The 60,003-nt window shown below is 37.7% G+C and overlaps 2 protein-coding genes across 3 annotated transcripts; one reads left to right on the plus strand and one right to left on the minus strand.

Annotated features, from left to right (window-relative positions):
* The first annotated feature begins 3,765 nt into the window (after positions 1 to 3,765).
* stat1b (signal transducer and activator of transcription 1b) lies at positions 3,766 to 20,382 on the plus strand. Its single transcript, XM_058392215.1, has 24 exons — positions 3,766 to 3,984; positions 6,613 to 6,740; positions 7,742 to 7,886; positions 8,026 to 8,121; positions 8,436 to 8,525; positions 8,784 to 8,862; positions 9,255 to 9,349; positions 13,138 to 13,289; positions 13,626 to 13,784; positions 13,885 to 13,977; positions 14,880 to 14,939; positions 15,038 to 15,067; positions 15,153 to 15,243; positions 15,385 to 15,426; positions 15,963 to 16,046; positions 16,209 to 16,307; positions 16,438 to 16,573; positions 17,213 to 17,268; positions 18,608 to 18,702; positions 18,807 to 18,946; positions 19,083 to 19,271; positions 19,377 to 19,458; positions 19,565 to 19,661; positions 19,987 to 20,382. The coding sequence occupies exons 2-24, from the start codon at positions 6,613 to 6,615 to the stop codon at positions 20,005 to 20,007; spliced, it is 2,259 nt and encodes a 752-aa protein (XP_058248198.1). The 5' UTR covers positions 3,766 to 3,984; the 3' UTR covers positions 20,008 to 20,382.
* A 2,349-nt stretch (positions 20,383 to 22,731) lies between these two features.
* stat4 (signal transducer and activator of transcription 4) lies at positions 22,732 to 56,217 on the minus strand. 2 transcript variants are annotated; one of them, XM_058392217.1, is made up of 23 exons: positions 55,809 to 56,217; positions 53,006 to 53,141; positions 45,973 to 46,071; positions 44,820 to 44,912; positions 44,527 to 44,605; positions 40,906 to 40,991; positions 40,081 to 40,232; positions 36,649 to 36,807; positions 35,182 to 35,274; positions 34,164 to 34,223; positions 32,852 to 32,872; positions 32,493 to 32,586; positions 31,421 to 31,462; positions 31,196 to 31,279; positions 30,456 to 30,554; positions 29,354 to 29,489; positions 28,274 to 28,326; positions 27,857 to 27,951; positions 27,387 to 27,520; positions 25,021 to 25,212; positions 24,886 to 24,928; positions 24,668 to 24,767; positions 22,732 to 23,242 (listed from the first exon to the last, which is right to left on the minus strand). In XM_058392217.1, exons 1-23 carry the CDS (start codon positions 55,934 to 55,936, stop codon positions 23,228 to 23,230), a joined length of 2,193 nt encoding a protein of 730 aa, XP_058248200.1. In that variant the 5' UTR covers positions 55,937 to 56,217; the 3' UTR covers positions 22,732 to 23,227. The 2 variants fall into 2 exon arrangements, with proteins under 2 accessions (XP_058248200.1, XP_058248199.1); XM_058392216.1 differs by having other exon boundaries at positions 31,421 to 31,465.
* Between the last annotated feature and the right edge of the window lie 3,786 nt (positions 56,218 to 60,003).

The following is a 60,003-nucleotide window of genomic DNA, read 5'->3' on the forward strand; positions in this document are numbered from 1 at the left end:
CTGAGAATTTCTGTCTGAAAAACATCACATTATCCAGCCTTCTCTAAAAAAAAATAATGGCATATCACTACAATCTTTTTTTGTAGAGAAAGAGCACATTATTATAAAGCCATAGAGGGGTGCCCAAACTTTTGCAAAACTGTATATTATACATTATAATATATAAGATATCTGTGTTTTTCGGGAACACAAGCGCTTCGATGTGAATTATGGAGTGTATGAGTTTATAGAGTGTAAGACAAGGAGATAACATGGAAGAGGGAAAAAAAGCGAGTACAACTTATTTTCTTAGCTACAGTAATAGGAGATCAACACACTCCCTCTTCATTGCCTTATAAGCACTAGAAATAAAATGTCATAATTAATTTTAAAAATGAAGAAGATATTCGGCTCTCTGTGTGCGCTGCGCGTATCGGTTTGTTTTTACTAGGAAATCATGGAATTGGCACTTTTTCAAGTTTCGTTTCTCCCTCGACTCTTGCACACACTTAGTCACACACACACACACACACACACACACACTCTTTCACACAGGCACTGCAGCGCTCAGACCAGTTTCGCTTTCTCGGAAAACACGTGGTTTTACTTCTGGCTGTTCCAGCAGCGCAGCACCTCCCCACCGCTCCTTCACCTATTTCACAGAGGTATTTCTCACAGCCCCGCTCCTGTTTATATCCCTGTCACTGCTGTAGATTGCACCATTTAACATATTAGGTCATTATACAGCTCATTAGTGAGTATGATTCCCGATCTGATAAGTTGGTAGAGCACTGAAAACAATAAAACATTATATATTTGAATGGAATTTTGGGAAAATTGGAAAGATAGATGTTTAAAAAAATGCTGTGTCCCACATCTAGGGGAGAGTGGGGTCAGTTGTAGCATAAACCTGACATGACCGCATCTTTCTTTCTTTTTTCTTTTTCATAAAAACTACCAGGAAACACCGGATAACTCTAGACTAAAATCCCAGATGTCAAAATGTCAGCATGGTGTGTGAACAAAAGCAGAACTTATTTAACAAAATTTTCCCATCATTTAAACACACCAGGTGACCCTGTGAGCCTGAGCAGGCCGTTACTAAGGATGAATGAAGTAAGCACTTTCGTTGTTTAAAATCTATTCTTAAGTTGGTGTATTCATTTTGAGGCAGCACACGATGAACAAATGTCAATCACATGAATAATAGCTGACATGTTAAGATGCTAGCTAACCATCTTAGCCGAAGAAGAAGAGGAGGAGGAAGAAGAAGACTTTATTATTGCCACACATGACATTACAGCACACTGGAGTTATTTACTTTGCATATTCCAAGCTTTGAAAGGCTGCAGTCCGAGCACAGGGTCAGAGCCCATGGTACGGTGTCCCTGGAGCAGGGAAGGTTGAGGGTCTTCAGGAGCCCAGAAATCTATCCACTTTCGATTTTTATATGAAAATTAAATCTGATGATAGAAATTTTACAAATTCTTCAGAGATTTGATCAGACTTTGCTCGGATACCTGAGCCTGAAATACCTGATTCTGGGCTCTTTTGTAGGCAGGGCTCATAATGCCAGGTTTGTTGATAACTTCACAAAGACGACGTCATCTTATAACTGGAATGAATCTCCTGCACTTTTGACTGTTTAGTACACAGAAATGGAAGGGAAGTGATTTATAATCACAGTCTCCAGAGTCACCCAGATGAAGATTTTGACTCGAAAAATGACTATCGATCACCGCTGACATCTCTGACTTGCTCATAAGGGATAAACTGATACAATTATTTAGATACTGAATTTAGAATGTAGGAATTTAGAATGTAGGAATTTAGAAGTAGGAATTTAGAAGTAGGAATGTGGAATGTGCCAACGAGGAGCCATGTGTGTTCTTAGTGATGTTTTAACAAAGACGAACTACGTTCTTTAATCCCATGAAGGTGAATTTAGTGTGTCAGGGCTGCACTGATACATAATAGTGAAACTTCTGCTTCGCGTCTGTTTCTGTTTGAGTAAAGACATTGACATTACATGCACAGAGCAGCTATGTGTTTGAAAGCCTTCTTTGCTCCATATATATACATCAATAAAGTGTCATTTTTCCTCAGCTGACCATAACCACTGTTTCCCCTGTGAAACTTGTAACAGGAAGTAAAACGACAAGTTAAACCAACCAATTAATTTGGATGCAGTATTGAGAGCAGGATTCAGTTTAAATGAACCACTGTTTTTCCCCAAGATGTTTCCAAACTTCCTTACCCCCACCGCCTTTTTTTATTGTTGGTTGTGACATTTAAATCATGCCGTCACACTTTTGTGTTTTTACTTTGTTAACGGAAATAGTATGTGTGAATGGGGATATATCTGTATATATCAAGTGTTTTTAATTAAAGGTATAAAGTTATAGATGTGTGTAGGTGTAAATGTGTGTTCATCAAAACTTACACCATTTTCAAGAAGGCCAAGGACCAGTGGTCTTTCTAAATAAATAAATAAATAAATATACACTGTAGTTTGTTGCTGATCAGAGTGACACCTGTTATATCTGACCCCTGTTATAACTTATGGCTGTTACAACTGACCCTGAATCTTAGGACACTAAATCCAACATCTGATAAAACTAACACCTATTACAAATGATCCCTGTTTATAACTGACCCATTACAAGCAGCCTGTGTTACAAATGACCCGTGTTACAACCAGCCTGTTACAACTGACCCGTGTTACAACCAGCCTGTGTTACAAATGACCCGTGTTACAACCAGCCTGTTACAACTGACCCGTGTTACAACCAGCCTGTGTTACAAATGACCCGTGTTACAACCAGCCTGTGTTACAAATGGCCCGTGTTACAACCAGCCTGTGTTACAAATGGCCCGTGTTACAACCAGCCTGTGTTACAACTGACCCATTACAACCAGCCTGTTACAACTGACCCGTGTTACAACCAGCCTGTGTTACAACTGACCCATTACAACCAGCCTGTTACAACTGACCCATTACAACCAGCCTGTGTTACAACTGACCCATTACAACCAGCCTGTTACAACTGACCCATTACAACCAGCCTGTGTTACAACTGACCCATTACAACCAGCCTGTTACAACTGACCCATTACAACCAGCCTGTTACAACTGACCCATTACAACCAGCCTGTGTTACAACTGACCCATTACAACCAGCCTGTGTTACAACTGACCCATTACAACCAGCCTGTTACAACTGACCCGTGTTACAACCAGCCTGTGCAACCCACCCTGTTACAACCAACAGACCCCTGATACAACTGACCCTGCTCTCCCTTACCACTACACATCTAGTTCAAATTGTCTTTAAAAACAGTTCTCAAAACAAAATCAGTTTCTTTTTCTACATCTTTCCCGCTGACTGTTATAATCACTCCTTACTGTAACACCACACCCTGTGGTTTTTATTATTACAATAATTAAGTTTTCAATGATAGCTTTCCTTTAGAAGGCATCTTGATGCAAAACAGCAACTGCAATGAAATGCTTGGAATTGTACTCATGTTTATCTCAGCAGCCTTGATGTCCATCTGCTTGTCTGCAGTTCCTCCCACTGTCGCGACTTCATAAGTTTCTATTCACTCCTGAGTTACGTTTTATGAAGCCGGGCGGAGGGAGGACGCGCACTGAAGAGAACAGCGAGAGGAGAACGGGGCGGGGCGAACACATGCGCATTCGCTGATGATTGGCTGTTGGCTGGAGACAGGACGGAGCAGGATAATCTCGCGTTTTGATTGGCTGATGTTTCCACAGTCAGCTGGGTCAGTGCCTGGGGTTTCATGTGCTCGGTTTAAGACGTTTAGAGATAATAAAGCTGCTGCAGAATCCTGACCAACAGCTGGACCATTCTCAATCAGACTCTGTATAATAACCTGTATAAAGATATTTTATAATAATCTGTACACCGATAAGACCTTTATAATTCTAAACACGGAACCGTTTCTTTATCGGACCAAACCCGAAGGCGTTTATAAATAAAGGTAAGTTATTCTGTACTCCGAGCACGCGACCTGCTTATGAAATGTGGAAAAAAATTAATACCTGGAAGGTTTTTATTTAAAGACCTAGATCAAGATTTTGTCTTTGGATCACTTAGCTGTATGTTTAATAGTTCGGTATATTTAATAGCTAGATATGCAAATTATTATTATGATTATTATTATGATTATTATTATTATTATTATTATTATTATTATTATTATTATTATTGTTGTTGTTGTTATGGTTGCTGTTATGCACTTATTGTTGACATTTAAAATATTGCAAAAGTGCACTCATTTATCATACATCATATTATATTATATTATATTATATTATATTATATTATATTATATTATATTATATTATATTATATTATATTATATTACACTACATTATATTATAATTTCTTATAAGCACAATAAAGGGCATGCAGTTGGGTTTATTTAATATTTGTATTACATTCTTTGCACCCAGCTATAACCATATAAGGGAAAAAAAAAAAGAAAACGGATTGCAGAAAAATCTTGACTTGCATCAGATTTATTTACTTGTTTGTTTTAAGCTTTTCATCCATGTACCTGCTTAAGAAAGTATGTTACAGCTCACATGGGTTTTATCTTAACTGCTGTTCTTATCATGAGGGTAACATGCGGAAAGGTTCTGAGGACTTCACTTCTATTCTCTCTCTCTCTCTCTCTCTCTCTCTCTCTCTCTCTCTCTCTCGTAATCATTAACATACATTGTATTTGTGAACACTTGTGAATGCACCATGTCATTGTTGTGTAGTTTTATTAAACCTCTTTTTCTCTTGTTCATTCACGGTTACGTTTGTTCTGACAGAAACCTTGGAATGTTAGTAGGAGTCAGTGTGTCCTTCAGTGAAAGCCTTTTATCGAGGTTATTCATATACAAAAGTGTAAAGTATAATGAAATACAGATTACTAAACCTCAGGTCTAAATATAGACTGAGGACAGGTGAGTTACGGTATTAGACAGGAGTGGGAGGAAAAAAAAAAAGTCACAACAAGGAATACAGTTTGAAGTTTAATCAGTGAATACTAGTCTTCTTGATTTTGGAAATACTGGAAATATCAAAAACTAGATAAAGTGGCAGTGAGATATTTCTGTATTACAGATTCAGTTGGAGGATAAGCTTTTATAGTCCTGTGTAGAAGTGACCTTGCCAGAGAAGGTGGTTAGGAGGAGGTGTGTGTGGTGTGAGCTGGTTGGCTGCCCATCAGAAGAAACTATTGATTAGTCTTGTGGTTGTTTGCTACAGAATCACTTTCCAGTGAGCATGAGGTTAGTAACTGGTGCACGTCTAAGACGATACTGAGTGTTTTCTTTAGTGTTTTCTTTGCTGTACGTGTCTCGCACCAGAGATAGAGCAGCTCTAGTGATGAACTGTTCACGTTACTGCTGACTTTCACACTAAGACCATTTCTTTCATCTGTTTAGAAAATAAAGGTGCTGTTCTTATATGACCAAGCGAGATATCCTGTGATATAGATTCTTGGGAATTTAAAACTGCTCACTCTTTCCACTGCGATGTTCTATATGCTGAGGGGTGTATGCTCTTCTCTTCCTCTTCTAATAATCAACAAAGATTTCCTCTTGAAAAAAAGGGAGAGGTTGTTGTCAGAGCACCATGCGGTGAGGATGGCTACTTCCTCCCTGTAGGTAGTCTCAACATTGGGATCGGTGATGGAGTTTGAGTCACGTACTTGGTGATAAAGATTGGTGGAAGGACACCACATACTGGAGCTCTGGTGTTTAGGGTGAGAGGAATGGAGATGTGGTTGCCTAGAGAGCAACTCCAGAATCTAGCTGCATGTGTATGTGTGTAAATTTGCTCATAAGGAGACTAACTAAATATTGATTGACGTAAAATCATGTAATTTGCATGGACTGTCAACATCCTTTAACAGACGCCCTTTTGAAGAAGAGCTTTGGAGAAACTCATCCTCATTCTAGTTCACTACCAGTACCAGAAAACTAGTCTCATTAATTAAAGAATCTTAAACATATCACAACACAAAGCCACAACAAACCCTTAAATTAAGACCATTACAATCATTATAGAATCATTTAAATCAATAGTAACCAAAAAAAAAAAACCCAAATGGCGCCATTTAAGGGCATAAATGCCAACGTCTCAGCTGTGGGAAGATTTAATGCATGTCATACTTATGAGGAAAAGGATGCTGTGTTATACTTCATATACTTCTTATACTTCAGTATTGCGTGTAATAAGCGGTGTCTGAATGATGTGTGATTCACATTAGATGGTAGTTAGTATTCTGCACAGCCCCAGTGTGTGCTCTACCAGATAAAAGTTAATCAAATGCAAATGAAATGAAATGACTGAAGAGTTAACTCTTAGTGCTGGTCCCAAGCCTGGATAAAATGGGAGGGTCATGTCAGGAAAGGCATCCAGCATTAAACCTGTGCCAAAATCAAAAACTATGTGGACCAGATGATCCACTGTGGTGACCCCAAACAAGAAGCTCCTAAAAGAACAACAAAAAACAATATGAAAATAACATCCATTATAGTAGGAGGAAAAAGGGATGTGTTTTTCACCACTATCCACATGAATTAATACGGATTGTTGAATCTGTTGGTAGATGGCTCTTTGGTACCAGCTACAACAGCTGGACTCAAGATACCTGGAGCAGATCGGCCAGCTCTACGATGATATGTTCCCCATGGAGATTCGTGAATACCTCAGCCAGTGGATTGAAAGCATTGACTGGTGAGAAACGATATGCTAGATATATTAAAACCTTTTTGTCTGCTTTAATGTGTCGAGGGAGAACACTGGAGACGTCAATATGCGTGTAACAATTCTCGGTCAAAGCTGTTTTTTGTTTGTTCAGATGTTCACATCTAAGGCTAGTTTATGAGCGTTCACATTACTTTATTGAAGGATAAAACGTTTGATAATGAAATTAAGCGCCATTATTCTGAATCATACGTTTTAAACCACATAAAACATGTTTCTGTGGAGACAGAACTACACCTTTAGTATACAATGTGAAGAACAAAAAAACCACCCTGGACAATGTGGATGAATTGTTCGTGTGTATTTTTTTATTATTATTATTTAAAAATAAACAACATTAACATCTAGATCACTAAATATATATAACAATTTCTGTAAAATCTTCACTGTATCGTGCACTGTATAAATTAAGTATTGCGTACGATATCTGAAAATAATAGAATAACAGACATTGCAGCCAAGGATCTTTACCTTACCATCATCACCACTGTCTCTGCTCTTAACCTTAACCTCTTCGACTTTGTATATGTAAGATAAGATAAGATAAGATAAGATAAGATAAACCTTTGTTCGTCCCACAGTGGAGAAATTCCCATGTTACAACAGCAGCAAAGTAGAAAAAATGTGCAAATATAAAACAGAAAAATAAGGAATTTATGTCAGTACAGAAGAAAAAATAGGAATAACAATAATTTCACAAAAAACTTTGTGAGAAAGAATTGCACTTGGATATTGCACTTAAATTGTTGTTATTGCACTCTTGTATTTGTGTGTACTTTGCACATTGACATTAAAGTTGAATCTTATCAAACTGAATCTCATTTAAATCTTACTATCATCACTACTCTCTCTGATCTTTACTATCATCAACACTCTTTATCATCGTTATCACATTCTCTACGGCCAATATATAAATCAGACTGGCCGTGATCATTGATTATAATCGTCATTATTATTATCATCTGGCACAGGGATGCTGTGGCTCTCGATGAGTCCCTAGCGAGGCTGCGCTTCCACGAACTTCTGAGTAAGCTGGATGAGCTCTACGGTCGTCTGCATCCGACCAACAACTTCCTTCTTCAGCACAACCTCCGCAAAATACAACGTAACCTACAGGTGCAGTAATTCCACAGATAAACGAATCACATTAACTCCATAACTGAAAAATCTCTTCCTCTGGCATCCTCAGTGTCTATCTGTTGAAGGAATCTGCTTTAGGATTACAGACAATAAAATGTTCTTATCTTCCTTGTAGGAACACTTTCAGGAAAATACACTGTACATGGCTATGATTATATCCAACTCTCTGAATGCTGAAAGAAGAATTCTGGAGACGGCCATCAGAACACAGGTACAGTGCACATGGTAGTTGAGAGTATGTGTCATTTATTGTACAGGTTTTATATTTAGTGATATCATGTAACGTGGCTTTTTATGGTGGATGGGATGGTCTGTGAGATCTGGTGCATAATATCAGGCAGTCAGCAAACAGTTGCAACCACATCTGCGCGTCAGACTGCATAATATTTGTGAATATACTCAGAATAAAAGTATTTTCAGTGAAAAATGAAAAATATTTTTTAACAAACATCGAAATAAAGACAGCCGACTCCCAAACACACACATCACCTTCACCAGGACCAACCATGTTGTCCTTTTCTCTAGGAAAATGCAGGCTCACCTCAGGGCAACATTGTGATGGAGAAGCAGAAACAGCTGGACAACCAGGTGAACGAGCTGAAGAAAAAAGTGCAGGTAAAATATGACTGACCTTATTTTAATGTTTAAATATCACCACACACTCTCCTGTATAAAAAATTAAAAAAATACTGAAACACTTAACTGTATACAGGAATGTGTATCTGATTTTTCAACTTTCCTGATATTCATTTCTCTCTCAGTATTTGTTGTAACTACTACATCATGTTGTAACATGTTGTAACTTTAATATTAATTGTAATGGAGCTTTATAAAGTATAATTTCACAATGATCCTTAATGTGTGTGCAAACAGAAAGCAGAACAGGACATTCAGGCTCTGGAGGAGCTACAAGACGAGCATGACTTCAAGAGGAAAACTTTACAGAGTAGAAGTAAGAGTTTAATGGGGGTTGTGTGTGTGTGTGTGTGTGTGTGTGTGTGTGTGTGCGTGTGTGTGTGCGTGTGTGTGTGTAAAATAAAACGGCTATGTATAACTTATTGTTGAATTTATTCATGTAACGGTTCTCAAAGTCGGGTAAATAAGTCAAGTAAATCACAGCCTAGATGAAAAAAGTTATTATATTTAAGGGGTCCAATCACCAGAGTCACCTCTGACCTAATGTGTTCTATATGTGTAACATTGTGAGTGTTACCTTATAGAAGAAAGTTAAAAGAGACTAGAGCTTGAGAACCACTGATATGAAGGATTTGATACTAAGTGACAGAACAAGTGAATCTAAATAGATCTGGATGTAATCCAATCATGTATGCTTTGTGTTTTCAGTGGAAGTTGAAGCAAATACACAGATAGCAAAAGAGATTCAGCTGGAAGAGTTGAAGATCAGAGAAATGTACCTAAGGCTGAACACAATGCGAGAGGTAAGCCGATGCTAAATGCAGCTGCTTACATTTCAACCCTTAGACCCTTTATCCATTAATCCAGTAGCAGACAGATCTATTTTTTTAGTTCAATTTCCAAACAGTTCCTCAATGATACCATATTTTTTGGCAAGAACAATGATGGAGTTAATTAGTTGATCCTTTGTTGTTGTTTTCCAGGATGCTTTGAGAGCATTTGCATTCATTTTACAAATATGATGTGGTTATATATATATATCCCAGACCTTTATCAAATTTTTATAAAGAAGGTTCACACTGGGACCTAGTGCTGTCCACATGAGATCAGATCATGCAGCATGCATGTTAATGCCAGGTGTGACAAGGGCCTGTGGGGTGTTGCAGGTTCTTTGCTTACAGTACATTTAGGGCTACCTCTTTACGAAACAGAGTATGGCAGGCAGCTGCCACTCCCAGGCTTCTTCCTTGGTCTAAGTCGGCACTTGGCAGCAGAGGTGGATGAAGTACACAACTTCCTTACTTGAGTGAAAGTACAAATACTACTGGTCAAACATTACTCCATTACAAGTAAAAGTTGTAAAGAGATTTTTACTTAAGTAAAAGTACAGAAGTTCTTGTTTTTAAAAGTACTTAAGTATCAAAAGTAAATGTCAACGCATTGTTTTATTATTGTTGCATTGTTGTATGCAATACTTACAGTACCTTTTGTAGCAACCTAGCAACCTTATTTCTTGAAATTGTGATGATTATGGCTTACAGATAAGGAAAACCCAAAATTCTCTATCTCAGAAAATTAGAATATTACATAAGATCAATAAAAAAGGATATTTCAAAGAGAAATGTCAGACTTCTGAAAAGTATGTTCATTTCTATGCACTCAATACTTGGTTGGGCCTTTTGCATGAATTGCAAAATTCATGCCACGCCTGCATCAATGCGGCGTGGCATGGAGGCAATCAGCCTGTGGCACTGCTCAGGTGAAATGGAAGCCCAGGTTGCTTTGATAGCGGCCTTCAGGTCATCTGCATTGTTGGGTCTGGTGTCTCTCATCTTCCTCTTGACAATACCCCATAGATTCTCTATGGGGTTCAGGTCAGGCAAGTTTGCTGGCCAATCAAGCACAGTAACACCATGGTCATTGAACCAGCTTATGGTACCTTTAGCAGTGTGGGCAGGTGCCAAGTCCTGCTGGAAAATGAAATCAGCATCTCCATAAAGCTTATCAGCAGAAGGAAGCATGAAGTGCTCTAAGATTTCCTGGTAGATGGCTGCATTGACTGTGGACTTCAGAAAACACAGTGGACCAACACCAGCAGATGACATGGCAGCCCAAATCATCACTGACTGTGGACACTTCACACTGGACTTCAAGCAACATGGATTCTGTGCCTCTCCACTCTTACTCCAGACTCTGGGACCTTGATTTCCAAATGAAATGCAAAACTTACTTTCATCTGAAAAGAGGACTTTGGACCACTGAGCAACAGTCCAGTTCTTTTTCTCCACAGCCCAGGTAAGACGCTTCTGACGTTGTCTCTGGTTCAGGAGTGGCTTGACACGAGGAATGCGACATTTGTAGGCCATGTCTAGGATTCGTCTTAAGCTCCCCCAAATTCTTGAATGGATTTTGCCTGACAATCCTCTCAAGGCTGTGGTTATCCCTTTTGCTGGTGCACCTTCTCCTACCACACTTTTTTCTTCCACTCAACTTTCTATGAATATGCTTGGATACAGCACTCTGTGAACAACCAGCTTCTTTAGCAATTACCTTTTGTGGCTTACCTTCCTTGTGGAGGGTGTCATTGACTGTCTTCTGGATAACTTTCAAGTCAGCAGTCTTCCCCATGATTGTGTAGCCTACTGACCCAGACTGAGAGACCATTTAAAAGCTCAGGAAACCTTTGCAGGTCTTTTGAGGTAATTAGCTGATTAGGGTGCGACACCATGACTTTCCAATATTGAACTTCTAATTCTCTGAGACACAGAATTTTGGAGTTTTCCTTATCTGTAAGCCATAATCATCACAATTTCAGGAAATAAAGGCTTGAAATATTTCACTCTATGTGTAATGAATCTATATAATATATGGGTTTAACTTTCTGAACTGAGTGACAAAAAATATTGACCTTTTTCATTATATTCTAAATTTTGAGATGTACCTGTACACATCTATGTGTATCCACTCATGCACATTTCAATCAAATGGTCTGTAAATGAAGACTGGTCAGAAAAAAAAATCTAACCTGCTTTAAAACCCAGCTACACAACTGTAGCTGTACAACCACCCAACAGCAACACTGCTTTAACAAAGAGTTATATATATTTCCACAATTCATTTACACCGTTTTAATATGCATTTACACCATTGTCCAGGCTCCTCCCTCCTGTGGGCAATGCGTTGTGGGCAATATTACCCGTTAGAGTGTGCATTGTTCTGCACTTTGAATTTCTAGCGGAAGTAGTAGAACATCCAGGAATTTTTGGAATACTCTTTTCAGTATACTACGATTTGGGACATACTAATTCTATTTTTGAATACCATTTAGGACACATAGTATGAGGATTTGAACACAGCATACGTTTTTGTGTGTTAACTAACATCATTACCAATGCGTTGATGGTGTATAATATACAAAGCATATCTTTGTCCATTTTGTCAGCAATTGATCAGTTGAGCAATTGAGTTAAAAAAATTATGGAAAACCACTGAACTTTACAACACGTGATGCTACAAGAGTGAAAAAAAATCATCCTATGATTAATGTAACTACTTTCTATTCAATGACCTTGACAGAAATGTAGTGGAGTAAAAAGTAGACTGTTTGTCTTTCAAATGTAGTGAAGTTAAAATAAAAAGTATCCAGAAAAAATAATACTCAAGTAAAGTACATATACTCAAAAAGTGTACTTAAGTACAGTACTCAAGTAAATGTACTTCTTTACTGTCCACCTCTGCTGGGCAGTGGAAGTGGTATCTCAGTGATTAAGGTGTTTGACTACTGATGGGAAGATATCCCATGTTTGAATCCCAGGAACACCAAACTGCCTCTGCTGGGGTCCTTGAGCAAGGCTCAATTGCTCAGTTGAGATAAATGTAAGAATTACCTTGGGTGTGGTCACATTTTCTTTTAGGCTCAGAACCTTGACACTATGTTCAGCTAAGCAGCCACTCATTGTAGCAGGCCAGTTGCTGCCATGGTGACGACATCATTCTCTTGGTGATGATGGTCCCTCCCTTCCGAGGGAGAAAACCTGTCAAGCAGTGTTGAGTTCCAAGGGCATCCTGTTACTGACCGTCCTCTTCTGTGAATGGGCACCATTGTGACTCTCTTGCTGGGGAGGAATAATGTTCAGTGCCCAGATCATTTGGGGTATTCCTGACATTCTCAACTTCCCACTGGCCTTTCACTTCTTACTAGCCTGAATGATGGCTTTCTCAGGAGTTGTTTAACTTGATTCAGCTAGTGAAACCAATCCGACATCTGCAGCAACTGGAAATTGCAAGGAAGAGGCTGGCAAAATGCACTTGCTCTTTTATTTGTGAAATCATAACAAAACACAGGTTTGTTGGTTAGTCATAGAACTGGCTGGGTGGCAGTTTGGGAAAGCTTGACAAACCCATCAGTTTTCCTTACAATGGTGAATACAAAGAACTTGACTTTACCTAAATTTACTCACCTGTGTGCCACATACCATCTGTTGCAACATATCATAATACCACCATACATTTTGTCTGAAAAGCAAAAGACATTAAACACTAATCCTACAGTATACCTTTATGTGTGTTTTATGTGTCTGTGTATCTGCAGGTAGTTGTAGCTGAGTTATTAAACGCATTAAAATTAGCGGATCTGACCCAGAGCACACTCACAACAGAAAAGCTTCCAGAGTGGAAACAGAGGCAGCAGATAGCTTGCATTGGTGGACCTCCAAATACTTGCTTGGATCAGTTACAGCACTGGTGATGTTTTTTTTTAATATACACATGTACATTTACACTACAGTTTAAAGATTGAAGCATTCACTGTAGAATATTTAACTTCTGATATATCTAATATAAACCATATACCAAAGTATTTTTTAAACATTGCAAACTTGGCAACAAATCCAAACCCAAAAGATCTTACAAGACAGACATAACCTCTACTAGATCTGCCAAAACCTGGATTTAAACTGTCTTTAGCAATCAGAAATCTATCTTCAGTCTGTCTACACTTGAAAATGTTTTCCATCATCTTTCTGCTTGCATGCGACATACTTTTAAACAATAAGTAAATCAGCGTAATGTGTCTCTCAGGTTCACTACAGTGGTAGAGTGTTTGCAGCAGATACGTCATCAGCTGAACACGCTGCAGGAACTGGTTCAGAACTTCACTTACGAAAACGACCCCATTGCTTTGAACATGAGTTCATTGCAGAAGCAGGCGCTGTCGCTCTTCAAAAATCTTCTCATCAAGTACGTCACTTTTGTGGGTTCAGAGGTGGAATTTGACAAGGCTTTGTGGTCAGGTTTATATGCTAGTGCTGGCTGCAAGTGCTTCTGTTGTGTCTTTCAGTTCCATTGTGGTGGAAAGGCAGCCGTGCATGCCCACGCATCCGCAGAGACCTCTGGTGCTGAAGACTGGTGTGCAGTTCACAGTTAAACTCAGGTACGCTATAAGAACATGAATGAACTCATTCATTTTATTTAAGTTTAGGCAGAATCAAATAAACTGTGGGTCAAACTGCAACCATCAAACCTTAGATGAATCAGATAACCCCAGGTTAATTTAAAGTAACACAATCATCTCAAATGCCTGCAGCTTTACTGAACACAACAGGCAACACAAATGACCATTACAGTTAACTCAGATGAAAACAATGTAATTAAATGACCACAGGTATCTCAAATGAACAATGTAGTCAACTCAGATGACAACAGATTAACTCAAAGGAGCAAAGTTATCTCGGATGACTGCAACTTAACTCAAATGTACACCAGTTAGCTCAACTGACCACTACAGTCAACTCAGATGAACTCAGTTAACTCAAAACTCAGAACAACTCAGTTAGGTCAAACGAACAACACACTTCAAATTATTATATGCTAACTCAAATGAATGCCATGGTTAATGGCTCCAATGACTATATACTTACACAAACACCACATTTAAGTTAAATGACCATATACTTACACAAACACCAAATTTATCTCAAATGACCATATACTTACTCAAACACCAGTCACCTTAAATGACCATATATTTACTTAAATAAACTCTACCGTTAACTCAAATGACCATATACTTTCTTAAACACTACAGTTAATTCAGAGAAACCTAAAAATGAATTCATCTGACCACAGCGCTCTAATAACCATAGAGTCATTCACATGAACACAGAGGTAACCTAACTTAACACCACACCTTACTTATATAACCACTGATGAGATCAGAAATACAACTTTCTGCTCCATTGCCACTCTATTGAATGTCATGACATTGGGTAAAAAATTCAACATCAGCAAGGGCAATAATAACAGCTCCTTCAACAAAATTTCCTTTTTCCCCAGGCTGCTGGTCAAACTATCAGAGTTGAACTGCCAGCTCAAAGTTAAAGCCTCTTTCGATAAGTAAGTTTGTATGTCGAAATACTCAATTCACCTGTTTTTATTAACTGTAATTTATATTTTGTAGTTTTCATTCTTGCTAAACTTGATTTTCTCCTTAGGGACATAACAGAAAAGAATACAGTCAAGGGGTAAAACTTTGCACTTTCTATTTTTTTTGCTAAGCTAAATGAATCATGAATGTTTGCTCATTATTTTCTTCATCTTCTAATTCAGGTTCCGTAGGTTCAATATCTTAGGAACCAACAGTAAAGTCATGAATATGGAGGAATCCAACGGCTGCCTGTCCGCTGAGTTCCGGCACTTGGTACGAGTGAGGCAGTTTTTAATGATGTATTGGGGGTTTTGTTCTTCTTTTTGGGGGTGAAAATGCAGATAAAGTTGTAATTTTAATGACCATTTCTGTATTAATGTTCTAAAAGTAATATTTCTTTTTATTTTCATACAGCAACTGAAAGAACAGAAAATAATTGGAAGTAAAACAAATGAGGTTGGAAAATTTGACCTACTGTGTTTTTTAAATATTATCTATGACTAGTTTAATAATAATAATAATAATAATAATTATAATAATAATAATTATTATTATTATTATTATTATTATTATTATTGTTGTTGTTATAAAATAATTCTAGTAAATTAAAATGTTTCACTACACATCTAATGAACCCATAAAAACCCCATTTTAAAATAAGAGTATAGATATGGTAATATATACCATAGTAATATATAAGATTTATATGTTATCATTGATTATTACATTTATTAAGAAAATTCTCTAATTTAATAAATTGCTTCATTTTATACCTTGCTTTTATTGACACATTCTAAACCAAAATCAATGGTTATTAAGTAATACAAACAAACACCATACTGAGAGTTGAAAGGGTCTGTGTGGGTGTTTGTAGTTACTGTTGTTCAGGTTTAATGTAATTATTTGGTTAAATATAATAAATAAATAAATAAATAAATAAATAAATACAAAAATTAATAAAAAGATAATATAAAGGTTTCTTATCCCTCCAGTCTCCTCTTGTCATCACTGAGGAACTTCATTCCATCAGCTTTGACACTCAACTCAAGCAAGCAGATTTCTCCATCGATATAACGGTAAAAACAAACACGCTCGCTCAGACACACACCCACACACTCACACACACCCACACACAAACACACACACACACACACACTATACAGTACCTATCCATAATGTAGAGCAGGTTGAGTATTGAGTACACAATTGTGTGTGTGTGTGTGTGTGTGTGTATGCAGACCACTTCACTTCCTGTAGTTGTGATATCTCATATCAGCCAGATGCCAAGCGCCTGGGCCTCCATCCTCTGGTTTAACATGCTCTGTACTGATTATCAGGTAAGAGCCATTTTCCCAGCAGGTCTCTCTTGCTCTCTGTCTCTCTCTCTCTCTCTCTCTCTCTCTCTCTCTCTCTCTCTCTCTTTTACAACAAATTAAAATAAACTCTTTTAAATAAACTCTATTTCAGAACCTTGGGTTTTTCCTGAACCCTCCTCCGATGATGTGGGAAAACCTGGCGAAGGTTCTGAGCTGGCAATTTTCCTCGGTCACTAAGAGAGGCCTTAACACAGATCAACTGACCATGCTCGGAGATAAACTACTCGGTGAGCTACGGATACACGAAGACAAAACAGAAAAAGTTCCAAAACCTGAAAACACGGCAGAAATACAAAGGCTTAGTAACGTGAGGAATCGGGTGAAAATTTGCATATACCTGAGCGTAGAGTTTATTCACATTTATGGACACATTTGAATGAACAAAGTCAAGAAGTCATGTTATTAGGTATCCAGTAAATTGATGCCTTATTTTATCCATTCTGGATTGTGATTGGTTCGATTTTCTATAACTGAGGCTCTGACAGTAGCGCAGATTTATATTAATGCGATCGTTCTGATACATTAGTGTTTCCATAGCAACAGCTCATTCGGAGGGAAGTACATGGAAGAAACCTCAAAGTTTAAAGTAAATGATTTAAGATTGATGGAAGGAGTCTCCAGTGTCAGAGCTTTGTAACAGTTAGAGGTAAAGCGGTAAAGTTTTCAGACGAACACGATAAGCTGCTTTTTATTATATTTTTGTTTGATTAAGTTCAGTAGAGAGAATATAGAGGAGCAGGTGAGGGGATTGTTTATATCTGCTCTAATGGAAGTGAAGTAACTCATTTTCTAATTGATGTCCATAGGGATATATTATATAAGGAAATACTCTATAAATAAAATAAACTGAGTATTTCATACCGCAGGTCCTGAGGCTCAAGGAGACCCGGACACTCCCGTCTACTGGAGTAAGTTCATTAAGGTGAGCGTGTTACTGTGATTTATTCCCATTCTCTAGAACGCTGTTACAGTTCTACTTTGTTTCTCTACACCTTTGTTCGTTTCACTTCTTTCACGGTGAAAAGGTTCCTGATGAAATGAAACTTATTGAGAATGCTGACATGACAGATGACATGAGCGCAGAGATTCAGGGGAGACAGCTGGATGTGGTTTAGAGAGGACCATTTCACCAGACTCTCGAAAACAGCAGGACGTTCATGTACATGTTTTATAAAAGATAAAGAATAAAATATTATCATTAATAGAAAAAATAAAACAAGCTTAATATTATTTATTAATGCTACTCTCCTAGCTTCTGAGAACATTCTCATGTATCCTACTGTCTTTGTGTTTCTTTTGTTTTATTTTTCTCCACTCTCTGCTCTGGACTATTCCCGAAAGATTGTTTCCATTTTCCCGCACAAGCACTTAAAAATCTATCTTTAGATCTCCTTCTCCAGCTCTATGGAAGATCCATATTTTTATTTTAGTTGAGATACGATGTGAGACAAGGTGAAATAAACCTTAATTAATCCCTTTATATTGGAAATTGACCTAACAGCACAAATATGAGGAGTAACATGAAATTTTATGAATATAGAATATGGAGCTATAAATAATAAAAAATAACAGGAACAATAAAATCAAATAATTCTGTGTGTATGGACTGTACATATTTTAGAGATTTAAGAGAAACAAAAGAAATTAATAAGCGTTTGTTAATGGTAATGAGGACACAAACTTATGAGCTGGCCAAATTCACACATATATGGATATTTCTGAGGGTTTTTTTTTTTTTTTTTGCTTTTTGGTTTTCTGCCCACAAACTAAACCACGTTTTGGGTGACAGGAAGTCTCTGAAAACAAAACATCAGTGGTGGAATATCTTCATGTTTTTTGAGCTTTTTTGAGTTTGGTGTCACAGATGATGAGGTTTTTGTCGCCACCTACAGGACAGTCCTGCTCATTTCAAACCGTTTCTGGGTTTCATGTGGATTTTTTTTTTTTTTTGAGGAGTGAAATCTTTTGTTTGCTTTGTCACCTAACTGTGTCATAGAATTAAAAAAACATGAAAAACACAACTGAAATGTATCATGGCCAAATTACTTGAGGTATTACATATATGAAAATATATGATCATTTTTCACTACATTATTCATTCTGATACCTCAGTAATCGCCTCATTAACTGCACCCCTACTTTATGATGATTTACTGTAAAATTCACATATGGTCATTAAAGGTCACCTGTTAATTTCAGGTATCACCTTCTCTAAACTAGCATTCATTTATTTCCTACCATTTCTGGATTCTTTCTTCCAGACAGCCTTGAACGAGAGAGGAGTTGCTTTCTGGCTGTGGATTGATGGGATCCTGGACCTCATTAAACGATGCTTACTGAATATCTGGAATGATGGGTAAGAAGACAAGAAGACAGTTAGGGTTAGTTTTGTTAGAGTAGAGTTTCTGAAGAATACAGACTGCATGCAGTAACCCGCTTGGCACTCTGCTGTGCGTTCAGGTTTATAGTGGGCTTTATAAGTAAAGAGAAGGAGAAAACTCTGCTACAAAACAAACCCCCAGGCACTTTCCTTCTGCGCTTCAGTGAGACATGTAAAGACGGAGGCATCACCATCACGTGGGTGGAGCAGTCCAAGAAAGGTATGGCTGTTAGCTCAGCTTGTGGAAAATCATATACTCTAGACCTGTGGGATATTATTACTCTGAAATGAAGAGGCCAGAGCTAACGATTCTTTATCAGACACGTCTAACGTTTTCTGTGTTGTGTGGAACACAGGTGAACCCCAAACACACTCGGTGAAGCCCTACAGGAAGTCGGATTTGGTCAACCTCTCTTTCCCCGACGTCATTCGGAACTACACGCTAATGGACAGAGGGAATATTCCAGAAAACCCTCTGCTCTACCTGTATCCGGACATCCCGAAAGACGTCGCGTTTGGACACTACTACAGCATCTCCTCGAACGGTACATGCTCACAGCTAATTGCTTTAATCCAAAATGTGTCAATGTGTCACATGGACTGGACCATTAAATAAAAATCATTAATCTGGACATCCTTAATGATTTCAGCTCCAGAAGACATGGACGTGGATAAACCGATTGACCTTAAGTATCCTTACATGGACAGACGGATGATTCCAGTGTCAGAAGTGTGCGCTTGCCTACATATAATATCAATCATCAAAATTCTATTCTATAATAAAGCAGAGTTCTTTAACGATGGATGAATAATTGTCCCATTGCTTTCACTTTTGTAGAAAAGATGGAAGACTTCAAGACAGAATCCTGCCTTTGAGTCCAGAGGAATTCGGAGTGCTACAAACCATTAACAAAAACAACGGAATGGACGATTTGGTAACAATGACTCGAGTTATGAAAACCTTAATAAGGATGATGTTTATACGCAGACATGCATTTACACTATTCATTTACAAGAATGAACAATCTCAGTCCAGTGCACCCCTCTGGTCTCTAGCAGAACAAAACAAACAGTCCTCCTCGTGTTCATGTCTGTGTTTGTGTGTGTTTAGAACACATTCACTGTTCTTTACTCACAATCAAGTATTTGTAGATGAAACAAGAAAACATCAGAGTATTGCTTTAACGCTAACTGATACTGAATCTATATAAGAGCCAGGTTTAAAGGAAACTTACGTGCTGTTTTTGTTTCTATCCTCAGTGTCAAACTTTGCCGCAGTGAATCCATATCAGCGAACACGCCTGTCTTCATCCTCCAGCTTTCCTGAAAGACAACTTTGTGGATTTAACTGCAAAGAGTTTCACTGATTTCAGACTGGGCTGTGGGAATGGGTTTCACATATTCTGTTGAGTGTGTGTGTGTGTGTGTGTGTGTGTGTTAGAGAGAATATTTTATGTTGAATTTGTGGAATTGCACATTTGTGAAGTTCATTTTTATGAACCAGTACAGGGTGACGAGACAAACACAGGTTTTTCCTCATGGCTTTATTTAATATTCTACGTCTAAAAGTAATTATACAGACTTGTCATTTGAAGCAGTTGTTCATGTTCACACATACTCTGAACTCTGTCACGTGTTATCTGTGAAATAAAAATATACTTTTACTTAAAAAAAATGGTTTCTGCTGCACGTAAATCAGTTTCTTTCTTTTCTTTTACACAACAATCTAAGTGTCTTTACTCCTGCTTCAAATAATAAATGGAGAATATTTCTTTTAAAACAAAAACAAAAAGAAAGAGAGAGATTTTCCATCCATCCATCCATCCATCCAGCCATCCATCCCCATGTGGTTAGTTGGTTAGTTAGTCATGTGGTTAGTTAGTAGATCTTGTGGTTAGTCTTGTGGTTAAATGGTAAATTAATAATGTGGTTTATTAAAATTAGAACAGTGCCATACCTCATCAGATTTTTGGTGAAACACGGAAAAGCAGTGGATTTTTATGTGAATGAAAACACTGGACATTTTAAAATGTACAGAACAAGTGGACAGTCACCAGGATATTTTGCTAAAAATGGTGCAAGAAAAATGGTGTCCAGTGCCACTTTGATGATGGACAGTTCTCTTTTTCACATTCGTAAAATTCAAATTTTATTTGTCCCAAACACGAACATGCACAGTATGACATGTGTCCTTCACTACCTTCTGTTCTTGGTCCAACGTTGCTTGCTGTAGATCAGCTGGAGGTCAGAGAGATCAAATCACTCTCTGGAGAGCTCACCTATCTTGCTTGATGCTGTTCCCAAAGAAGACTGTGATTCTTCCAGTAGAATTGTAGAAGGACCTTAACAAGTAAGAGGGCAGTTTTATGTTTTTCCATGGTGTGAGGTGGTAAAGACACTACAAAAGACACCAGTGCAGGCTCTCAGGACCAAAGCTTGTATACAAGAGAATAAAAATGATTTCAGTTAAAAAAAAAAAATACAGCCGACTCCTAACCACACAAATCACTTCCATCAAAACCAACCATGTTGTCCTTTTCTCTTAAGAAATTATGTTGATTTGTTACTGTCCAGGACACTTCGAGAATGTGGTTTTAGTGATTGGATCACAAAGTGTCTTTATAATGCAGGTTCACACCTGTTCTTAGTGCTGTCCACATGAGATCATGCAGGATGCATGTTAATGACAGGTGTGAATAAGGTCTGTAGGGTGTTCCTCCAGTCCTTGAAGGTCCTTCTTTGAAACAAGGTGTCCAGGATGTTTCAGAAAGCTAAGGATGAAATTCTGCCCTGTGAAAGCTGGTGGCCACCTGACAGTTAATGGCTTCCAGCAGGTAAGTAATAGCTTTAATGAACCTGCTTTGTCTCAGGTACCTTGTTATTATTTGTTTTCTGAAGACTTCTTGTGTCAGGACTTGAACTCGGGTCAGCACGGAGAAAACTGAGAAACTGACATGCAACATGAAGAAACAGGGCTAAAGAGCAACTTAAATACAGAAGAAATTAAGACACAGAAGGCTGTAATGAAACAATGAACAATCAGAACAGGGACTTGACATGCAGAACAATGTGGACCTCTAGTGGCAAGAAACGAAATAACAAGCCCAGAATCCTGCCGCCTTCAATGCAGCATACACCGACTAAGCATAACTTTATGACTACCTGCCTAATATTGTGTTGGTCCCCCCTTTTGCTGCCAAAACAGCCCTGACCCATCAAGGCATGGACTCCACTAGATCCCTGAAGGTGTGCTGTGGTATCTGGCACCAAGATGTTAGCAGCAGATCCTTTAAGTCATGTAAGTTGTGAGGTGGGATCTCCATGGATCAGACTTGTTTGTCCAGCACATCCCACCAATTCTTGATTGGATTGAGATCTGGGGAATTTGGAGGCCAAGTCAACTTAAACTGGTTGTTGTGGTCATCAAACCATTCCTGAACCATTTCTTGACCCTGACCGCCCATGACCCTGTCTCCAGTTGAGCACTGTTCCTTCCTTGGACCACTTTTGATAGATACTGACCACTGCAGACCGGGAACACCCCACAAGAGCTGCAGTTTTGGAGATGCTCTGATCCAGTGGTCTAGCCATCACAACTTGGCCCTTCATCAAACTCGTTCAAATCCTTACACTTGTCCATTTTTCCTGCTTCTAACATCAACTTTGAGGACAAAATGTTCACTTGCTGCCTGATATATCCCATTATACTCATATAACACAGATATATTTTACTGATAAAAGCCTAGAAAATGAATATCAGTAACTTAAACCATGGAAGCTTTATGAATGTCCCAAAATAAGACATAACTAAAAATAAAAACTTTACTAATTATAAATGAATAAAATCGGTCATAGGTTATTCTACTATTTTATAATAAACTATATTGAGTGCTGTTATAGAAAAATAATCACAGTCGAGAAGAACACCACATCATCACACCACATGGTGTAATAAACCTAACCTGAGGACTTTTATGCCTTTTATGATGCATCCAAAGGAACATGGCTATTTTATTATTTTATTGAAAATGCAAAAGAATTATACATTCATAGAGTGGACAGCAAATTATATCATCTTGCAAAATAACAGTGACAGAAATAAAGGGAAAAACACACAGAAGTGATGAAAAACCTGTTTGCATTGTGATAATATTCCTAATCTACAGCATTCTGTCTTAAAAAAAGTCTTAAAGCCTTTAGGGTGGAAAGTGGCACCGATTAAATGTATTACTTAACATCAAATGACCCTGTGGTCCGTGTGATATAAACGTTATACAGGACGTCTTTAATTTCAGACCATTGATAAAGATTTTCTGAAGATTTTAAATCCTGAGCATTTCATTATTATTAATTTTTTTTTTTTTTCAGAAAAAATGTACAGAAAACATTCAGGTGGAAATTGAGACTGAACGAAGACGAGTTTCATAAATGATTCACACACACACACACACACACACACACACCACGTCTTCGTCTCAGAGCAGAGTGGAGGCAGCAGCGTTTATAATGCACTCATCTGCAAAACAAACACACAGAAACACACAAAATTCAATTCATTAAAAAATGTCACCATGCTGATCATCTCTCCAAAATTCCTGAAAGACTCCATTTAGAAACTCGTACAGGATTCTAATCTGAATGAATTTCTGTTACATTTTGGGACCATTTCTATAATATTTCTATAGAGGTCATCCTACAGGACATAAATATCCCGTATGAATTCTACAGGAATTTAATGGGATCCGTTTGGGTTTGTGTTCAGGTCCAGGTGGGATATTTTTAAGGATCCTAAATGTGCTGCTTTCAAAAGTGATCTTTAACACTACCTGAGATCTGATCTCACCTTCACACATCAAGTGTTGTGTTGAGAGGCAGTAGCTGGGCAACACAGGGGTGGGTTTAGTCATTTTGTATCTGATTTATTATGACAAAAACACAATAGTTTAATAGATTCAGCTGCTGGTGGTATAGATATTTTGGTGTAGTAATTTATATTAATTCATTTATTTATATTTTTGTAGAAATTCTGTTGTAGCTAGTTCTGATTACAGGGATTCTTTTTCTTAAACAAATAGTATTTTTGTCTTTCTTGAAGAAATAAACTGAATCTGAAACTTTGTATTCCATGAATTATTAACCATTAATGACTAATATTTAAATAAATTAAAATATTAAAATAAATGAGAAAATTTTAACGATCTTTTCAAATTCAATAATTCACATCTTTTTAAACTTCCAAGGAGACATCATTTCCACTAAAATATAAGTAGAGTTCCAATAAATTGAACCTTAAACACTGAATTAATTGAAACAAAATCAATTAATCACATGAATTTAAAATTAAATTAAATCTCAAACAACATGTGAACTAAAATTCCAACAGGATTTTTTTTATCAATTTATTTATAAATGACATCATCATTATGTCATTATTTCACCCAGTTCTAATTTTATTTGTGGCTTTTTGTAACATGACAAGAAAAGAAAATTCTATTATATCTTGGCTTAACATCAACTCAAGATGTAACTATAAATGGATAAAAAATATATGATGTTCAAAAATATTTCACTGTGATATTCTCGGAATGAATCACTTTGGGAAGCGCTGCTATGAGAAATTATTATGAGAAACTACATTGCCGTCCCATTGTCTTCCTATAGCAGCATACCCTGGAGTGTTTTCTTCCTCTTATTCCTCTTGTGTCGACGATCGTATGTTTTTATTTATTAATTAACGACACTTTTAATCCGTTTACAGGATTAAATAAAGTTAAAAACAGAAGTGTGTGAGGAAACAAACTCCAGGAGAATACAGTCAGATAGAAACATTCTAAAAATTTAATTAACATCGAATAAAAAAATAATAATAGAATAGGATACAAGTAAGATACAATAAAAATTAAATATGAATAGGTTTTAAGAAAGGAGAAAGAAAACTTACAACACTTTCGATCTCGAATGGGCTGATGTGCTGGCTGAGCATGTGCGACATTCCCGGGGATAATGGTGGCTCCGGGGAGGAGCAGGGAGGAGGAGTGGTGCTGAATCGACACAGATTCAGATAATGAGATGCTGTGTTTATGTTTAATACTATGTTATATATGTTATGTTTATTAAGGAAAAACTATTACTTCTTATCAAGTCCAAAGTCTCACTTACTTCAGAGAGATGGGAATCAAAATAGTCGGGATATACGGACAAACTGTAAGAACGGTAAGAGACAGGAAGTTAAAACTTTTTTGTTTTTTTTTAAGAATAGAAGAAATTTCGTAACAGCCGAAGTTCAGAACTCGCCTCTGTTCGGCTGACTGTTGTAATGCTTCCCAAAAGCTTCGTCTTTAGGAATGTCGGGATAAAGGAACTTCAGAGGGTTCTCCGGGACGATCCCGTCCGCAATAACCTTATAATCCCTTAAGATATCAGCAATGGGAAGCGCACTGAGGCGGTTTTTGGTGTACGGCTCCACGGAAATGAACTTGGCCTCACCTGAGGAAAGGTAAAGCTTACGTTAATGAATCTGTCGTGAATTTATCCATTAGCCCATGACACACATTCTGTCCCTTTTGCATATACAGAGAATTTTGTCACGGTTCATGTTTGATTGGTTTGCATAGTATATCATCCATCCATCCATCCATCCATCCATTTTCTATACCCGCTTTATTCCTAATTAGGTCACAGGGATCTGCTGGAGTCTATCCCAGCACACATTGGGTGAAAGGCAGGGGTACACCCTGGACAGGTCATCAGTCTATCAAACGGTCACACACATAGACAGACAACCACACACACTCACACTCACTCCTATGGGCAATTTAGAATTACCAATCAACCTAATGTCTTTGGACTGTGGGAGGAAAGTACCGGGAGTAAACCCACACAGGCACAGGGAGAACATGCAAACTCCTTTCTATTATTTTCAAAAATTGTCTATGGTTTTGCTGAGGTTTCACTAAAAAACCCTCTGATTATTTATATAATTAAGGTTTGGAGGAAATTGCTTTCTGTTTTGACAGAACATCAGACAAACACACAATATCCAGCACCCACCCACACCCACACCCACACACATTCACCCACACATGCATACATTCACATGTACACTATGTTGCCAAAAGTATTCGCTCACCCATCCAAATAATCAGAATCAGGTGTTCCAATCACTTCCATGGCCACAGGTGTATAAAATCAAGCACCTAGGCAGGCAGACTGTTTTTACAAACATTTGTGAAAGAATGGGTCGCTCTCAGGAGCTCAGTGAATTCCAGCGTGGAACTGTGATAGGATGCCACCTGTGCAACAAATCCAGTCGTGAAATTTCCTCGCTCCTAAATATTCCACAGTAAACTGTCAGCTGTATTATAAGAACGTGGAAGTGTTTGGGAACGACAGCAACTCAGCCACGAAGTGGTAGGCCACGTAAACTGACGGGGCGGGGTCAGCGGATGCTGAGGCGCATAGTGCGAAGAGGTCGCCAACTTTCTGCAGAGTCAATCGCTACAGACCTCCAAACGTCATGTGGCCTTCAGATTAGCTCAAGAACAGTGTGCAGAGAGCTTCATGGAATGGGTTTCCATGGCCGAGCAGCTGCATCCAAGCCATACATCACCAAGTGCAATGCAAAGCGTCGGATGCAGTGGTGTAAAGCACGCCGCCACTGGACTCTAGAGCAGTGGAGATGCGTTCTCTGGAGTGACGAATCGCGCTTCTCCATCTGGCAATCTGATGGACGAGTCTGGGTTTGGCGGTTGCCAGGAGAACGGTACTTGTCTGACTGCATTGTGCCAAGTGTAAAGTTTGGTGGAGGGGGGATTATGGTGTGGGGTTGTTTTTCAGGAGCTGGGCTTGGCCCCTTAGTTCCAGTGAAAGGAACTCTGAATGCTTCAGCATACCAAGACATTTTGGACAATTCCATGCTCCCAACTTTGTGGGAACAGTTTGGAGCTGGCCCTTTCCTCTTCCAACATGACTGTGCACCAGGGCACAAAGCAAGGTCCATAAACACATGGATGACAGAGTCTGGTGTGGATGAACTTGACTGGCCTGCACAGAGTCCTGACCTCAACCCGATAGAACACCTTTGGGATGAATTAGAGCGGAGACTGAGAGCCAGACCTTCTCGTCCAACATCAGTGTGTGACCTCACAAATGCGCTTCTGGAAGAATGGTCAAAAATTCCCATAAACACACTCCTAAACCTTGTGGACAGCCTTCCCAGAAGAGTTGAAGCTGTTATAGCTGCAAAGGGTGGACCGACGTCATATTGAACCCTATGGATTAGGAATGGGATGTCACTTAAGTTCATATGCGAGTCAAAGCAGGTGAGCGAATACTTTTGGCAATATAGTGTATGTTCACACAGACACAAATTCATCAAGCTTTTCAGGAATACATGACTACATGTGGCAACCCAATGTAGTATAAGCACTACAGAAAATGGGTGGATGGATGGATGGACTAATCAATATATTGACTGATCTTAGCAAATTCACCTACTCGCATGTTTGAGGTACTATAAGTGAGGGAAAACTAGAGATTCCAGTGCCACAGAGAATCATCTGAGCCCAGGATCTGACCCAGGATCGTGAAGCTGTGAGGAGGACAATGCTCACCTTCTCACTAAATCGATCTTCTGCAGAGTAGGAAGTAGGATATCTCACCATTTTCCTGCTCCACCCAGGTGAAGGTGATTCCTCCGAGGTGACTCTCACTGAAGCGCAGTAGGAACGTTCCAGACTCCCGGTCCTTTAGCAGAGCACGCTCCATCTCCTTACTGACGAATCCCATGATGTATCTGCAGACCCACAACACAGCAAGGCGGGGTTCATTATACAACATACACCTTCACAGAAAAGAGTCACTAGCTTTGAGTTGCCACTGCTCACTAATGCCACCTGCTGGACTTAAGCAGAGATATAAAGTAAAACTAAAGAGCGCGGACTTCAAGAAGTCTGGATTCTGATTGGTCAGGGGGTTATTGTTACTATAGTAACAGCTCATTCACAGGGAATTGTATGGCGTACATCTACTTACACATCCGCTCAATATCATAGCTCCAAAAATGTGTCCAAAATCAACAAGCAAAAGTTCTGTTAGCTTAATATCTGTTTATACTGAAGATTATACTCACCCATCAATCCAAACAGGAAGTAAATGTTTCTTAATGAGCTCCAGGATGGAGTCGAGCCACAGCCAGAAGCTGAATGACTTCCCTGGAATGTTTTCCTAAAAGACACAAAATGCAGATCCCAAAAAATTACAGCACGCTTAATCATGCGTTTTAAATGAAATAAAACCAAGACTGCAGTAATGATAAGGGATATATATACATAAAAAAGAATCTTATCTTATCTTATTTCTCAAAGAGTTTTAAATAATAATAAAATGATTTTCAGACAAACATTTGTGAAAATACTCCAGAATAATACATTCTCTACAGAATAGTCTAAAACTACTAAAATCTCAAGACAGATTAAAGTAGTGGAAGGAATTTTTAGGCCGATCATTCGCTTTATAAACTGCTGTATAATAAGACATGAGGACATACCTTGCAGAATTTGGACCAAGAAACTTGGCAGTCATTATAGGAGGTGTTTTGACCTGTAAACAGAACAGTGTGTGATTATGACCTGCAGTTTAACTTCAGGATGATATGTTCCTTCACAGAAAACACTGAGGAGGAAAAACCCTGATAAACTGTGTTCATGGTGTGACAAGCTGAGACATGTTCAACTCTCTTTACATTCCATTCCACGTTAATCCAGGTATGTTTGCCTCCTACGCACGGAACCTGTGCCATGAATACACATAAAGAGACTCGATAATATTCTATTTCTATTATTTATATGATATATCAGACACCTCAGATCTGACCATATTTCATAGCATGTATTAGACACCATGAAGGTCAGGCATCTCTTTTTCTTAAATTCTTACACATTATACTGTATCTTCCTGCTTTGGACAATTTTGTGCATATAGTAGGTAAGGAATGCACCGGTATCGATACTGGTATCGAGTAACAGTCTGAAAATGTACACATTAACTCACTGGGTGAAAAAAAGCTCTGAAATAATGCTGAGATGAAATGAAATGAAAACAAATCCTTTATTTACAGCTGAACTTTTCTAAAGTGAAAGAAACTCCAATTTTTCTCCACTGCAACCTCACTCCAGCCAAGCTAATGATTGAAACTAGTTCATGGTATCGAGTATAGACTCCTATGAGGAGAGTGTTTTAACATAAACCATGCTAAAAACAATCTGTGATATCACTGACTGACTAATAATGACTAGTTTACTCCGTATCTGTGATTGGAATATAATGGAATGGTGCATCCCCATTTCAATTCAATTCAATTTATTTTGTATAGCGCCTTTTACAATGAACGTTGTCTCAAAGCAGCTTTACAAAAGAAGAAAAACAGAAAGGGGAGGGGGAAAATGAATAAAAATAAAATAAGATAAAATAAATAAATAAATAAAAATAACTAAATAACTAGAAATAAGAGTAAATCATTAAATTTAATAATTAAACTATTTTATCCCTAATGAGCAAGCCATCAAATTCATTTGATGATTATTAATTAGTAATTAGTTTTGACTGATGATCAGAGCACATGACTGACCCAGAAGCTTATCTCCCAGCATGCTTAGCTGCTCTTTGTTAAGTCCACGTCCAGCAAAGCTGGAGAATTGCCAGCTGATGACCTCTGAGAGCTGACTCCAGCTGGCTCTGGGTGGGTTACTGAAGAATGCCAGGTTCTACATACACGAGAGAGAGGGAGAGCAAGAGAGAGAGAGAGAGGGAGAGAGAGAGAGATTTAATCTCTTATCTTGACAGGAAACACTGTTTTTGTCAATAATTCTTGGTGGAAATAAAAGCTAGAAACCACTCCAGATATGATCATTTTTTCCAAAAAATAGCCTTCAAGATAAAAATGAAATGAAGTCATTGTGCATGCATCTGAAAACCGAAAGCACACAAGCAGTTTCACCTCAGTGCTGATTACTGAGGGTCATGGAGTTAAAATGGGGGGTTTTCTTTAAAGTTGAGATGCTACAGAATCCCTACAAATGACTATTTTGGTCCTGTGAATGATTTTTAAATCGACTATGATGATAAAATGTCAGAACTAGAAACTTTCCCACGTTCACAGCTATCAAAGTAAACCTGTCTGTGTTCTCTGGGTGGGCGGGGCTTAGTATTTTACACTTTCATTCTTTCCTCTAATTAGAAGGCTGTTAGAAAGGAAATAGTTTCTCACAAGGCTGAACATGCATGTGCTTATTTTATACCGAAAAATGTCACCATGAGTTTTATCTCTTTAAACGATATAGAAATATTTAATTTCTGTCAAAGACTTTCTCCTGGTTTAATTACGCATGCATATTCAATTATAGATGAAGCCTCATTCGCCTGAATGGAAAACATATGCATACAAAGGATATCAGGAATCAGAGGGCAAGGATTTGTTGTGATAGTTTATTGATGTTAAATATTGTTGTGTTTACTGTTAGAGTCTCGACTCAGATTGTAAAATATTTCTATTATGGGAAGGTTCAAGTTATAGGGAAGTAGTTAAGAGCTGATAATCCTCATTTGCGTGGCTGTTTCATGCAGCTCGGGTTCTATGTAAATGTTCTGTGTGATAAGATCAGAGTCAGGGTTCCCCTGGTGCCTCGCTGCGGTGTATGTGTGTGTGTGTGTGTTTGTGTTCTGTGTCTCACCTTCTGATCATCTGTCAGCAGGTTGTACCACATAACTGAGCCCCAGCCTGCAGGCAGCTGGCTGACGTTGGAGATCACCACCAACGGCAGGGACCAGGTCTGGATATTTCAGAAACACACACATACAATTTTTAAAGACATTGAAAATATGTTAATGGAAAGTTAGTTTATTGTCTTCTGCACCAAAACAAAGATTTTAAATGCTAATCATTGCAAAAACAAACAGACAGCAACACTACATTAGTCAGGACAGACATCTGAGTAGTGGACACTTACGGTCAGCTGTGAGTGAGTGTTCACTGGGATAACTGATGAATATGTGGTTGCTTTTATTACTATAAAATCATTTCAACTCAAATCAAACCATCTTAGGATTACGGTATGGATAGCAACAGCAGTGCTGCATGGCTGGAATATTATGATACTCAGTTATTTAACCTAAACTTAAGTTTTCGAGAAAACTAAAAGAAAGACGTCTCTCACAAGTTGAGAAACTTGAGACTTTATGGTGTCAAAAGTCTATCAGCCATTGAGAAGTTCTATCGACCGAAGACCATCAGTAAAAAACGACAAATATTGGTCAGTATCATTCTACCATGACTATTAATGTCAGTGCTGTTACTACAAAATGAGTATAAAACTGTTCGGCCATTAGGAGTCTCCAGTGTCAGCGCTTTGTAACAGTCACAGCTGAATTGATCTGATATCTGATATCTATAAATGAATGCCCTTTAACAGACCTCCAGGTCGATATCCAGCCCCTGCAGACACAGCGTGGCCTCGAAGCTGAGCGAGTGGAGCTCCTCCGTCACTGTGAGCGGACCCTAAAACGGACAAACACGCTTCTTTCAGCACTTCCTGTGTGATTTATCACCATTGTAAACTCTTTCACAAACATGCTGCAGAAAGACAAAGCTAAAAAGGCATCAAGACGACATTCGATCTCCTGTCACAAATCTTCTTACCTCGTTACCTTTGGTTCCATTTGTACATTTCTTCTCTTTCAGCTGCTGTTGAGAAAAAAGACGTTAGGTCACAGCGGCTGAACAGGGAACCCAACTGGTCTGAAATCACACCCACACTTATTCACTGTTACATCGTGTAGCTACTGATGAACCATAACAGTTCAAATTAACCCGGTCATTACAGCATTGTGTTTATTTGAATTCTGGATTGTGATTGGCTTCCTATAACTAAATCTTTGCAAATCACAGGTTTATATTAACATGCTCATTTTAAATAATAATACTGTATTATTTCTATAGGAACAGCTTCTCAGTACCACATACTCCACTTTCCAGAACACACCACCGTCTTCAAAAATGACCGCTCCAGACTATAATTCCCAGAAATCAAGGCAGTTTACTCGTTCACAACAATAGTTGTGAAATATAGCTCGGTTTGTGTTTACCATCCTGACCAAGCCGTTTCCTCCGGTGCGTGTTATTCCGGTTTTGATCGTTTTCCTTTCTTTCAGTTTAATTGTTCAGTGTGTCTAGTGTTTCCAGTTTGCTCATCGCATGATCCTTGCCTATGTTTTGACGTCGTCTTTCACATGGACTCGTACAGTGCCACGTAAATGGATTTAAAAAATATGTCATGTGGACAGATGTTTATGCATTTACGGAAGGAGTCTCCAGTGTCAGCGCTTCTGTAGATTTTCAGAGGAATTCAGGAGAAAGGAAAAAGCGAGGCGAGTGACCGAACGACCGATTATAGCTGCTATAACGTCAGCAAGAAAAGGAACTTGTTACAAGGATGCTCCATTTAACCACAATTGGATAAACGTCCAGAGGAAATGGGGTGGTGAGGTTGTTCGGGGAGAAGCCGTGGAGAAGGAATTTGTTTGCTGTAAATAAAGGAACTGGTTCAAGGCAACAGATGGAAATATGTTTTAATCCGTAATTTTTGTACAAAGGACTAAACATGACAACGGAACAATTTCCGGAAAACTGATCCTGTCCTGAATTCCTTATCCATCTTATATCCTTATCAGCTGTGTGAAGTTTTCATAAAGACAGAATGTAAATTAAATACCAGATGCCTGAACTCCACAGACAAGCATCCGTTGGACGACTCTTCTACATCCATCACTTTGGTGTTGTTGGTGGGGATGAAGAATTGCCTGGTGCTAAAGTAAACACATCACAACACAGTCACTCAGAGCTTTGGACAAACATTATGATACATTAATATTTTCAATATCGCTTAAAAGACATAAGCTTCTTCAGTCTGATTAAGTGTTTCCCCCTGAAACACACATTCTGTAGCTGTATAGCTGAGTCTCCTCCCACATGCTCACACTTTACACAACAACATTCGCATAGAGGCATTGAGGCTTGGCCTAGAAACAACAGGAAGTCAATGTTTTCATTGGTGTTTCGGTATGTACTCACACTTTGCCGGCCGGGAGGTCCCTGAGTTCAGAGAGAGAGAGAGAGAGAGAGAGAGAGAGAGAGAGAGAGAGAGAGAGAGAGAGAACAACAGAAAATAAATAAATAAAATTAGAACGTCTGCATGTGTATCTCTTACATCTCTGAGGGTTTAAAAACAGTCTGTGCCTCAGACAAAAGATTTATGATAAGACGTGATAGAGAGTCATTAAAATAAAGAATAAAGAGGAAGTGAACAATCTTCAGGTAAGACGTAAAGCATGAGATGAGATGAATATTATACACTGTACTAAAGGGAAATGTATTCATTTTACTGAACAGGGCTGAATTTTTTATGTTTATGGATTAAGAATATGAAAATACTTAAAGAATTTAAAAAAATTGGCTAAACATTTGTTTGTTAAGTTGTCTTTATTTGTCACATATACATTATTGCACAGTGATATTCTTTCTTCATATATCCCATCCATGGAGGTTGGAGTCAGAGAGCAGGGTAAGCCATGATACAGCGCCCCTGGAGCAGGGTGGGTTAAGGGCCTTGCTCAAGGGCCCAACGGTGGCAGCTTGCCGGTGCTGGGGCTTGAAGCCCGATCTTCTGGTCAACAACCCAGAGACTTAACCAATTAAACTACCACTGCCCATTGTTTGGCTCAATATTTGGCATCGACTTCTCTGTGATTCTGAACGTAGCATCCATTTTGTTTTGTTCTAAATTTTTGGACATCCAAGCTATTCTAGTTATTATTGACTTTTTACATTTATCTGATCATTTATTCAAACCTCACTAAAGCAGAGACACGTAAATATTTTTTATTTAAGAGCAATTTTCTGGAATAAAAAAAAAACAATTCAAATATATCACTGTAGAGATTTGAATAATGAGATTAATAATATTTTGATTAATATTATATTTTAATATTCTGATTAAACGGACATGTGGGATTTCATCTGATATTTCAAGCAGATGCAAAAAGTAAACATTGTTTACATTTATTCAACTGAGCAGTTGTGGGTGAAGGGCTGTGCTCAGGGGCCGTGCTCAGGGGCCCTGCGGTGGGATTTGAACCCATGACCTTTCGATCAGTAGCACAACGTCTTAACCACTGAGCATATAACCCATTATACAATAAAAATGTATAATTAAACTAGAAATAAATGGAACTGCCACACTATAACGACAATTTCTTGTGTTTTCTTGTGGTTTAAGGTTATTTTCAGACTGTTCTTAAGGTGCATCTATGAATAATTCACAAACCTCCATTCGTGGCTATGATTAATCATAATAAAATAAAAATATTTTTCCAAATAAACTCACTTGTCGAATGTCGTCTTCACTTTGAGCTGATAATCCACTTCAGGTAGTTTAACCAACAATCTGAAAAACATCCGGAAACATCCAGAAAAATATTAAGATAATAATATGTAAGAAAATAATAGATGAATAAAAAGCAACTTTATAAAATTCAGGGGGAAAAAATCTGTCGCAAAAGCTCTAAGGTTCTCCTCTACATCTGTAGCCAGGCATATACAAATATTAAAATTTATAAATTTCTTTATAACAAAACAATATCTGTACACATTATACACTCTCTCTATCCATTATATTAGGAACACCTCTGCAATCATGCACTTTTCTAATCAGCCAATCATAAAGCAGCAGAACAAGCTTTTCTGCTCACTATGGTTGTAAAGAGTGATTATTTGAGTTACTATAGACTTATGATCATTTTCCTCTGATCTTCTCATCAAACATCCTCCTCTCTCACAGCAGTTTCTGAAATATTCAAACCAGCACATCTGGCACCAACATCAATAGCCATACCACGGTTAAAGTCCGACTTTTGTTTGGTTCTGATGTTTGTTGTCATTACCCGAAGTTCTTGATGTGTATAATGTTATACATTGAGTTGCTGCCAAACAATATTTCTCTAATCAACTAATCATAATGGTGGCAGCACGATATATAAGTAATTATACAGATGCAGGTCAAGAGCTTTGGTTAATGTTAACATCAGTCAACAGAATGAAGAAAATGTCAGATCTCCTCGTCTTTAATCACTGCATGATGAGCTGCAAACGTGCAGGTGTTCCTAATAAAGTGAACAGTAAGTGAATAATACCAAGTGAAAGCTTGATTATAGAAAGGATGCTAAATAAATGATAGCACAATAATGTCTGTTTTCCTTTTCTCAAATTTCCAGGATTGCTCCACACCGAGGATTCAGAAAGAGACCGTGGAAATTACCCAGGTCGCACACCTGACCTGCTGAACATTGGTGTCTTGTGAAATCGACACAGGTTTCTCCTGCAGGTAAGGCGTGACTCATACATACCTGACTTTGGTGGTGAACTGCACCTGAGTTTTGATGATGAGCGGTTTCTGAGGGTGTGTGGGCATACACGGCTGCTTCTCCACAACGAAGGAACTGCAAACCCAACAGACGCTCGTTAACTTTTACAGCAATCATGAAATAAACCAAAATACCACAATGTTGTTGAATGAATTCTGGATTCTGATTGGCCAGAATAAATCATTGATTCTCGATTCATTTTGTATAACAGCAGCATCAAAGTGGACTTTTTTCTGGACTTGTCCACTCAACACACATTACCACTACTGAATTATTTATTTATTTATTTATTTTTGCACTACACATATTGCACACCTTATTTTGCAATATAATTACACATATTACCACATCAGCTCTTAATTCATAATATTCATAAACCTTTTTTATTTTTTTCTTTCCATTTTTTACTTTCTTCCCTTGCCCACTTCGATATTAATTCTAGTTTGTTTTCCATTTTATAGAAATTCTAATTCTTATTATATTTTTATGTACTTTTTGTATATTTTAATTCTTTATCCCATTTTGTTTTATTCTTTTTGAATATTCTATTTGTCTGTTTTGTTCTATTTCACTACATGGTTGTGTATGTGACAAATAAAATTTCAACTTGATTTGAGCTTTAGCATTAGAGCAGCTACAAATCACAGGTTTATATTAATATATGATACGTTCTTGTTTCCATAGTAACGACTCATTCACATCAGTGGATGTTCACCATCAAAGGTTTTGAACGTCGTTGACTCGTTGTTGAAGGGTTTTTTATTTTTTCGGTAACGTTTTTGGAAGGAGTCTCCAGTGCCAGAACTTTGTAACATTCAGAGATACAACGTATTATTTCCGGTTTATTTTATACGGTTTACTTTCGTACTAACTTCAAGAGGGACAAAAAAAGAAGAAAGAAAGAACTGTCATGTTTTAGTTTTTCAGATCATCCACATTGTTAAATATAAAGATTTACAATTTGCTTTCTATCCTAGGGATAAAATAAAATAAGGATAAAATAGCTTAATAATTTAATTTAATAATTTATTTTTATTTCTAGTTATTTAGTTATTTATTTTTATTTTATACCTTTCTTTGTTTATCTTCTTTTGTAAAGCTGTTTTTAGACAATGTCCATTGTAAAATGGCGCTATAGCAATAAAATTGAATTGAATTGAATCCTTGTAATATAATAGAAATAATATGAAGAGGTTGTAAATATTCCAGATTGGGGGTCAAAACATATTTTTCTGGCAGGTTAATGTATAGTTATATTTAAAAAGTCACTATCTCTAAGCTGTTTTCTATTCCCTGTGCTTTATTTAGATTCTACACAATACCCACAAGGCCCCTGTTTTTTTCAATTCTGTATTTTCTTCCTTGATTGTCTGCATTAGCCGAGCTTCACTATAACCTCTCAGTCTAGTGAGTCACCACCATCTGAGGAAGGTGTGTGTGGTGTGTTACCTCTTGATGAGGTGATATATTAGATATTTGACTTGTTCCTCCATCTGAGGTCTTTGCAGAGGGATGGGGTCACTCTCGTACGTCACTTTGATGATCAGCTCGCCCAGTTTGTCCAGCTGCCGTTTGATCTGGAACAGACTCTGGGCCGTCATGGTGAACCTGCAGAGACCACAGAGAAGAAAGAGGCCAGATAAAGGGCTTCGTCTGACATATGAGAGCTGTGAGTGATACTGTGAAATGAAGACAGTAGAGGTGTAGCTCCAGGGCTGCTGTTTGGGTTAAGTGTCTCATTTGTTCTACACGTGTCTGTTTGGGCTTCCTCCATGTTCTCCGGTTTCCTCTCGCCTCTCAATAACATGCTTTAGATGCACTGGCTATACTATACACCAGGATATAGGTTAAATCCTGGTAATAATTGTTACTTTAACATGCTTGATTTTATATGTTTTGCTGCTGTCACATGATTGGCTGATAAGGTAACTGCATAAATGTGCAGGTAATGTAGGTGTTCCTAATAAAGTGGACGGTAAGTGTATGTTAAAGAGAATGTTATTAGTAAAACGACTGCAATTTATTTGGTAATCTGTTAGTCGGCTGAAAAAGATTTAGCTTCTGTTTTGTGATGTTCTACTCAATGACATTCTTGTGTAAATGAACATGTGGCAGCAGGGGGGCAGAGTCTGGTACTGGTATTGCCTCAAACGGGTACGAGTGCTGAGTGGGACCAGTGGTTTGAGGCAGTACCAGTGTCACTGTTTAGAGCAGAGATGCCCAAACTAGGGCCCGCGAGCCAAACTTGGCCCGTGGTAACCTTTGATTTGGCCCGCCATACCATCCGAGAAGAGAGGGAGAGGGCGGGGGGATACCTTCGACACAGATCGTCAATTTTAATTTAACATAACATTTTCGTTTGTTTTATTGTTGAGCTACAAAAGAGTAAACCGAAATTAAATGTTTAAATAAAATGTTGTAACTGAATCTGATTTTTTTTATGTACATGCGCAATTCAAGGTGCTGCGCGGCACCCTTTGCGACACTCGGCGTCAATCAACGACAATGAATTATCACACGCAGTAATGGAGAAATCAAGGCGGTGGCACACAGACAAGAGAAATTTTTAAAAAGTTTGGCAAGAGGAGTTTTTATTCACTGAAGTCAAATTAAAGGCAGTATGTTTAGTTTGCAAACAATCTGTTGCTGTTTTAAAGGAGTACAATATCCGTCGTCATTATGAAACTAAACATTCTGCAGCTTTCTCAAAGTACAGCGGCGAGGCGCGAAAACAGAAGGCTAACGAGCTGCTCGCCAAACTTCAATGCGAGCAGAGCGCGCTGATACACCCTTCATCAGCACAAGAAAGTGCCACACGGGCCAGTTATCAGATTTCCGCTCTAACTGCTAAAAGTGGAAGAGCATTCGCTACTGGAGAGTTCGTCAAAGAATGTCTTGTATTGGCTGCAGAAGCAATGTGTCCTTCTCAGGTACGAATGTTCTCACAAATCAGCCTGTCAAGAAACACTGTTACCCGACGCATAGAGGACATGGCTCAAGACATCGGCAAGCAAATCAAGACAAAGGCAAGTGCATTCTCTGCCTATTCAATAGCCTGCGACGAGAGCACCGACATATCCAATTCCGCACAGCTGTTAGTATTTTTGCGTGGAGTAAATGAAAATTTTGAAGTGACACAAGAGCTGGCTGGCATTGAGACCCTTTTTGGTACTACTAAAGGAGAAGACCTTTTTCTTGCTGTTGAGAGAGTGTTGAAAAAATGAATTAATGTGGGAGATGGCTGGCATTACAACTGATGGAGCGCCGGCAATGGTAGGGAGGAAATCAGGCCTTGCTACTTTGGTGTCTCAGAAAGTCAGTAAATGTGGAGGAAAAGTTGTTAAGTACCACTGCATTAAGAACAGCTATGTGCCAAATCTGTCGGGCTTGTGGATGTGATGCGTGACATTGTCAAAATTGTCAACAATATACGCTCCAGTGCACTTTCTCACCGACAGTTCAAGGCACTGATGGATGAGATGGATGCGCAATATGATGATGTGTTGTACCACCAGGAGGTCAGATGGCTCAGCCGAGGAAAAGGTCTCAGGAGATTTTTTGATCTGCGTGATGAGATCAGTCTTTTTCAGGAAAGCAAGAATAGTAATATTCAAGTGCCCACTGATAAGAAATGGCTCTCTGACCTGGCTTTCCTTGTGGATGTCACAGAGCTGCATCAATGTGGATACAGTCAGTGATGATCTTCAGATGGAACTAATTGAGCTTCAGTGTGATTCAGAACTGAAACACAAGTTCAGATCCCTTCCCTTGACAGACTTCTACAAATGTGGTCCAAGAAACAGGTACCCAAAGATGTGCAAACAGGCACAAGTGATGCTGTCTCTGTTTGGCAGTACCTACCTCTGCGAGCAGACTTTCAGTCTGATGAACTTGAACAAGTGTAAACTGAGAAGCAAACTAACTCTCACCTACATAATATCTTGTCTTTGTCTGTAAGTCAGCTACAGCCCAATCTGGAAAAACTTTTGAAAAATAAGGACCAGCTTCATATCTCTCATTAGAGGTCACTGACATTGCAACCACATGGTTTTATTATTGCTTACAGCTTGACTAGTGCATTCAGAATTGAACTGTATTGAACACTGAACAATTCAGGGATTGTTTATTTTTATTGTAATAAGTTCATTGAACTACAGAACTTTACAAATAAAACTGCTTTGGTTAATCAAAGTTGTTTTCTATTTATTTTTAAATATTCTGAAATAAATGAGGGTAACCCATGGCAACTTTAATGTAATACAGTTATATGATGGTATATCATATACAGGTATATGATGCAACATTTTCCTTTGGCCCTCGGCCCTCAGTCAAGTTTGATTTTTGGCCCTTCATAATTTGGGCTTCATAGTTTGGGCACCCCTGGTTTAGAGGGACCAGTGGTATGAAGCAATACCAGTAACAGTGTTTAGTGGGGCCAATGGTGTGAGGCAATACCAGTGTTTAGTGGAATCAGTTGTGTAAGGCAGTACCAGTACCAATGTTTAGTCAGACCAGTGGTGTGAGGCAGTACCAGTACCAGTGTTTAGTCAGACCAATGGTGTGAGGCAGTACCAGTACCAGTGTTTAGTGGGACCAGTGGTGTGAGGCAGTATAAGAACTAGTGTTAGCTGGGACTAGTTGTATGAGGCAGTACTAGTACCAGTGTTAAGTGGGACCAGTGGTGGAAGGCTGTACCAGTACCAGTGTTTAGTGAGACCAGTAATGTAAGGTGGTATCAGTGTTAAGTGGGACCTGTAATGTAAGGCAGTTTCAGTGTTTAGTGGGACCAGTAATGTAAGGTAGTACCAGTACCAGTGTTTAGTGGGACCAGTAATGTAAGGCAGTGTCAGTGTTAGTGGGACCAGTGGTGTGAGGCAGTACCAGTTCTGGAGCTGGTCGAGTCCGGCGAGGACTGGGCCTCCGATGCAGGCGATCTGCTGTCGACGTTTCCACGCCTGTAGCTCCAGCATCAGCTGAGAGCCTATCATACTGTCTATCTCATTCAGCACATCTCCCATTTTGGACAAAATCTCCTGTCAAGAGAAAATAAAAGGGTAAAGAATTAACTGATGTGTCTACTGATGAGCTCCTCTTGCTGAGATTTATGCTCCCTGACAATGTTTTATCACTTGTATTGTCATCAGATGCTGTTGTTTGCTCCTCTATCATCGCCGTCATTAATCGTGAACCATGTCCAGATCGCCTGCTTCGTCGTCGTTTCATCTGTTCATTAACACGATTAGCTCTGAACCGTATTTTTTCCTGCAGCTCTCGTTTATATCTCATTGATTCAAAGAAACTGCTCAAGATGTTATCATGGCTGCCTATTTACTATGTTTTCTCTGAGCCATCACTTCCTGTAGTCACTTCAGGTTTTCTTAGAAATTTCCTAAGTCATGATTCAGCAGCATGAGAGAAAAAAACCCTTAACCATTCATACAAATGTTTCTGACGATTGGAACGTGGTCAGTGACATCATGTAAAATCCAATCTTGAAGGCTTTTGCAGCCATGGCTCAGCTTTATAATTTGGAGTAAAAAAGTAGTGCACATTTTCACTTGACATTTAACAGGAAATGCTTGGGTAGGCCTTACACTAAGGTGCAGGTGTAAAAACCACATGAGCATTTCATCTTTGCGTGTTAAAACAGCTAAGGCAAATTAAAGTGGACTGTTGAATAAAGCAACGAAAGTCACTGTAACTCACCTTCCTTTTGAAGTCCAGGCGGTTAAGTATCTCCTGAAGGGTCATAACTTCTTGCTTCATGTTCTGAGAGTTTCTCTCCATTGGCTCTGCATCAAGCGGATATGAAATTCATCAGAATGTGTTCAAAACTGATACAAATTGGAGGCAAAGACCATGCTTATTAACATGACCGATGCACACACAGCATTCAGTCCTTCATCCTGCCTGGTCAGGGTGGTGGTGATTTAAATTAGTGTAAATTAGAGTAAATTGGTGTTACTCGATCTTAGTGCAGCTTTTGACACCATTGACCACACTGTTCTACTTGATACACTAGAACATGTTGGTGTTAAAGGAACAGCCCTCTCCTGGCTCAGGTCTTATTTGACTGACCGTTATCAGTTTGTAGATCTAGATGGTGACTTCTCCATGCATACCAAGGTTATGTTCAGTGTTCCACAAGGTTCTGTTTTAGGCCCACTGCTTTTCTCCCTATATATGTTACCCCTTGGTGCAATTATTCGTAAACATGGTATTAGCTTCCACTGTTATGCAGATGACACACAGCTATATGTTTCAGCTAAATCAGATGAGAGACACCAGCTTATTAAGATAGAAGAATGTGTAAAGGACATTAGACATTGGATGGCCACTAACTTCCTCCTGCTTAATTCGGACAAGACAGAGGTGCTTGTACTAGGACCACAGGCAGTTAGAAGTGAGCTTTCTGATTACAGAGTAACGGTGGATGGTCTTTTGGTTTCATCTTGTCCAGCAGTAAAAGATCTTGGTGTGATTATTGATTCTGGCCTTTCATTCCAAGGTCATGTAGATAATATCACTCAGGTAGCCTTCTTCCATCTTAGGAATATTGCTAAGATAAGAAATATGTTGTCGCTTCATGATGCAGAAAAACTAGTTCATGCTTTTGTTACCTCTAGGTTGGATTATTGTAATGTCTTACTTTCTGGATGTTCCAGTAGGAGCAGGAACAAGCTCCAGTTAGTCCAGAATGCAGCAGCTAGAGTCCTAACTAGAACCAGAAGATATGAGCACATCACTCCTATTTTAGCCACACTACATTGGCTCCCAGTCAAATTTCGCATTGATTGTAAAATACTGTTACTAACCTATAAAGCACTAAATGGACTCGCGCCGCAGTATTTGAGCGATCTTTTTAGTCTTTTACGATCCGCCACGCCTACTCCGATCAAAGGGTGCTGGTTACTTGGTAGTACCTCAAGCAGCAAAGGCTACAGCAGGGGGCAGAGCTTTCTCTTTCAAAGCCCCAAAGTTATGGAACAGCCTTCTAATTAGTGTTCAGGATTCAGACACAGTCTCAATGTTTAAGTCTAGGCTGAAGACACATTTGTTTAGTCAAGCTTTTAATGTATAGTTTTCTTAGGTAAAGGAGCAGATCTGGAAGGTTCATGGGCATAGAGTGTTTGGTGTACTGGGATCTGTTGGATGCTGTCATCTTACCACCCTCGCAAGTCACTCAGGTTTGCTGACTGTGAAGTGGTTGGACGCTTTATGTCCCGGGAAGCCTTCATGTCCATCACCTTCTGGCTCTCCCATTTAGTTATGCTGTCATAGCTAGTCTTGCCGGAGTCCCTGCCTGCACGTTACACATAATTCTACACTGTCTTTAAGCATCACATGATCAGAAACTTAATATCTTTCTCTTTCTCTCTCTACCTTCTCTGTCGAGCTATACACCCCACTCCTGAGCTCCCAGTGTTTGCCAGTTTCCAGTGTGACCACTGCCCTACCCCTGGTCGGAGTCTCGCAGCTTGATGGTGCCCACTGATGCTGTGGATGGATCTGTGTGGACCAGGAGACAGCCATGGACAGAGCCAATTGGTGACTTTCACAACATCACACATATGCCATTTCATCTGTCAGCCCGTGACAGCAAAGAACTAGTGTTTATAATGACCTTAGAAACTACACTGACCTAATAGTTCCTCATGGGTCATTGACTGCTGTTGTAGAAAGGACATTAATCAGTTACAGTTACATTATTTTCTGTTTAGTGTCACCCAAATGAGGATGGGTTCCCTTCTGAGCCTGGTTCCTCTCAAGGTTTCTTCCTTTCCATCCCAGGGAGTTTTTCCTTGCCACCGTTGCTCATTAGGGATAAAATAGGATAAAATAGTCTAATTATAGAATTTAATAATTTATTCTTATTTCTAGTTAATTAGTTATTTTTTATTTCTTATTATTATTTTTCATTTTCCCCTCCCCTTTCTGTTTTCTTCTTTTGTAAAGCTGCTTTGAGACAATGTTCATTGTAAAAGGCGCTATACAAAATAAATTGAATTGAACTGAATTGAATTAAATTAGGCTAATAGATTTTTCCAGATTTTGGAAAGTAGAATCATTTAAATTAGTTTAAAAAGCACATACAAATAAAAATATCATCTACACAAGCACAATGTAGGGCATGTGGGGGTTTTTAAAACACAAAAAGCAAAGCCAAATAATCACTGTGGTTTAGGCCACGCCCATTTTGAGTTTAAATCTGAATCAAAATGCAGATATCTGGAGCACTAATCAGATCAGTAGTCATGACATTTGAGAAGAACCTAAATGAACCTAGATTTCTAATTGCAGCAGATTCTGTATTAGTGATGTTATTATAATTAACAATATAATTAATTTCATCTTCTGTTCATCCCATAACATCTGATGCTGATCCCAATTCTCTTATTCACTCGTACACAACATCCTGTGTATGATTATTCATTCAACGTGTATTTTTTCCCCACATGCACTGATTTATAGTCCCTTTATTTGGTGTTAACCTTAAGAGGACAGTTTCCTCTCTGGTTTGAGTCTGGTTCCTCTTAAGGTTTCATCCACACGTCGTCTCAAGGATGCCTCTGTGGTTTGTTAGATCTACATCCGGATCTCTATAAAGCTACTCTGTGATATCTATTTTTAAAAGCACTATACAGACAAAATGAAATAAACCGGAAGGTGAATCGAGAAGGCACAAGTTCGAAGATGAAATGAAAGGACACCATGTCCAACCCCTTAAACTCATGTGTAGTCAAATCCAACCTGCTGAGAGCGACTCACTTCCCTATCTGTGCTCTGAACCATAAAATGATTTGCGTCCGTCCAAGCGTGCAGAGCACAATCTGTACTGATTCTTACTGAATAGAAGTGCAGCACACAACAATGTAAATATAATGACTAGATGTAGATATAAATCTGTTCACTCTTTACTTCTAATCACACAGATACACAAAAGTGTTCATAAAAATACTGACAAACTTCTGCATAAAACATGGATCTGGATGTGTTTGGTGTGTTTTGAGAGTGTAGTGGTGTGTGATAGTGAATGATGAGAATATAGTGGTGTGTGATGAGAGTATAGTGGTGTGTGGTGCTGTGTGATGAGATTATAGTGGTGTGCAATGGTGTGTAGTGGTGTGTGACGAGAGTATGGCAGTGTGTGATGGTGGGTGATGAGAGTATGGCAGTGTGTGATGGTGTGTGATGAGAGTATGGCAGTGTGTAATGGTGTGTTATGGTGTGTGATGAGGCTATGGCAGTGTGTAATGGTGTGTGATGAGACTATGGCAGTGTGTGATGGTATGTGATGGTGTGTGATGAATTGATACAATCACTCACCTCGAAGTTGAAGGGTTTTGTAACGAAAGTCGAAATCATCCTGCATGTCCTCCAGACACTTCACTGCCTGGTCTAGAAGCTGAGAACATTATAAAACATGGAGATATAAAAATTTTTATAAAGCACCTAATATTCAGCTACACTTTTCTTTACTCTAAATTATATTTTGTGTGTGTGTGTGTGTTATACATAGTGTAAACCTCTATGCTATAAATCATTTTACATCATAAGTGCTTTAATGAAACTGAAATTCATTTATTTGTCATTTACTTTCTTTCTTTTTTTGGTCTCACCTGCACGCTGCTACGGATCACTGCCACTTTGTTGTCCAGGTTCTTCTGCTTCTCCAAAGCTGCTGAATTTTGCATCGACTTCTCCAATGGACCCTGACAATAGCATAAAAGTTTCATTGTTCCTTGTTTTTTTAATATGTTAATGAGATCCTAATTAGGCTTGTACAATGTAATATAATCATCACTACATTATATCACACCACCACCATATCCAGTGACATTTACTCTGCGTCTAGCTCCGCCCCTTTTCCCCTTACTGCTCTTGCTTTCTGTTACTATATATGAAGAATATACATGGAGAATAAGTTCATCAATTTAACATACAATTTGTATACAATTTGTATACACACAAGCACTCATCACACAAGCACTCATCACACAAGCACTCATCACACAAGCACTCATCACACAAGCACTCATCATACAAGCACTCATCAAACAAGCACTCATCACACAAGCACTCATCACACAAGCACTCATCATACAAGCACTGATCACACAAGCACTCATCACACAAGCACTCATCACACAAGCACTCATCATACAAGCACTCATCACACAAGCACTCATCACACAAGCACTCATCACACAAGCACTCATCACACAAGCACTCATCATACAAGCACTCATCATACAAGCACTCATCACACAAGCACTCATCACACAAGCACTCATCACACAAGCACTCATCATACAAGCACTCATCACACAAGCACTCATCATACAAGCACTCATCACACAAGCACTCATCACACAAGCACTCATCACACAAGCACTGATCACACAATCACTGATCATACAAGCACTGATCACACAATCACTGATCATACAAGCACTGATCACACAATCACTGATCATACAAGCACTGATCACACAATCACTGATCATACAAGCACTGATCACACAATCACTGATCATACAAGCACTGATCACACAATCACTGATCATACAAGCACTGATCATACAAGCACTCATCACACAAGCACTCATCACACAAGCACTCATCATAGATGCACTGATCACACAAGCACTCATCAAACAAGCACTCATCACACAAGCACTCATCACACAAGCACTCATCACACAAGCACTCATCAAACAAGCACTCATCACACAAGCACTGATCCCAGCTAATCATTTCCGAGCCTCGTACCTGCTCCTGCATGCTGGCGGCGGATATGATGCGTCTCTCCTCTCTCAGACAGTTGGAGATGACGGCTGAAAGGTGCTGAGGGTTGGCTTTGTATTTCAGCTGTGTGGGAAACAAATACAAATTTCACTGATTGCTCCTGGACAACTTCCAGATGTTTTTTTTTCCATTCAGCATATGCAAATTATGCCCCAAATACAGGGAATGTCCCGTGATCAGGCTGTACATGGATCGATGGATCGGCCAACTTAGTTTAATTAGGAAATGAGTCTGGTTTGGATTTAATAGTGGCATTTTTTTAGAATATTAATACTCAATATAGATATACCTAGTGTCCACTTTATTATTCACCTGCACATTCATGCCGTTTTCTAATCAGCCTAAAATCATACAAATACAAGTCAAGATCTCCAGTCAGTGTTCACATCAAGCACAAGACTAAAGATCATCTTTCTATGTAAACTCTGCAGACTTTTGTGTGTGAAATTCCCAAAAGATCAGCAGTTTCTGAAAAACTAAAGTCACAGAGATCAGACTTTTTCTTTATTCTGATGTTTGATGTGTAACCAAAGCTTTTAATCTGTATCTATATAATATTATACATTGTACAGCCATATGATTGGCTGATTAGAAAATTAAAGATACCAATAATGATAATTAACAAAATGAATAACTTGGAATTGGTGATAGTTTAAGCTTAAACACACACACACACACAATTAATATCAAGCTAACAACTGTGTAATATTTTCCCATTTGTGTCAGAACAAGTTTTTATTAGAGTGCTCAGTCTATCCACACTCTCTCAGGCGTCCAATCTCCAATCAGTTGTGTGGAAGATTGTGCTCAGTTCCAGGAACTCTATTCAATAAGGAATGCAGTTTTACATGTCCGAGGTAATCCATCATCGAAAGCAGAACCAACTTACCAGACATTCATAACGTGTAAAACTGTGAAGTCATTAACAGACAATCAGGGGGGAAAAAAGAAAAAGAAAATAAACAGTTGAGTCTGGGGGAAGGGGGGTGGGGGTGGAATGACCAGATTTTTTTTTCTTTCTTTTCCTTCCAAAATGCACACGGAAAGTTCTGACACAAATAATGTTGTATGAAAAGTAAAAAAGAAAAATAAAAGTGTGGTCACCCCACGCCTTCCTGTCTGGCTTTCTTTTTTTAAGGCTGGCATGGCTGCACATCATCCAACTACAAACATTCATACGATCCAACGCAAAACCCCTGACATTTGATTCTTCATACATTGTTTTGAGAAATCCCCAAATCCACCCACATGTTAAAAAAAATGTAAAAAACCACCTCTGATTCATGTCTTGCCCTCTGGCATTTCTGATAAACATCATGGCTGTTGAGATATTGAATTACAGGGAATTTCAGGAACTGAATTCAAGACCTGAATGAACCCCCTGAATTATCAGAAACGCTCATGATTGTTTTCTAAAGCGCAGGAGCTTATGAACATAGAGGCTTTTACATGACAAACATCCTCAGTGATGAAAAAAACAAAAACAAAACAGATGACAGCAGGAAACCACATAGTTTATATTCTGCTGTGCTGCAGTTCTACTGCAATTACAAGGAAGGTCTGAAACGCTGGTTCCAAAATTATTGGCTTTTTTAAAAGATTAGTAGATGGTGATAGCCTGGAGACGATAACATCACTGAGTAGTCTTACTGTAAAACAAGGACAGAGAAGATCCTATCTTCTGTTCAGAAAACAGGTGAAACTCCCTGATATGCAAATATATAATCTGTCGAAATATCCATCCATTACCTCACTCACAGAGGCAACAAGATTCAATTCAATTCTATTGAGTTTCATTTGTAGAGAAGTATTTACAATGTTCATTTTAAATGCACCATTTTATTTAATGTCCGCATGACTATGCTTAACAAAACTACCCCAAGGCATCACTGATCCATTTACATTTTTTACACTAGGTTTAGGGGATTCCCCTTTGTTTATTCAAACCCGAGTGTTTTTTTTTCTCACCAATCATGTGACTCTGTGCTGTCCAGGACTACGTTCGATTATGGACACTCATGCATTCGTTAAAACTTTATTTTTTTTTAATGCCGTATTTAACTGATTATAGATTATTGGTTTTTGCCCATTATTTATTTTTCCTCTTTTTAAGCTTAATTATCTTATGTAGCTTTTAAAAAATCTTTTTGGTTCAAAGCCTTTTTAGCATATAAATTAATGAATTTATTTTAAAAGTGACTTTGCTGTATTTTTAGTAATGATGATTTTATATCCAGATAGGATAGCAGAACTTATATGACACGGTTGTAGCTTATCATAGCTCAGAAAGATTGTGTTTGAATCACGGTTGCCAGATCTCCACAAATTGCCCTGAAAAACTGTGGAAAACGACTTGTAATAAAAAAAAAAAAAGACCTGGAAGAAAACATTCATCCGTTAAACAGCATAGATTCATGTCTCTGCTTTGTCTCAGACTTTGCATGGAAAACAATTAACTGCAGTGTACGCTCATTTCTGATTTACCGTATCTGCAACATCACTAACATCCATAATCCAAACCATAATCCACTCCATAATCCTCCTAAGCTTTACAAAACGCTCATCTGTATTTCTACCATATTTTCATCTTGAATTCTGATCATATATCAGCAGAATGAGCGATCACTCAGTTCTCAACTTCGTTCTACTCCGACACGCTCACAACCAGACGTAACACTTTCTCTTCAATTACACGAAATCAATTACATTTAATTATGCTTTAAAAGACAAACTCTTGGTGGCTATGGAGTGTTTTTAGACTAACCCCCCAAAAAAAACAACACCAGACTTTACAGGTTTTATTCAGCTGTAACCATGTTCCACAAATTTGTGTGAAAACCACAACCATGGTGACCCTGATTTCTACAGACAGGAAAAAGAGACCTGTCTTCTCGTTAAGTGGCTCCTGTAGTGGTCTTTAGCAGCTTCTGTAAAGCCTTCAGTTTGTATTTAGAAGATTGATAAGGTTTCTACCTCAAAATTTGCTAGCTAATTAGAGTGGCTACCATAACAATAACATTATTCATAAAATGCTCCATCTACTTCCTGACAAAAGAAACAAAATTGTGAAGGAAAACATCTCTCCAGCAGCTGGGTTTAGATGTTTGGGAAAAGGATGATATTTGAGACGTTTATGTTGCATTGTCTATTCTGAGGATACGTTTTTGTACTTGAAGTTTTTATAACTTATAAGTTAAAAAAATAAGTTATATAAGTTAAAAAATAAAATAAACAGAGTTTAGCTAACAGATTGAAATTAATCAGATGAATCAAATGAGTCAAGTGAAACTTGGCAAATTGTTATGCATTTATAAGAATATTTAAAGGTTATCTCTGAGACGGAAATTTCCAAATAGATGCAATTTTTGGGACCCTTAAATAGCCAAAGAACAGTTTCCTTAGAACCTAGAGTTTACTCCACATAGTACCGGGTTTTTCAGGGGTTCTTTATGAGTTCACTGAATAGCTAAGGGTTTGGCTTCAGATCTTCTGATAGAGATTTTACTGATTCTTTTAGTGATTCTTCTGATTAAACTTAAATAAATTTCGACAACCACACAACCGTAAGAGTTCTCCATCAGATGATTAGAAGCAGAACCATTAGTTATTCAGTGAACTCATAAAGAACCTCTGAAGAACCTGGCACTATGTGTTCCTGGAGTTCATTTTCAACTCTAGTGTTCTAAATAAAGGGTCCTTTGGATACTTAAGGGTTCCCAAAAATGATTCTACATGAACCTCTACCTGAGAGGGAAGTGTCCAAACTTGGATTTATTTAGGTTTTGACCTTAGAGGTGCACCTGAGCCTGTGAACATATCGGTGATGTTTTTTTTCTTCTACACATTCTCAGATTATCTCTAAACAACAGTACAAAGCTCAGAGGGCCAGTTGTTTGCACGTATGCTGTTGTCTCACTTCCCCTCAAGTGTGCGATACCACTGAACATAACAAATACAGCTAGAATACCCCCTTCCCTTCCCCCACAGTGTGTAGGAAGTGGTGTGAATATCTAAACCCAGTTGCGACACACTTTTCTTTCCACAGTAACGCGCTCATTCTCTGTCAATGAACTATAGCAACACTGGAACAAATTGTTTAAATGTTTCTTATTCACACTGCTAGAAACTACGGGGCCAGACGAAATAATTCTGATATTCTGTGACACTTATAAAATAATGAGAACAGAAATAATGTTCTCAATGTGATATAAATTTACATATATTATATTTGCATAAATACCGTTTATCATAGAAATAGCTTCAAGAACCATGATATGATGTTTACTATATGATGGTTTAGCTAGAATTAACATTGCATGATGTCACTGTCAAGCTGTTTAGACAGAGATGATAAAAGTCCCTTGTTGTGACACATTCTGGAAGATTAAATTATCTCACAGGATATGAGTCATATTAAAGCCTTCCATTAAAAAACCATGCAGGAAAAATAAAATCATGCCAATCCTCCATCCTGGAAAAATGCTAACACCACCATGTTTTTCTCACTTTATTCCTCATCATATTTCTTGTTGCTTTTGAGAAAAGTGTCTTTAGCTCACAGTATGTCGCTGCGCTCATTCTTGTGCTGGGAGTCCACCATGTTTCCAAACATATAGCAGTGTGGGTGGAGTTAAGAGCCTCGGGGGCATGTTGTTAAAAAGATTAGCAGAAGGTGGGGTAAATACAGGCAAGGGTTTCTCAGCCTCATAATACACTCACGCAAGTGATTTTGAAACCTCTGAAGCTACCTGAAGGTTATTTAACATTATTTCATTAATTACACTGGATTACTGATAAGAGCCTCTTCTGTGAAATGCTGGAGGAAAGTATTAATGTGTTAGAGTTATGTTCATGTATCTCACACTCCATAACTGATTCTTTTTATGAAGCATGGGAATCATTTCTAAATGAATTGGACCCTGTTGTTTTTTGAAAAACTTAAATGAGCTAAGGTTTCCTTTCTTTCTATTATTTTTTTGCTGTTGTTGTTGTTGTTGTTATTTAGTACAAATTCAATATACTATAATCCCCTATATATATATATATATATATATATATATATATATATATATATATATATATATATATATACATATACATATTTTAAAATGAATTTCTACACATGACTTTACAGCAGTGTTTTTTTTCTCAAGTGTTCCTATAAACAATATTAAATAAGAATAATCACCAGAAACATCTAAAGTGTATATTCATGATGTGAAAAATAATCATTGATATAATCAAGTGCCTTAAATAGTGCAAGAAGGTTTGAATAATAATAATAATAATAATAATAATTATTATTATTATTATTATTATTATTATTATTATTATTATTATTAATAATAATAATAGTAATAATAATAATAATAATAATAATAATAATAATATTATGTTGTTATTGTTATTATTATTGTTATTATTATAAATAAATAATAATATCTGATTGATTTCCACACTAATACAGGATAGCAATGTATTTTAGATTAGATTAGATATCTCTGTAGCTAAATTCTACCAAAAATGGTACTAAATAATTATAGAAATGTTCTAATAATTTTATAGATTCTAATGTTGCCTCGTCCACACAACCAGTTTAACAAACTTGACAAACTTTTCCTTTTCCCAGATTTGATTTGAGCTGTATGTCAGTAGGGTTTGTAATCAGATCCCATCTGTCAAAATGTCCACCACGATTCAGCGGGAATATTTCTTTAAATCCCTTTTTTTTTAATTCTATATCTGATAAATCCGTAACTGATTTCTATTCACATTTTGGGGTTTTTGTTGTTGTTGTTTTCTAAATCAGAAATCTCTCCATGACGTAACCGTGTACATGCTTCAAATGCAAATCATTTCCAGAGAAATTTCTCACAAAATTAAAAAGCGTGTTTTGCAGAGCGTGTGAGAAATGTTTATCTGAAACATCCTGTTTCCATAGAAACATCCTATGCCACGCTTAACCTTTACTAGAAGTTGCAGTTTGATTTGTGTATGTATAAAAGTGACGAATATCCGTCTAAGTGCAGCTTTTTTTTTTATTATCTGCTGTAGTTTGTTAACGCTAAATAACACGTTAGCAAAGGTCGCTGAGTAAAGACAGATAGCTGTGATTACTCTCACTGTCACTTTCAGATAGTCCTGATAAAAGACAGAGTTTCAGTTCAACTAGCAAAATTGTGAAAGTTAAACCTCGATGAGGAGATAAGTGCCTCAGATCTATCCTAGCTCAACATTGATCTTATTTCCTCAAGTCAGCAGAAATTCAGATCATACACATGATTAAACCCCAGCATGCGGTTCTTCAGGGAAATAAAGTGGTTTGATGCCATTCGCGTGTGAGTAGTCAGTCATAAAAAGCGCCTGATGCTTCATTAACCCTTACACTGCTAGCATGTTACTGACTTGCAAATAAACTAGCATAGGTTTTTTTTTTCTATATCTGACAAAGTGTGCTAGGGTGTTCCTGTGCTAACTAGCCAGCTACCTCTTTTATTTTTTAGCCCAAAAAACTTTCAAATGCCATCAGACATTGCTTATATCAAGGAGTGAATTGTTTTATGGACAAGAGTTATGATTTAACTTCAAGTGAGCTGTTAGCATAGCAGACGAGCGCTAGGTCAGCTTATTCTTCAAACAATGGCCATATTTTCTTTCTTTACAGGAGAGCATGCTAAATGTCCTTATTGAGTCCTTATTTTCTATCCCTGATTTTTTTTTTTCATCATCTCTATTGCTATTGAGAAATTTCATCAAGAAACTTTTCCTGTATAGATATTGATGGAACATTTGGACGATCCCGTGTTTGGTTTTGTGGACCTTTTAATCCTTTCTCGAAACCCAGATCCATCACTGCCACTGTTATCCTTCTAGTAACTAAATGACCGCCCAGATAACAAACTCCTTTTGAATGAGAGTTAAGTATAATAACTGGATTGTTTGATCATATTGAATGTTTGGCCACAGAGCTCAGGTGATGTGTGAAGATCTCTCATACCTGTATCTGTTGGAATATTCTCTTCAGGTTGTGTCTGTGCAGGAAGTTCGGCTCCTGAGTGCAGTGTCTCTCTAGCTGGATCAGGAAGTTGTTGAAGAGCACCATGGCCATGGCCTCATGATTCATCGCTGTTTCCCTAAAAACAGAAAGAAGAGTGTAGACACATGTGTACATGATATGCACTTGGATAAACATCAAGAATCATACACTGTACTTCAAAATGCTAATATACTAACATAGCGCTGTAAGCTCTGCCTCTCCCTTTTTGACTTGTGTTTATTTATTTATTTTGCTGGCTATCTTAGCTACTGTAACTAGCGTGGATTACATCTGAAACATTAGCCATCATAAACCATAGTCACTGTATCTGTCTATTTTCACACTTTGTCAGAAAGTTTTGGTCCCATTCGCATTCAAATATATACTTATATCATTATTTACATCTTTTTTTTTAAACTGTGCTTTATTTGTTTCCTCTGTCGAAAGCTCAAGGTGATGTTGTGTTTCACCTGAACACCACAACACACCCCCCGTGCCATGTCATCGCAAACTAGTTTGATGTTTCACATTTCTGCTTTCACACTCTCTGTGTAAAGATCTACCTAGGTTGGGGGGGGGTGCAAAGGCAAAAACCACACCAAGAAATCAGGAGGAACTGAAAAGCATCTTAAACCACAACGCTTAATTCTGCCTTCTGATTGGTCAGATTGTGATGTCTATATAATGGTTGGCAGATTGCTGAGGAATAAAACCGTTCAGGGTTTTTCTGTTCTACACTCTTTTTTTAAAACAAGAGGATCCTTGGGGTTCTATATAGGTTGTGTATAGCCTGAGGTTGTGTACTTGTACATTATATTGTATAAATAAATTTATACTGATTTTGAATTTGAAATTTAACTGGTTTGAATTGTACTGGGTCTGAATACTAATTTTGTATAAATAATAATAATTAAAAAAATCAAAACACATTTACATTCCTGGCATTAAGCAGACACCTTTATCCAGAGTGACTGGGTTAAGGGCCTTGCTCAAACTCACAACCTTCCGATCTGTAGTCCAGCACCTTCACTACTAAGCTACCACTTCCTCATATAACCATATATAAAGCAAGTCATCCAACCGTTTTAGCTTCTATTAAGAGCTGTGTCTTCAAGAGTCTAGGACAGTAATCGGCTACAGTAGAGTGATAAGCGGAACTTTATCACTTAGTTATTTTCCTGTAACGGCATGACTCCAGAGTGTTCAATAAGAACAGCAGTCATGTAGAAAGAAGGGGGAAAAAATCTTCTGGTTTTGAGATGCAAGTTTCAGTCTTTACTTGATGATGATGATGATGATGATGATGGTGATGAGCCTTTTACTCTAATCAAACGGTGTCTTTTGGTTGAATTTCCACATCCTGCAGATTTATTATTCTTTACAGCGAATATGTAGTGACTTGGTGTGGTTTCACACTGGGTGCGTGAGAGCAGGAGCGGTGTATGAACAGCTGAACCGCAGCTTGTGTACCGAAAATAAACACACAAAGGTTCCCTTAATACTTTAATCGGATTTTAAATGCAAACGGTGTTGAGCGTCTAGGAGGAAAACCTCTTTCAAGAGGCTTATTATCTGAACTGTAATCCAGGTTGTGTTCGGTCTCTTTGTTTTCCGAATAGTGCGAGAAATAGAAAGTATATTTTAAATAAGTCCGTCGCTTTATCTGTTGCTGAGGTTAAGAAGAAGGATGATGAAGCGCAGACCTCTCACACCTGTCACGTGCATTTGTTTATGATCGCCAGCAGTGATGTTTATAGTGTCCTCCCCTCCCACACACCATATAAGCATATACCATGCTGTGTTTATGTAGTTTATGATAACTTCAGCTTAAATCATTTAAAGGAATATTTGTGGTTTGTGCATCAAAAAAAAAAAAAACCCGCCTGGAAACGATGCGTTTTCGGGCGTGTGTAATGCATTTATTTTTCTGAAAGTCTTAAGGTGACTGTGTGCAAGACAGTATACACCAGCTATATGTGTTTATGGTGATATTTTCTAATTTTATCCAATATTAATTTTGGACCAGAAACAAAACAATTTCAGCTTGATCTCGCGACGGCTTGGACGGCACGCGCGCGGCACTGCTGCTTTCACCTTTAATGAATTATTTGCAAATATAGAATTGACTTTACTCTATTGTTAACACTCTAGTTGTATTTTATTCCAAACGTTTTGCCGCTTGTCACTTTTGTATTTTTGCGATTATACGGAAACCATACTGTTTTCTTTTTGTTTTGTTTTTCTGTGCGCATTTCCCGTTCTTACTGCCATTTTAAAGACTTCGCATTTTACATTCATTCTTTTTTAACTACAACTGTAAAATATATATTTATATGTATTTTTTCATAATTTCTGAAACTTTAAATTCAACAAAACAGGATTGAAGTCGATTTCGTCTAATTTAATATTATTTCAAATAATCTCAATTTATCTAAAAAAAAAAAAAAAAAAAAACGAAAAAACGTCCAGTTTCAGTTCACATGTGTTTCAAATCACGTTAAAAAGTTTAAATGGAAGTAAATAAATAGAATTTTCGTCTCGTGAATACGGTCAGAAATGTGTTCGCTTATACCTGCGTGGGTTTATAAGTATTTTCAAAAATGCGCATTTTTGGAATCATTATAAACGCTTCCTCTGGAAATTTCACTGTCCACTCAGTCCGAGAAGATCGAGCTAAGACTCAACATGAATCTGAGAATCAGATCTGAGTCCTGAATTCATCAGACAAGACAAAGCTCTTAACTGGAACCATATATATATTTACCAGTCCTGACTTTCGATCCAGTTCGCCAGCACCTGTCTCAGCTCCATGGGAAATTTATCATCATAAAAATAATCCACCTGCTCCAAGAACTTCATGTCCAGCTGCTGGATTTGTTTCCATTGACTCATCCTGCTGCTGAGGATGAAGACGAAGACGAAGAAGAAGGGGAAAAACAGCAAGAAAAAAAAACCCAACAAAAAAGAAGAAACCGCGAATAGATTTCTAGTTTATTATATGAACTGGAGTTCAATCAGCTCCGAAAGCCCAAAGCCTCCAGTTTTAACTTCTTCTAATTCAATTCAAAGAAATCAGAGGTTTAAATCCCAGGGTTGGAGTATAGATCTCTTCAGAGCTCACTGCAAAATAAAACCCTAGATTTCAGGTTCTGTCACTCTCGAACTCTCTGGCCACGCCGTGTTCTCCACTGTCTACACCTCTTTCACTTCTGCACACTGCTGGGTTGCCAGATTTACCGCTTTGCTACCTCGAAAATAGTAACATGCAAAGATAGACAGACAGACAGACAGACAGACAGATAGATAGATAGATAGATAGATAGATAGATAGATAGATAGATAGATAGATAGATAGATTTGTGTACGTAATCTCGGCTTTTCATTTTAAAAAATCCCTCAAAAGAAAAATGCAAATCTATTTAATTCCTTAAAACAAGTTATATTTCACAATTTTACATTCTTAGCCACTAATCGGGTTTTAATATACAGAGATGTTGATTTCTGGATTCTGATAAATCACATGGTCCTGATGGATTTTCTACAGGAGAAAACCTCGATCTCAGTCAGCTTCCTTATTCAGTAGTCAGGGGTAAAACACCACAAGGGAAAATATTTAGAACTTATCAGTGGAATATTATTCTTACTTATTATTTATTTAATGAGATGAAGTTGATTAGGTTGATCGAGCTAAAAACTTTCATGTAATTGTTGAGAGTTTTTGTTAGTTGCTGGCCAGTTGATGCCTCTCGAATTGGCTCTTCAACCAGATAGAACCTTAGAAGAAGAAGAAGAAGAAGAAGAAGAAGAAGAAGAAGAAGAAAAAGAAGAAAAAAGGTCAAGATTTCTATTATATTCTGAACTTTTAAACTCATATCATTTGATTTTTTTCTCTATAAAAAAACAGAGATATCACAGGGAGAGTTTAGTGTAGCATGTTTTTTTTTTTTAAGGTAAGAGAAACCCAGAGAAACCCAGAGAACCCAGAGAGTAAACCCACAAAGACACAAAGAGAACACATTAAACAAAACAACAACAGTAACATGAGCACAGGATTGACTCTGAAACCCTGGTGCTGAGGGAAAGCGACGCTACTACTTTGACTTTTGTATAAAATATATTTCTTGGTCTTCTTCATTTTGTTCACAGTGTACACAACATGTGAAATCCATCCATTCATCTCCTGTAGTGCCACCAAACCACACAGGGTCATGAGGAACCTGGAGTCTATCCCAGGGAACAAGGTGGAGGACTCACCAACAAGTTGGCAAGCCATTACAGGACACAATCTCACACACTCATTCACACACTATGAACAATTTAGAGATGCCAATCAGCCTACATCACATAAATTCAGACTGGGGAGGAACCCGGAGGAAAGCCCCGAAGCACTAGGAAAACATGTAAAGGGCAGAGGCAGGAATCGAACCTCCAACCATGGAGGTGTACAGCAGATATACTAAGCCTCTAAACCACCATCACCCTATATGCAAAAATTGTACATTAGAATAAAGCTGCATTATTGAAATAGACATTTTTATAAATCATAATCATGAAATACACTGTTTAAAGGAGCTTGAGGAGAGATCTGGCAACAAAGGTTCTGTCTAGTTCACTACACAAACAAAAACTATATATACTATTCATATGCATAGGTGTGGAGAGAAAGAGAGAAAGAGAGAGGTGTAAAGGGCTACAATATCAGGCTGGAGGACAGCTTTCTTTTTTTGTAGAGCTGTGTTTGCACCATGCCTGGCACCTGAGCCAAGAGGGAAACTGTACAAGGAAACAACATTTCCATTAACCAGGAAACACTTGATTTTATTTTTTAGCTCCAGGGAATTCCCCTCTGATTAGAATCCTGTAATGTGTTTTACATCATCTCCCTACCTGACCTACAGCCTGGTCAGTCCCACTGAAACACATGAGACTCACCTCACACCCTGCAGCGTGACAAAGCCAGGTTCAGACTTCTAACAAGGATCCAGTCTCAAAATCAACTGTTCATCTTTATCTATCAGACTTTCGAAATGTTTCTGTTCTGTTTTTATTTTTCTAAAATATGTGTCAGTGGTGTGTTTGATGTTTTATAAAATTGCTTTACTTTTTTCTTTTCTAAAACCGATGGTGAAAATCTCTCAGAAACTGCGAGAAGAGATAGTGAAAGTGAAATCTGCAACACGTGAGGCTTACACACAAATAATGTGGCTTTTATTTTCATCTGTTTAACATTTTGATTGTTGAAATATTTACATGTTCATACTTCGGGGACTTTTCTTAGTGGAGTTTAATGAGTCGGGCTGAAAAAATACAAATATGTACACCTTCTCCTATAGTATATATTTATATTCATTTTAGGGGGAAAAATGCACTTATTGGACATGTACAAAAATGTACATATGAACAAATAATCCAATAAATAATCAAGCAAATATAAACAAACAAATAGATAGATAGATAGATAGATAGATAGATAGATAGATAGATAGATAGATAGATAGATAGATAGATAGATAGATAGATAGATATGTAAGTGAGGAAGCAAATAAACAATAAATAAATATGTAAATGAGTAACTATGTAAGTAAGTAAACAATAAATAAATAAATAAATAATAAACAAACAAGCAATAAATAAATAAATAAATGAGTAAGTAGATAGGTAACACACAAACAAACAGACAATAAATAAATGAGTAAGTAGATAAGTAACACATAAACAATAAATAAATAAATACATTTAAAAATATGCAATTGAGCAAGCAAACAAATAAATTATAAATGAATAAATATGGAAATGATTAACTATGTAAGTAAGTAAGTAAACAAACAAACTATATATGTATATAAATAAATAAATAAATAAATAAATAAATAAATAAATAAATAAATAAATAAATAAATAAATAAATAAATAAGAAAGTATGTCATATTTTGAAAAAGATAAACAGCAGAAACATGTAAACTGAGTTGTGGATATTGTAAACATACACATGCTCTGATTTGGAAAATATAAAGTAGGTTTGGAATCACAAAGGTTTAAAGAACACAGTTAAATATAAACTCGGTTGCTAATACTGCCAATGTATTTTTTTAGTATTTAAATAAAATGGGGAAATATACATTAAGTCTGATAAAAGAAATGACCGTAGTCTGACCGCTCTACATGAAAGAAAACATCCAACTGAGAATTTTAAAAAAACACAAAAATCCAGATATACAGTAAAATGAGTTTAAAAAATTGAAGCTTAGATTCCTCTGAGATGCTAATACTGCAAATCCACACAAAAAACAACAGCAAACAGCAAAACAAAGAAATAAACAAAGTACAAAAATACAAATATGCACCAGGATTGTAGTAAAAAAGAATAGCTCACGTTTTCTGAAAAGGTCCAAGAGTCATTTTTATTTTATTTTTTTTAAATAAAGGACCAGTATCCACAGTTGAGAGGGATTTTTGAGTTCCTGTCTATAATTCTAGCTTTATATACTTATTTTGGGGTGAACTCTGAAAGTCTAAAAATAAATTCATCCATCAGTCCATTGTTTATACCCACTTTAAAAAAAAATATATATATATGTATCATGGATGGGATGTTAGCATGATGTAGTGTGTTTCTGATTTGCAGATTCATGTTTGTTCAAAAGTCTTGGCATTTTTAGAAAAGATAAATTTCTAGAGATTTTTCCCCCCAGAATTTGATGTCAATTCCATTTATTTTATTTGCATAAAGCTTTTAACAATGGACACTGTCACAAAGCAGCTTTATAGAAATATGCAAATTTAGGATATAATTTATAAATTTATCCCTAATGTCCAGGCCAGAGGTGATGGTGGTGAGGAAATACTCTCTGACATGATATGTGGAAGAAACCTTGATGGCCTTTAAAACATATATGGCCTTTTTAATAGTATTAAATACTTTATTGCTCTATTTGTTGAGTTGAGAGACGACACACTAT

The sequence above is a fragment of the Hemibagrus wyckioides genome, linkage group LG06, assembly GCF_019097595.1.
Source record: "Hemibagrus wyckioides isolate EC202008001 linkage group LG06, SWU_Hwy_1.0, whole genome shotgun sequence".
Classification (NCBI taxonomy): Eukaryota; Metazoa; Chordata; class Actinopteri; order Siluriformes; family Bagridae; genus Hemibagrus; species Hemibagrus wyckioides.

Coding starts and splice junctions, on each gene's coding strand:
- stat1b (XM_058392215.1), top strand. CDS start 6,613: ATGGCTCTTTGGTACCAGCTACAACAGCTGGACTCAAGATACCTGGAG. Junction 8,863..9,254: donor GAAAACTTTACAGAGTAGAA/GTAAGAGTTTAA, acceptor TTGTGTTTTCAG/TGGAAGTTGAAGCAAATACA. Junction 13,785..13,884: donor TTCAAAAATCTTCTCATCAA/GTACGTCACTTT, acceptor TGTGTCTTTCAG/TTCCATTGTGGTGGAAAGGC.
- stat4 (XM_058392216.1), bottom strand. CDS start 55,936: ATGAGTCAATGGAAACAAATCCAGCAGCTGGACATGAAGTTCTTGGAG. Junction 44,913..45,972: donor CCGCCAGCATGCAGGAGCAG/GTACGAGGCTCG, acceptor TGCTATTGTCAG/GGTCCATTGGAGAAGTCGAT. Junction 44,606..44,819: donor TGATCCGTAGCAGCGTGCAG/GTGAGACCAAAA, acceptor TAATGTTCTCAG/CTTCTAGACCAGGCAGTGAA.